General features: G+C 41.2%; 1 protein-coding gene across 1 annotated transcript; it reads right to left on the reverse strand.

Moving 5' to 3' along the window:
- Window positions 1–357: 357 nt before the first annotated feature.
- LOC106091163 (intraflagellar transport protein 172 homolog) lies at window positions 358–50,078 on the reverse strand. Its single transcript, XM_013257601.2, has 11 exons — window positions 49,989–50,078; window positions 49,570–49,915; window positions 25,334–25,620; window positions 24,928–25,151; window positions 24,122–24,580; window positions 19,444–19,804; window positions 15,202–15,907; window positions 13,290–15,140; window positions 12,925–13,226; window positions 737–1,177; window positions 358–677 (listed from the first exon to the last, which is right to left on the reverse strand). Exons 1-11 carry the CDS (start codon window positions 50,025–50,027, stop codon window positions 429–431), a joined length of 5,265 nt encoding a protein of 1,754 aa, XP_013113055.2. The 5' UTR covers window positions 50,028–50,078; the 3' UTR covers window positions 358–428.
- Window positions 50,079–68,132: the final 18,054 nt, after the last annotated feature.

Below are 68,132 nucleotides of genomic sequence, written 5' to 3' on the forward strand. Positions count from 1 at the left end.
GGAACACCATGTGCAAATTTTCAGCCAAATCGGACAAAAAATGCGGCTTCCAGGGGATCAAGAAATCAAATCGGGAGATATATCTAAATCTGAACCGATATGGCCCATTTCCAATCCCCGACCTACATGAATACTAATTATCTGTGCAAAATTTCAAGGGGCTAGCTTTACGCGTTCGACCGCTATCGTGATTTCGACAGACGGACGGACGGACATGGCTAGATCGACTCGAAACGTCGAGACGATCGGTTATATATACTTTATGGGGTCTTAGACGAATATTTCTAGGTCTTACAAACGGAATGAGTAGATTAATATACCCCCATCCAATAAAAATTTTTGGAAAAACAAAATATGTGTGTCATGCAATCGACGATAAAACTTTTTATTCATAGAACTGCTACATAGTTAAAATCCATCTCCAATATTTAATGCATTACAAAATTGGCCAAACCATTCCACTTTTCGGTGAACGCAATTATATCGCCAACTTCACTTGTGGGCGATAATTTAATGGCAACCGAGAATTTACTCCAAACATCACGATTTGCTTGTCGTACTGAAGATTGAAATGTAACTGGTTGACGACCTCTGACTGGGTAACCACTCAGAACGCAGGCAATATCATTCATACCCAAACTGGATTCGTATAAACCACGATCATCGACGGGTAAAACCTGGAAATAAAGCCCAGACAATTAAAAATCTATCTATCTTGCCTCCAGATTAGCCTTACCTGATCTACTTGCTGATCCATGCTAACAGCCAATACCCATTCTCGCACCTCTTCATGAAGACTAGGATCATTTTTCAAATGTATTTCTTCGGGTATGGGAACTGAGCTGGGAAAATCTGTTGATGCCAAATCGGAGTGATCCACTAAATTGCCTGAACCATCTTCTATGGCCTCACACACATCCAAATAATGATTGAGCATAACAAAAGCTTCAGCCTCTCGACCGGCATTGCGTAGATCCATGCCAGCTTCATAGAAACCCTTGTCCACGGGTATAATATCGGTGTAACGCAATAGAGCTATGGATATACGTACAGCTATGGGATGTAAGGCTTGTACATGACGACAGGCACTACGGGCACTGTAATAGTGGGCTATTTGCATATATTGTTCCATGCTCTGGCAAATGGGTGCTTGGGAATAATCCGATGATCTTAAGGTCTGCAATGAAATGAAGAAATTTAAGAGGTTTTATTGTCAACAAAGATGAATCTCGCGTTGGGAGCTTATACGTCGCGTTTTGGGAGGGCTCTGACGACATTTGGGTAATATTAAAAGGGTGGTTTTGTAAGAGTTATAAGAAAGTTAAAAAACATATAAAATTCAAAAAATGCTCGAAATCTTGATTTTAATCGATAGTACGGTCCATAAAATTTAAGGTTTGAAGATTATTTCATGCAAATGTTGACGGTGACTGCGCCCCAAATGGTGCAACCGCTTAGTTCAATTTTGGCATACTCTTTCCAACACTTCGGTAGGTATCTCAGGAAGAAATGCTACAATGTTTTCTTCCAATGCGTTAATTGAAGTCTAAAGGCGTTTAATCGCACGATCTAGGCACCCGAACGTGAAATAAAATGTTCACCGAACTCGCTTCTCAATAAGCCCACTGTTACGCGTGCTGTGTGGCACCGTCATGTTGAAACCACATGTCATGCAAGTCTCACGATAGCGCTCACCATTCACAGTTACGTTACGATTAGCATAATCTTTGAAGAAGTACGCTCCAATGATGCCACCAGCCCATAAACCGCACCAAACTGTGACTTATTCTAAATGCATTGGTAGCTCTTGCAATGCTTCTGGCTGATTTTCACTTCAAAATCGACAATTCTGCTTACTTACGTTCGCATTGAGTCAAAAATGAGCTTCGTCGATGGAAAGGAAGAAGCGCGCGATGAACTTTCTTAAGAGAGCATGCATTTTGATAATAAAATTCAATAATTTGCAAGCGTTGTTCGTTTGTAAGACGATTCATGGTTAAATTATAAACCAAACTGAAGATATTTGAAAGTGAAACTAAACATTTCCAAAATTTCTTTCGAGTAATAATTTCGCTCTCCAGAAGTTTAGAAAGTAAAATTGAGAGATCGGTTTATTTGGCAGCTATATCAGGTTATGAACCGAGTTTTTTCCCATATTTGTCACAGTTCTTGTCATACCAAAATGACGTGTGCAAAATTTCAACTAAATTGGATAAGAATTGCGCCCTCTAGAGTCTCGTCTCAAGAAATCTAATCGGTTTATATGGCAGCTATATCAGCTTATGGACTGATTTTTAACATACTTAGCACAGTTGTTGAAATTCATACCAAAATGACATGAGCAAAATTTCAATCAAATTGGATAAAAATTGCACCCTCAAGAAGCCCAAGAAGTCTAATCGGGAGATCAGTTGATATGTCAGCTGATTTTGGTTACACCTAGCACAGTTGTTGGAACCCATACCAAAACACCAAATCCGATAAGAACTTTGGCCTCTACAAGCTCAAGAAGTCAAGACACAAGATCGGTTTAAATGGTACCTATATCAAAACATGGACCGATTTGGCCCATTTACAATCCCAACCAACCTACAACAACAAGAAGCATTTGTGCAAAATTTCAAGCGCCTAGCTTTACTCCTTCGAAAAATTGTGTGCTTTCGACAGACAGACGGACGGACCGTTGTATATTTTATGGGGTCTTAGACGAATATTTTGAGGCGTTACAAACGGAATGACGAAATTAGTATACCCCCCATCCAATGGTGGAGGGAATATCAATTAAAAGCGCGTTTAGTTCGGCCGGGCTGTATCTTGTACCCTTTACCATGGATCGCTTTTGACACGTTCTTTGCCCAGTATCTCCTTATAGGTAAACAAAGGATAATGAATAAAAATTGCCATGATATTGGAGCCATGTCAGATTATGAACCGACTCGGACCATACTTGTTTTGAATGTTGGAGACCATAGTAGAAATCTTAGTGCAAAATTTCAGCCAAATCGAATAAAGCAGTTCAAGAAGTAATATCGAGAGAACGATTTATATGGGAGCTTTATCAAATTATAGACTGATTCAGACCATATTCAACATGTCATAGGAAAAATCGTGCAAAACCTGTATAATGTTTTATGGTGCTGTGGTCGGGTGGACGGCGCTCCAAAAGTCCTCCTACTATTCAATACTCAGCCGGCATGCTTGTGCATAACAGCCGCACGGAGGAACAAACCATAAGATGCACTAATTTCAATGCTTCGCCTCTTATGATCCGTCTTTGGCGGTTGGTATTTCCTAATTTCTTGGAGGACAACTGGCAAACAAATTGTTGTGTACCACTCAGAACTGACTGTTCTTTGTTGTTCTAGTGGTACGATTGCGACATGTCCAGTTTTTTCGATAAAACATTCTATCATTTGCTTGGAAGTGTTTCGTGCGCTAGCAACTTTTATTGGATTTGGCTCATCTTAAAACACCCTTACAGTCGACTGCTCTTTACTTTCGGGTTCATACGCGTAAATCCACGATTCATCACTTGTCACGATGTCATAGGCGTGTTTCAAAGCACCGCGATCGTATTTTTGGAGCAGTTCTTTCGACCAATCGACACGAAACAAATTGTGTGGATTTCAACGCGAACCAATTTCTTGACGGTCAAATGTTCATGCAATATTGAATGTATGCTGCTCCCACGAATGCCTAAGGTTGTCTCAATCTCACGATAGGTCACATGACGATCTTGCAATATCAGTTGGCGCACAGCATCAGTGGTTTTTGGAACAACAACTGATTTTGGACGGATTCACCATACCATCGATTAACAAATTTTATAAAATTGAAAAAAATTTTACGTCAAATGCTTGCAAAATTTAAAGTTAAGATGGATTATACAAATTATTGAAATATTTATGAAATTGTTGATGTTTTTTTTTTAACTTTTTGACATTTGAAAACAGCAGAAAAGTTTTGCTGTTTGAGCAACAAAATTCAGCTGTCCCATTTCCAACAGACATTCTATTGTTACAGCAAATATACCAAACTTTTTTTCTGAGTGTAGATATTGTTTGCTTGTTAGGTCAAGCCCATGCAGCAGCCTTATTAGTATGCCTTTGTGAAATACTTTGAAATTCCAGAGATTGGATTGAAAATTCCCCCAGAAGAACTGCCTGTCGCTTTAACTTTGTGTCACTGAAAATGAGCGGTTTTCGTAAGTAAGAAAGTCAGTAAGCCTACGTTATGTTAGTGATCTTATGTGACGGTGTTCTGCCCGCCCCACAATCCTTAAATGTCCATTTAAGAGCTTAATTAGTTTATAACTCGTTGCTGGTGTTCGATAAGAAGTCATAAACGGACACTAAGCCATAGGCCTCATGGCGGCGCGCATGGGGCTACCGCACAATGAGTTCTGTAGGAGTTGCCTCGATGAGCATGAGGAGGAGACTATTGAGCACTTGCGGAGACGTAGGCTATCCTTTCTGGGGAGCCGTTTCTTCTGTGATCTGGATGAACTTGCGAACGTACCTCTGGTATCTCTCCTGAGGTTTGTTGAGGGAACAGGATGGTTCCGACGGGGGGTGAACTAGCTACAGCGTAGGTAGGTCCGTGCTTTGCGTAGGTGAGGAAGCTTCTTCACCTCCCGCTGCGGTTTCTCCACTCCTCCTGTCTTTTTCTTCGTGTATAATCTTTAGTACGAGGTCTCGCATTTTCGTTTTTCTTCCCTTTCTCTCTCTAGGGTACCACAATGAGCCAAACTGGCCTCCGAGTGAACTCACCTTTGGTGGGCGACCCATTTAACCTAACCTGACCCAACTTAACCTTTTTACTCGCAAATACTTTAAGAAGGAGGTACAAGCATTTTAAGTTTGGTATGAAGATTTTACAGCCAACGAAATTCGTTATTCAAAATTGCAAAGATGTTTGCTGAAACAACAGTGTTTGTCTGTCAAAAGCAGACATGACTGCTGTTTTAGCAAACAAAAGGCAACTGTTTAAGCAAACATTTCCGTCGGACATTTCAACAAGCAATATCTCTATCAATAACAATATCTGCTGTTTCAACTACAATATCTCCTGAAATATTGCACAAGTATTACTGAAGAAGGAAGATGCCTTCTAGTTCCTACCGTTGATCCATCCAGATCACTTTAAAAAGCCCAAACACTTGCGAATATTTACATCTGCTAAACCAGACAGATTCTCAAAGAAATGAGTACCTAAAGTGGAACTCCTTCTGACTGCCAGTGTGGGACACCCACACACAGAAGGTGTTCTATAGTCTCTTCTTCTTCGATGTCCTCACAGTTTGTGCAAAAGTCGTTACTGGCAACCATCAGTCTTTCAGCTTGTTTTCCGATTAGACAGTGACCTGTCATGACGGACACAATGACTCAGACATCTGTTCTAGCCAATGAAAGCAAAGCGGCAGAACTCTTCAAGTCTAGATAAGGCCACATAGTTTTGGAATACCCACAGCCTACTCTATCATTCGATGTCCTTCGGGCCTGGTCCTGAAAACTTAGCTTACATGTCGCTAGAGGCATACCCATTCCAGTTTCACTGTAATGTCTAAGGTAGTTCGTAGTCTCGCAAGCTCGTCCGCCTTACAATTCCCTGGGATATCTCTGTGGCTCGGCAACCAGAACAGGTGAATTTTGAACTGCTCAGCTTTCTTGTTGAGATTTCTGCGACAGTCGAGGGCAGATTTTGTGTTCAGAAATACGTTTTCCGGGTTTTTAATGGCTGCCTGGCTGTCTGAGAAGATTTTTATGCCAATCGTCGTAATGACATTATATCTTAGCCATTCCATCACTTCTTTAATTGCAAGGATCTTTGTTCGATACACACTGCAATGGTCGGGTAGCTTTTTCGATATGAACAGTTCAAGATCTTTAGAGTACACCCCAAATCATACCTTATCGTCTAGTTGGGAAGTCTATGTAACTTCTATTACCAGGGATATCGTAGTTCCAATCGGTTGTGGTACAGTGCTTTTTATCAAATACGGCTCAGTGAGGGTGCAATCCACACAGCCTGGAACATCGGACATTTTGTTAAGGCTAACACAATGTCCGTAGCCACCACATGATAAAAGAAAAAGCTCCCTTAGTCTCACGGCAGTGGTCGCTGCAATTTGTCTAGCCACAATGTCCAGAGGCATTAGATGAAGCATTAAATACAGTGCTTTAGATGGTTTCGTCCTCAGTGCAGCTATGATGCACAAACAAGCCATCCTTTGAATCCGGTTGAGTACTGAACAGTAGCTGTACTTTTGAATCGCCGTCCACTAGACAACATCACCATATAGCATTAAAGGTTAGATAACTGCAGTATATACCCAGGACTAAACCCCAACACGCGGTTGAGGGTCTAAACCCCTAACTTTTTGGGGGTCTAAACCCCCAACTTTTGCCAATGGCTCTCTTGCAAGTGTATAGGGCAAGAGTTGCCGTTCATGCCCCTACCAAAATGTTGAAATTTGAAGTTCAATTTCCTGTCCAGCAAAACACCCAGGCATTTTGCGCTTTCTTTAAATGGAACATTCTCTCCACCCACTGTAGGCAACTGGTATCTCCTGCTGAAAACAACTATTTCTGTCTTGCACGGATTTATACCTAGACAACTTTCGGTAGCCCACTTTGCTGTTGCACGTAGGGCTTTTTGAAGTATATCTCTTAGAGTGCTGGGAAATGTATTATTAATGGCTATATTCCAAAGTAGAGGAGACAGTACACCTCTGCTGACCCATCTTTTTAGATCCACAGATCCCAAGCCTGCCGTAATGCAAATTTTAGTAAGTAAGTTACTAATAAACTTTCTTACGGTAGAGTTGATGCCTAGAATCTCCAACTTCTTCATGATTGACGTCGGTTTTACATTGAAAGCACCTTCAATGTCAAAAATGCTATCATTGTTTATTCCCTTGTAATAGGAGCCCTCGTAATAGGAAGAAGATTTTTCTTACCAAAGGAAGTGGATTTGAAATATTTCTTTTAATATATCCTAACATTTTGCCACACCTTTTCATAATTTTTTACTTTTTTGTTTTTCAGCTGGCAAATGGAGAAGCTGTTGACGAGGGTAAGTTATTTGTAACCATATAAAAGTATTTTGAGGCATCATTCATGGTTTTATTCAAACGAAGACAATCAAATTGAATTATAAATATTTAAAGAACTTGACACAATCTCAATACCATATTCTAACGATTCAAATGTTAAGCTTGGCGATGCTTCGAACTGTGGTAACAAAAACATTCTTATAAACCGTGTTTTCCTTTCTGTCATGTATGAGGGCTAAGCGAGTGCCTAGGCAGCACTAATTGTTGCCAGTTGCAATCTGACACTTCCATTGAAAAGTTTGACATTTTCTAGCATAATCGTACTCAAAACGTTTTGGCGTACGACCATCATTTGTGTTGTTTACAGTGGCTTGAAAAAAATTAATTTGACAAAAATATGTAAGAAACTCTTGAACATTTTTTCTCTAGTTTTGATCGATCTGTGTAGCATGATCTTTCAGATGGCATTACCAGAGTTCTGTCAATCCAAGATTGTGCCTCTAGCAGCAGTGCCTTGCACTCGACCTCAAGTAAAGGGTGATTTTTTTGAGGTTAGGATTTTCATGCATTAGTATTTGACAGATCACGTGGGATTTCAGACATGGTGTCAAAGAGAAAGATGCTCAGTATGCTTTGACATTTCATCATGAATAGACTTACTAACGAGCAACGCTTGCAAATCATTGAATTTTATTACCAAAATCAGTGTTCGGTTCGAAATGTGTTCAAATTTTGACAAATTTTGTTCAGCGATGAGGCTCATTTCTGGTTGAATGGCTACGTAAATAAGCAAAATTGCCGCATTTGGAGTGAAGGGCAACCAGAAGCCGTTCAAGAACTGCCCATGCATCCCGAAAAATGCACTGTTTGGTGTGGTTTGTACGCTGGTGGAATCATTGGACCGTATTTTTTCAAAGATGCTGTTGGACGCAACGTTACGGTGAATGAACACATTTCGAACCGAACACTGATTTTGGTAATAAAATTCAATGATTTGCAAGCGTTGCTCGTTAGTAAGTCTATTCATGAGGAAATGTCAAAGCATACTGAGCATCTTTCTCTTTGACACCATGTCTGAAATCCCACGTGATCTGTCAAATACTAATGCATGAAAATCCTAACCTCAAAAAAATCACCCTTTATAAGACTCTCATTTCTCCGCAACCAAACCTTGGTTTTGCTTGTTTGAGACTTCCATCATGTGTTCCGTCGCAAATTACTGACCCCAACCTTGAAAAGAGCGGCGCCTTTGTAAGCTGGGGGATGTCCATCTTTCTCACCAGACCGAGTTTACGCCCCAGGAAATGCGGATATTTCCAACGAGCTTTTTGACGGCATCGATACATTCTGCTAAGGCAAAGCCCAGCATTAAGATGCCCTCTCTATACCCGCAGCTTTAAAAAAGAAAATTTAAAATCAGGAATTCTGTGCTACTAATAAAATCCCTAAATGTTTTCCATACCACATCCCTCAGTTGGTTCATGTCTGGTATTGTGTGCCCACCTAAGTGCCGGTGTCTATTAGCCCCGAAAGTCAGCAACGACATAAGAAATGCTGCAATGTCTCATCATCTCCCCGCAAGCCCTATACATGCTCTCACTTGCCGCACCTATTTTGCATAAGTAAGCTCATAGTCCTATGTGTCCCGTTAGGATACCGATAGCTATACTGACCTGCTGCTTACTTTCTTTCACAATCCGTCTTCGTCAATCCGAATCTCCCATAGGATTTTCGTCATCCTACCGATTGTTCCGCTGTTCCAACGTTGTTAAATGCGCGTTCTTAGCCCAAGCCCTTAACTTGGACTGCGTCGCCCCGAAATGCTTCGGGTCAACCAAGTTTATTGACGGCAGTCCTTTGGCCTTCACTGCCAAATCGTCTGCTCTTTCATACCCCTTACTCCGCTGTGGCCCGGCTACCAAACTATGCCATCTCCAGAGAAGGCGTTAATCTCCTTCTTAAACTCCAAGACTGTTCTTGAGCTTAGCGTCCCGGTTGTCATTGCCCTGATGGTCAGTTTACAGTCCGTAAAGATGTTCACTCTCATCTCTGTATATATTTCCTTGACACTCCGGCGTAAGGAGCCGCTCCTTGCCCTATTCAACGACCATCTTCCCTTTCCGTGATGGCTGTGGCCGCCTTTGGAAGTCACAGTCCTCCATGAAGACCTAGTGGCTGTGCGCAATTTTTTCGTTCCTGTACCGACTTTGTTTCCTGCGCAGGACACTGTCTGGAGTCTCCAATGCGGGAGAGCTGGCTTGGTCTTCCCTGAGTGGTTGAAAGTGGCGAGCTCTTTTTCAGTGTCATGCTCTTCGGGAGATCTGATTGGAATACCAGCTCTATCCCTTCTAACATCCTGCACTTCCGCCCGATTGCGCAGACTTCGTGGTGTTTAAAGCAGGCACCTGTCACGATGGCTTTATCCTGCAGGGCTTTTAACCCCGAGTGAAAACGAAGCGTCTACCAACGCCCCCATACAAAGCCAAAACTAACATGAATACCAATACGAGTTGACGTTTTCCGGACGTGTCCTCCCCATTGGTTAGGAGCAGAGCACTATTCCAACTCTTGCCAATCTATGGATCACAGCACCCGGTTGAGTACATGCAACTCCATACCGAGCATCGAAATGCCCTTCCTGCGATTTTAGGTGTTAAACCACAGCCACCACGTTGCTCCCAACAGGGGCCTCACCAGACTGGAACCGAAGTTCCAGGGGCTCCTGACTCTCGTGGTACAAGGTTAAGGACTCTGGTTCGACCACATATCGGAATGCCCTTTCTGTGATTTTGGAGCCACCACGTTGCTCCCAACTGGGGCCTCACCAATAGTCAGGCTGGCACCGAAGTTCCAGGGGCTCCTGACTCCCGTGGTACCAGATCAAGGACTCTGGTTCGACCACGTAGTCCAACTTTTTCCAGTTCAACTCCAAACAGTTCTGGACTGGTCGCCTAGTGGGATGATGTAAGCATCATCCCGTGGCAACACGTCATTCAGAAACAATTAGAAATTAGGTGACATAACCCAAAATGAGTCAGCACATGACTAAGCCAAAACAGGAGTGCCACTGAAAACATTCACACATACGGTATACATTCTGCTAGTCACAAAGGAATAACAGCGACACCGTGTAAAAACTTTCAAAACTTCAGAACTTCAACACCCACACCAACTCGACTAGCTCCAAGACTTCATGGTCCAGCCGCCTTCAGCTCACCGAACTTTTCGATGCAGCCTTCTTACCAGTCATCCATCCGTCGACCCACCGCTTCAACCGTTCATCGCCACCTGCACCTCCTTCCGACCAGTTCCGAAAGTGCTTCGACAATTGGTTTGATTATTTTAGTCTTGGGGTCATAGTAAGGTCTTGGGACATAATAACCGCGTTTATTGTCCAAAATATGTTAGGCCCCTCGACATCCCTGTTCAATATGGGTGTAGCCGCCATATTCACCGATCTCCCTTATTGAGGTTTTAAGCTCATAAAAGTTGAATTTGTTAACCGATTTCATTGAAATTCAGCACAGAGAGTTCGGGTTAGCCCCTCAACATTCGCACCGAGTATAGTCAAGGTCGGTGGAGACGGCCCCCACGAAGTGGTACAAGAAGTCGACACATCCCTCCGACAGAAGGAGCACACTATGGCGGCCTTCTTGGAAATTGAGGGGGCCTTCAATAACGTAGAGGAAGGATCGATAGTCGCCGCACAGAACCGCACGGATATTCACCCCACAATCTCCCAGTGGACTAACAATATGCTCCATGGCAGGATTATAAATGCGACCTAAGAGATAGTGTGGCCAGAAGACGGGTGACCAGAGGAACGCACCAGTGTTCTCGCCAATTCTATGGAACCTTATAATAAACGAAATCCTGTTAGATCTCGGTGGGGATAGCACGAAGATAATCGCTTATGCGAACGACGTTGTGTTGCTGGTCCGAGGCAGGTTTCTGTCGAGGATCAGCGAGATCACGTAAGGGTCACTGAGGGGATTGTTGCTATGGGCTACCACAAATGGGTTGAGGAACAATCCAAGGAAGACGGAGCTGGTGCTCTTCACGCGTAGATACAAGATACAAAAGTTTAGCCTCCCGTCCTTGGACGTGAACGCCCCGCAGCTGTTGAAGGAGGTGAAGTACCTTGGCATAATCCTCGATTCGAAGCTGTCCTGGAAGAGAAATACCGAGGAAAGGGGCCGTAAGATACTGTGCGCTTTTTGCTCATGCACGAGGATGTTCGATAGGAAGTGGGTGGTAACCCCCAAGATGATTTATTGAATGTATAGGGCCATTGTGAGACCAGTACTGACCTATGGAGCACTGGTATTTTGCTAAATTGCAGATTTTGGCCATGAACATCCCACTTAGGAACAGGGGCAAACTTCTCACCTATCAATGAGTGCAGTCCGATTCAAACTTAAGCTCAATGACAAGGGGCGTCCTTTTTATATCCGAGTCCGAACGGCGTGCCGCAGTACGACACCTCTTTGGAGTGAAGTTTTTCATTTCGAAGGGGAAAAACACGGCTGAAAATTTTTTCAGATGGTCCCGCCAGGATTCGAACTCAGGCGTTCAGCGGATATGCTAACTTCTGCGCTGCGGTGGCCTACTATGGTATGGTGGAGGGCCGTGGAAAGGAGAATTCGTACGAGGGAATTCGAAAAGGGCTAGAGACTGGCCTGTTTCGAGGTCACAGGGGCTCTGAGATCCACACCACAGGCAGGTCTGGAAGCGGATATGCTGGATATGCAGCCCATTGGGGCCTTTATTGGAACTGCGCCGCCAAGGTCGCGCTTAGGCTGAGGGAACTCGATATGCTGAAGGAGGACAGTCGGGGACAGTTCAATTCTGGATGTTATGGATGCGGTGGGTAGACTGAGAGAGATCGACGACTACCTGGTACCGGTATCGACTGGGATAAAGGCCTTCAAGATTCGTTTACCTGGGAGTGATGAATGGAGGGCGAATGCTGTGTTTGAAGAGGATGAGACCTCCATTTTCACTAAAGGTTTTAAGATGGAGTCAAGGACTGGAATGAGTGGTGGTGAAGTCACGGACTATATTGGGGATCTACTCCGAGGCACTCAATATCGGTATGTCTCTGAGACTGCCGGACAAGTGTACGGTCATTCAGGCAGAGCAGACCTCTGTCTGAAGGACCGCAAAAGAAATTCTGCTAAGAGATTTATCACCCTCTAAACTCAGGATTTGTGTGGACAGTATGGCTGCGCTTAAGGCCATGAGTTCGAGGACGGTGAAGTCGAGGTGCGTGCGTGGCAGATTGTTTGGAGTCCTTGCATAGTCTCTGGGTCATGAGGGACATGAGGGAATTTCAGCAAATGAGAGGACAGATGAATGCGGCAGGAGAGGTTCGTCTGCGCCTGGCAAACCAGTCACCGGTTTTGCCTACTTCCCATTTGTCGAGCTATTGAATATAGAAGAAGAGATGGCCAGAGCGCCGTCGGTGGCAAGATGGGACTAGGCGTATGGTTCTCTGTCCCATAAAAGATGAATTTTTTCTTCGACTTTGCTGAAATTTGGTACAATGAATTGTATTAGATCGTTACATATCCTTCCTGAATATGGTGGAGATCGGATATGTTTACACTTAGCTGCTAATAAGACCATTATTCTGTTTTACCATATTTAACTGTGAACTGTACTAGTGGGGGGATCCAAAGTTCGGCCCGCCCGAACTTAGCTCCTTTTTACTTTATGATGATAAAAATTTCCATTTTCATTATTAGGCCAGAAATTTATATAGCAGCCCTCGTATGACAACCATTGAACATAAACTCCCTCTTGACCTCTCGCTTCAAAACGATTCTGTTTTCTTGTCTTTGGCCACTTAAATTACAACCCTTAATTACCTGCAACAAACGATAGAGAAAATCTCTTAATTTTCTCCATAAACCATCCAGGCATTCCTCTTCACGCAATGCAAAACAATCCAAGGCAATTCTGGTGTAAATATTAAAATTTGCCTCCAAGGGGGGAGCTCCATAGTTCATATACAGACCCAAAGCAGAGACACTATCACCATCTCGTATAAGCTGGGCGGCATAGAGCGCAACATATTTGTGCAGAACTGGAGGGCTGATTTGTTTGGCCTTGTCCAAGCAACGTTGCCATTGGCCTTGTTCGGCTAACATGTCCAAAGCGCTGACAATATCTGTAAGCAAAATTATATCTTAGCATGCATTCAAAATCTAGGGGTAAATCACCTGCTACGTACCTATATCCGCCAATTGTTCCACATTACCCTCACTTTTGAGACGGGTTTTTTGTTGCACTTCCACATAGGCCATTAACTCGGGATCGAGTTCTTTGGCCAGCCTTCTGGCCTTGGACCACTGTTCGGCCTTAATGAAAACATCCACCGCCTCTTTGGGCATTTCAGCAGCCAAATAAAGCTGAGCGGCTGGGCCTATTTGTTTTATCTGCAATAGACGTGGCCCCAATTGATTGGCCACTTCAATGGCATCTCTTCCCTCCAAGAATTGATTGCAAATTTCAGCAGCTCTTAGTAGAGCTCTTTCAACTGTGGCTGCATCATCGGCATTTGTGTGATCGATTTGCATAAGGCATTCGGCAGCCTTGCGGAAATCCTCCTTCTTGGCAAATTCTGCAGCTCTTTGCAAATATGACCTCGAGTCATTGGCTTGACTTCCTGAGCCTCCAGCACCACCTCCGGCGGTGCCACTACGTCTTTGCTCTTGCAGCTGCAGGCGTCTCAAATCATTCAGAGCAGCAGGGAAGTGATCTTCAGCTATGCGTATGGCCTCATCGAACATGCCCTCGTTCTTGTAATACTCGGTGATGAGATCCGGACGATGAGCCCTCAGCATAAGGTCCTCGTAATCAGAGAAGTTCCTTGTTTCCAAGGCCGCATTGGCTTGGCTGATGAGAATCTCAGCCACTGCCTCGGGCAAATGTGTTTCGGCCACATTCAAGGCAGCAGTCCAGTCACCTGCATGCGTGTACATTAGAATGGCCTCCCTGGGCTTATTGGCCTTAATGAACTCAGCTTCGGCTTGTTCAAATTTGCCCTCATCTTCCAGGGCCATAGCTATTTTGAGATGGACTTCATCCGTGGATTTGCCAGCGAAACGACAAAGGTCCATGGCAAAATCAAATTGGCCTGAATCACAAGCGAAGCCGACAGCTGTGTCCAGCAGAGCCAATTTGTTGAGAAGCCTAACGGCACTCTCAACGGGCATGGATTTTGCCCACATATATGCCACCTGATTGCTAGCGCCGTCTGTGCCCTTCTGCTTGGCCACCCGGTAGCCATCCTCCCAACGACCAGCGGAACAATACATGTGAACCACCGATTTCCAATCGCCAGCTGCCAAGTAATGAACTTCGGCATTCTTAAATTTGCCTTTGGTTTCCAAAGTACGACCCAAATGTTGGTGGGTGCTTTCGAGCAAATCTTTGTGATACCGTTCCACCAAACGTATCATGGAATCGTACAGCTCACGGCGTTTATACATGGCTATGGCCAAATCTGGTTCGTTGACAGCCAGCAAAACCTTCTCAGCATCTCGATATTTGCCCTGCTCCTCCAGACCACCAGCCAGGTTGACAAATAGATCACGCATTTCTTCGGACTTGAGATATTTCTCGCCAATAGCATATGCCTTTTCCCATTTACCATGACGATTGAGTAGTTCTATGGCTTCTTTGAAAAGATTGGCTCGAACTAAAAGATCTTCGGCTCCATCTACATCGCCAGCAAATGCCAAATGCTTTGATAAATCCAAGGCATAGCGTTGTATCTCCTCGGGTTCGTCTAGAACTTTGGCGATTTGTACTGCCTTGCGCCATTGCTTAGCACCTACAGCGGACTCCAAAGCTTTTTGTGTAGCTCCAGCTTCAATATAATGATTAATGGAGGCATCTAGTTGCTTGCGCGACACCAACCAATCACCCCATTCTTCTTCAAGGGAAGTTACCTCATCGGGCGCCAGTTGGCGAGCCAGGTCCAAGGCTCTGGCAAAAGCCCCACCCTTGCGGTATAATGTAAGGGCAGCTTCAGGGCGTGACAAGCGATAGGCTATGTCCCCGGCCATTTCAAACAATTCTGTGAAAAGGCAAAACAATTTTCAAGAGATAATCAAATTGGTTCATAGACCCTAACTTACCCGTGTTGACCAAACCCTCAGTTACTTTCATCATCAGAGAATGATCATCCATTAGATGAGGGGTCTTCAAGGCCAATCTTGCTGCCCTGGCTGGCTTGTTGGCTTTCAAAAACAATGACATTGCTTTTTCGACTTCACCTTGTTCTTCCAGCACCTGGCCAGCTTTCTCCTCCTGCCCCGTGGTCAACAGAAAAGTCATTTGATCATCTTTCAACTGCATTAGGCCCAAATATCCCCTTATCTCCGCCAAACTGACCGCTTCATCCCACATTCTTAATTTTTTATACATATCCAATGCTGCTTCCAAATCTCCCTGCTCTAAGTAAATTCTTTCTGCCATTCTTAAGTCCGACGAAAGTAAAGCCAATTTGGCCCGTACTTCAGGACATTGTATACCCGGAGAACCTGTCGACTCTTCAAATTTATCCGCCTCCTCAACCATTTCGTTTATATAGAAAGCTTTTGAGACATTGCCTAGGGCAGCATAACAACGTTGTGCAACTCTCAAGTTGCCATCTTCCATGGAGATGATGGCCAAATTATGCCACATTGCCTTGGCGGCTGGTTTGTCACCCAGTGTTTCGAGAAAATGTATGGCTCTACCAAAATCACTGTCATTAACTGCTGTACCAAATTCCACTAGACCTTCATCGAGTTGATAGGTGTGTTCAGTGGGCCCCTCCTGTGAGCAGACCATAGTTCGACCCTGTGCGATACATAAAAACAGTAATTAAGAAGTGAGAATAAATGAGATAAGAAAATCCTACAAATAAAAGCCAAAGTATGTTTGTTTGGTCACAAAGACTAGAAATCACCTTAGCCGAATTTTTTGGCTGGTCTGAAAGATATAATATCTGAAGGGGAGCTTACCCTCCCCCTTACCCAAACTTTATAAGTGGTATATAACGGATATGAATGGCCCGTTTAAAGCGAAATTTTGTTTGTATCCCAATGTACACCAACACGGCATTCGTAAGTATAAATTTGAAGTCAAGCGACCTGGGGGGAAGGCCCTACCCTAAATCCCACAAACGGACATTTTGACCTACTGGGGCAATATGGATATCAAATGCCAGGTATTTGGGAGTAGAGAATCTGTGGCCGTCCAAATAAACATATGGACATGGACTCCCATATAGTCTCATAAATGGTTGATCTTTGGGGATAAGGTAGAAATCAGAAAACCAAATTTGTGCGGAAGAGCCTGTGGGCCACGGCAGCCTCAACAAAAGCCCTACTCGGACAATTAGGTCGGTCGGATCAAAACTCAAATAGAGTGACTGAGACTTCCATTTTGTCTCATAAATAAAAGGTCTTTATCAGTAACATAGAAATCAGAAACCCAAATTTTTGCGGAGGAGCCAGTGGGTCACGACAACCACAAAAAAGATCCTACTCGGACAATTAAAACGATCGGGACAGTACTAAAAGAAAAAGCCTTAGGGAATGGAGTACGAACACATCAAAGTCAAAAAATCCAACCTTAGGTACTAAGATCACAGATACTAAGACCTCAGAAACAACGACTTAAGAATCTATTGTCTCAGATTGTACAACACGATACAAAAATGTATCTTCTCAGTATTACGACTTTAGAATCTGGGTCCACAGAATCTATGACTTTAGCTTCAATAACCTAAGACGCTATGACGATGAAGAATCAGATAACTCTGAAGAATCGACCTTCCATTCCATAACGTTAAATGTATAATCTTCGCATCTACGACCTCATAGAGTATAACCCAAAAATCCACGACCTCCAAACCTTCAACTTCTGAAACTACGATATCAGAATCGATTACATCAAGATTTACAACATTAGAATGTATGACCTTCGAATCTGAGATTTGCAACTTTAATTCTATGACCTCAGCATCCAAAACCCCTTAAACTACGATGCGAAGAACAGAACAAACTTTGCAATCTCAGAATTTACGATTTGAGATCCTACGACGTCAGAATATACGATTTCAGAGCCTAGGATTTCAAGACCTATGATTTCATGACCTCAGAATCTACAACCCTTTAAACTACGATCTCAGAATTTACGGCCTCTTAAACTACGATATCACAGCTAAGATCTTAGAATCTACAATACGATATCATAATCTGCGACCTTTAAATCTACGATCTTAGAGTCTAAGATATTAGAACCTGTGAACCTTTAATCCTAGAATTTACGATTTTTGAATTTACGATCGTAGAACCTACGATCTTAAGACCTACGTTCTAAGAATCTACGATCTTAGAATCTACTATCTTTGAACCTATGATCTTAGAATCTACGATTTTAGAATATACAACCTTAGAACCTACGTTCTTAGAATTAACGACGTTAGAATCCACAATATTTAAGGCAATGACCCAAAAATCTACGACCTTAGAATTTCAGAGCCTACGATCTCAGAATGTACGACCCCTTAAACTACGATCTCAATACTATGATCATAGAATCCGCGACCTTAAAGTAAACAATATTACAATCCACGATCATAGAATTTATGATCTTAGAATCTACGATAGTAGAATCTACGATCTTAGAACCTACGATTCTACAACCTACGATCCACGAATCTACGACCTTAGAATCTACGATTTTTGAACCTACGACCTTAGAATCTACGATTTTTTAATCTACAACTTCAGAATCTACGTCCTTACAATTAACGACCTGAAAATCTACAACCTTTGAAGCTACGACCTAAAAATCTAAGATCTTATGATCTACAACCTAAGAATCTAAAATCTTAGGATCTACGACCTAAGAATCTAAGATCGAAGAGGATCTACGACCTTAGAATTTGCGACCTTAGCGTCTACGATCCTTGAATCTACGACTTAAGATGCTGCGACCTTAGAATCTGCGATCTTAGGATGTGCCACTTAAGAATCTGCGACCTTAGTATCGACGACCTTATAATTTAAGACCTTCGAACCTACGACCATCGAAATGACGACCTTAGAACCAACAACCTTAAAATCCAAGAATCTACGACCTTAGAATCTACAACTTAAGAGTCTACGAACTAAGAGTCTAGGACCTATGAGTCTGCGACCTATTAATCTACGACCTATGAGTCTACGAGCTATGAGTCGACGACCTATGAGTCTACCACCTAAGAATCTACGTGCGTAGAATCTACGACATTAGAATCTACGATCTACGATCTTAGAACCATCGATCTTAGAATTTATGGCCTTAGAATCTAAAATTTTTCAATCTACGACCTATCAGTCTACAACCTTAGAATCTACCACCTTAAAATCAACGACCTTAAAATATACTCCTTAGAATCTACGTCCGTAGAATCTACGACATTAGAATCAACTATCTACGAATTTAGAATCTACGATCTTAGAACCTACGATCTTAATTTCTACAATCTTAGAATCTACGACCTAAGAATCTACGATCTAAGAATCTACGACCTAAGAATCTACGATTTAAGAATCTAAGATCTTAGGATCTACGACCTAAGAATCTAAAATCTTAGGATCTACGACCTAAAAATCTAAGATCTTAGGATCTACGACCTAAGAATCTAAGATGTTAGGATCTACGGCCTAAGAATTTACGTCCTTAGAATCTACGATTTTAGAATCTACGATTTTAGAATCTACGATTTTAGAATCTACGATTTTAGAATCTACGATTTTAGAATCTACGACCTAAGAGACTACGACCTTAGAATCTAAGATCTTAGGATCTACGACTTAAGAATCTGCGACCTTAGCATCGACGACCTTAGAATCTACAACCTACGACCATCGAATTGGCGACCTTAAAAGAATCAACGATCTTAGCATCTATGACCTTAGATTCTACTACCTATGAGTCTACAACCTAAGAATCTATCACCTGCGTTCTTAGAAACTATTACCTTAGAATTTACGATTTTTTAATATACGACCTATCAGTCTATAACCTTAGAATCTACCACCTTTAAATCTACGCCTTAGAATCTACGTCCGTAGAATCTACGATCTATGAATTTAGAATCTACGATTATAAAACCCACGATCTTAAAACCTACGATCTAAGAGTCCCCGATCTTAGAATCTATGATTTTTTAATCTATTTACAACCTATGAATCTTCGTCCTTAGAATTAACGACCTTTGATGGTACGACCTAACAATATACGACCCATGAATTTAAGAATCTACGACATCTCTTAAATTCTTTATTTTGTCTTACACAAATCTCTTGGCTTCTGCTCTTAATAATACCTAAAGTACTTACCCCTTCCCGTATGACCTCCAAGACTTCACCTCGTATAGGCATCAGCGTTAAATGCTCAGGCAAATCGATGTTATACCAAATGGCCAAATTGTTATTGCTTTGTGCTACCACCACATCACTTTGTGGCACCCATTGCACAAATGAGATGTTATTGAGAAGCGTTTGTTTTTTGCCCGTATAAATATCAATTAGTATGAGACGCATTTTCTTGTCACGAAATAGCAATTTGTGGGCTGTTTCACTAAGCTCGATCCAATCGATTTTTGTCTCATGATTAACTTGACCAATGACCATTTGGCTAATTAGGTCCACCACACAAATTGTTTTGGCATCCAAGAGGAAGGCCAGCTTTTTGTTATCTCTAGAAGAAAACGATGGGATAGAACGAGGAAAACTAGGATTATAATCGATGAGTAGAAATATTATCACGTTTAGCACGGAATAGAATGACGGACAGAAAGACAGACGGATGGATAGACAGGCGGAAAGATGGACATGTGGAATGACGGACAGACGGAAGGATGTACAGTCGAAAGAAGACAGACAGGCAGACGGATGGACGGACAGACGGATATACAGATGGCCACATGGAAAGACAAGTGTACAAACGGAAGGACGTACAATCGAACCGATATACAAACGGACGGACGAGAGATAAACGGAAATACATACAGACGGGCAGAACCGCAAATGCATAGACAGACGAACAGACGGAGCGACAGACAGATAATCAGAGACACAGATAGGCAAATGGACGGACAGGCAGACGATAGAAGCGCAGACAGAAAGACACATGAATGGAAGGACGGACAGACTGGCGTACAGCGGGAAGGACGTAAAGACGAAAGGACGATCAGACAGATAGAAGGATGGACATCCAGACGACAGGACGGACAGACGAGAAGATAGAAGGACAGACAGACAAACCGGCAGAAAGGTAACATACAGACAGATGGACGGACAGACAGGCGGACAGTCAGGCAATACATGGACAGATGGAAGGATAGACAGATGGAAGGACGGACAGACAGAAGGATGGGCAAAAAGACAGACGGATGGGCAAAAAAAACAGACGAATGAATGGACCGATGGAGGACGCTCAGACAGAAGGACGGACAGACAGAAGGATGGACAAAAAGACAGGCGGATGGGCAAAAAAACTGACGAATCGATGGAGCGATGGAAGGACGGACAGACAAAAGGACGTACAGATGAAACGATGTACAGATAGAAGGACAGACGGGTCGACGGATGGACAGACAGACAAATGGATGGACGGATAGACAGATGGATGCATGGAAAGGCAGGCGTACAGACGGAAGGACGTACAAATGAAATGGCATACAAAAGGACGGACGAACATACGTAAGGACGGGGAGATCGACGGAAAGGCATACAGACGGGCAGAACCTCAAACCAACTGACAGTCGGAGAGACAGACAAATAGTCAGAGAGATGGACAGACGGATGGACAGATTGACGAGAGAAGCACAGGCAGTAAGACAGAAGGAAGGATGGACGGACGAATACGCTGGCTTACAGTGGGAAGGACGTACATGCGATAGGACGTACAGTAGAAACGACGTACAGACAGTCGGAGACAGTCGGAGAGACAGACAAATAGTCAGAGAGATGGACAGACGGATGGACAGATTGACGAGAGAAGCACAGGCAGTAAGACAGACGGAAGGATGGACGGACGAATACGCTGGCTTACAGCGGGAAGGACGTACAGGCGATAGGACGTACAGTAGAAACGACGTACAGACCAAAGGACGAACAGACAGATAAACAGATGGATAGGCAGGCTTACATACGGAAGGACGTGCAGACGAATTGACTTACAAACGGACGGAGAATCAGGCGAAAGGACGGAGAGATAGACGGAAAAACATACAGACTGCAGGATGGACAGAAAGGTAGATCGAAAGACATACAAATGGGCAAAAAAGGTAAACGGACAGACGAACAGACAGAGAGACAGACAGATAGTCAAACATACAGACAGGCAAATAGACGGGTAGACAGGTGTACAGCCAGACGATAGACGGACAGAAAGATAGATGGATGGATGAACAGCCGGTAGGACGGAAAGGTGGAAGAACGGGCAGACGGAAGGACGTACAGTCGAAAGGATGTAGAGATGGAAGGACATACAGGCCGACGGATGGACGAATAGACAAAAGGATGGAAGGACAGACGTACAGGCGGAAGGACGAATTGGGTTGCCCAAAAAGTAATTGCGGATTTTTTAAAAGAAGTAAATGCATTTTTAATAAAACTTAGAATGAACTTTAATCAAATATACTTTTTTTACACTTTTTTCTAAAGCAAGCTAAAAGTAACAGCTGATAACTGACAGAAGAAAGAATGCAATTACAGAGTCACAAGCTGTGAAAAAATTTGTCAACGCCGACTATATGAAAAATCCGCAATTACTTTTTGGGCAACTCAATACAATTAAAATGACATAAAAACGGACGGACGAACATACGGAAGGACGGAGAGATCAACAGAAAGATATACATACGGGCTGAACCGTAAACGCATAGGCAGACGAACAGATGGAGAGACAGACAGATATACAGATAGGCAAATGGACAGACAGACACAGACAGTAAAACAGACGGATGGATGGATGGACGGACAGACTGGCGTACAGCGGGAAAAACATACAGAAAGATAGACGTATGGATAGACAGGCTTACATAGGAAAGCACTTAGAGACAAATTGACCTACAACCGGACGGACAAACAGGCGAAAGGGCGTAGAGATAGACGGACGGACATACAGACGGCTGGACGGACAGACAGGAAGATAGAAAGACCCACAGACAAACCGGCAGGAAAGTAAATGGAGGACAGACTGAGTGACAGACAGATAGTCAGACATACAGAGAGGCTGTGGATGGACAGACAGGACGGACAGAAAGACGGACGGATGGATGGACTGGTGGAAAAATGGACAGATAGAGAGACGGACAGATGGAAGGACGGACAGACGAAAGGATGTACAGATGGATGGTCAGGCAGATGGATGGTCGGAACGACAAACAGATGAACGATCAGACGGATAGACGCATGAAAGGACAGGCGTACAGACGGAAGGACGTAAAAACGAAAAGATATATAGACGGAAGGACTCACATAAGGAAGGACAAAGAGAACGACGGAAAGACATACAGATGGGCAGAACAGCAAAAGGACAGACAGACAGACGATAGAGTACAAATAGTAAGACAGAGGGATAGATGGACGGACGGACAGACTGACGTACAGCGGACAGGAAGGACGTACAGACGAACAGACAGATAGAGGGATAGACAGGCGTACAGAGAAAAGGACATACAGACAAATTGATCTACAAACGGACGGACGAACAGGCAAAAAGACGGAAGGACATTCGGACGGCAGGACGGACAGACAGGTAGGTAGAAAGACAGACAGGTAAATAGAAAGCCAGACATACAGGCATACAGACGGAAGGACGTAAAAACGAAAAGACATATAGACGGAACGACTAACATAAGGAAGGACGGAGAGAACGGCGGAAAGACATACAGATGGGCAGAACAGCAAAAGGACAGACAGACAGACGATAGAAGCACAGACAGTAAGACATAGGGATGGATGGACAGACTGGCGTACAGCGGGATGGACGTACAAACGAAAGGACGAACAGACGTACGGACGGCAGGACGGACAGACAGGTAGATAGAAAGACAGACAGACAGACAGTTAAATAGAATGCCAGACAGACAAACGGGCAGAAAGGTAAACGAACAGGCAGAGGAACATGTAGATAGTCAGACATACAGACAGGCGGACAGTTAGACGACAGACGGACAGAAAAGCAGGCGGATGGATGAACAAGAGGAAGGGCGGAGAAAAAGACAGACGGATTGATGGAACGACGGACAGATGGAAGGACGTACAGTTGAAAAAACAGACAGGCTGACGGACAGACGAATAGATAGATGGACGCATGGAAAGACAGAAATACAAGCGGAAGGTCGTAAAAACGAAATGATGTACAAATGGACGAACGAACAAGCGGAAGGACGGAGAGATCGACGGTAGAGCATACAGACGAGTAAATCCGTGAACGGACAGACAGATAGTCAGAGATAAAGACAGACGATAGAAGCGCAGACAGACGGATGGATGAAAGGACGGAAGGACGTATAGTTGGATGAACAGATAGGCCGACGGATGGACGGACAGACAAATGGACAGACGGATAGACAGATGGGCGCATGGGAAGACAGAAGTACAAGCGGAAGGACGTAAAAACGAAATGACATACAAATGGACGGACTTACATACGAGAGGACAGAGCAGTCGACGGTAGGACACACAGACGGGCAGAACCACAAACGGACAGACAGACGAATAGACGGAGAGATAGACATATAGTCAGAGATACAGACAGACGATAGAAGCGCAGACAGTAAGACAGACGGAAGAAGTATAGCTGAAAGGACAGACAAGCAGAACGATGGACGGACAGACTGAAGGAATAACGATCAAAAATGTAAAGTTTATGCATGGGGTCTCAGGGCAATAATTTAAGCTATTAGAAACTATATGACAAATTTAGTATAACCCCCATGCTGCAGTGAAGGAGTGCGAGTTTTTATTTTGCCGGCTAATGACAACTTTCAGTTCTTATGCTTACCTTGTAGTTCCTCGCTCGTTCAGGCGCACCGATATCACATGGGGGTTAACAAATTCCGTTCTCACCGAACCCAAAATTTGTGGCTCCCCATATTCGACCAAACTCAATTCGCCCACGTTAAATATCAAACAGACAGTGGGATTTTCAAAATAGAAACGCTCATGCCGACCTGAAGCTGTCCATGGCACCTCACTGACCAGATTCCTTGTGAGATCACACAATATAAGAGATTCCTCTGTGCGAGCCACCAAATAATTGTCCTTGCCCATAATACGCACATCATCGATTTCTAAACCCAACTGGGATTCAATGGTCATTTGTTCGTTGGGTTCTTGTAGCGAACGTACCAGCAATTGACTGGGTGCAACAAAAATTAATTCAAATTTATCCTGCCATATGGTGCGTTTCAACACTGATTCAAATATGATAACAGCACCCGTCACACTTGACATGGCAAGTCTAAGGGTAGAACAAAGAGGAGAATTGTTATCATAGAATACAATTTCATTTTGGTAAAGAGTAAGGAAATGAAATCGTAAAGGCAGGGGATATTTTTTAAAGATTTAATCATGTTAAGTTAAATGCTGGCAAAATTTGCAAGAGCATATATATTTCCAAATTATTATCCACGAATGCCAATAAACATATATTTCCACTTTGTGCAAAGTTCAAAGTTCACCAAAATTTTGTATGAAACCCATTTTCATAAACAAAATGAAAATATTCAAATTGTCTCTTGCCTTAATCGATTTGCTTCCCCACACAATTTCCACTTGATATTAAATGTCATACTAATCTTCATTTACCTTGCACCATCCCGGCGCCAGAGCAAACAGGTGACTGTATAAAAGAAATTTATATCCTTGGTAGCACTCTCACTCCAAGCAGCCAGACGGGGACTCCAGGTAAATATGCGTATGCGGTCGTAGCTGCCAAAGGCCACGGCCTGTCCATTGGGGCTGCAGGCAGCCACGGTAAATTCACGTTCACCATCCGTACGTGAGTAATCAAATGTGCGAACTTGTCGTCCCTGAAGTGTTTGGAAACATATTTTTTCATTACTTAAATCGGTACAACCCACACCTACTACTACTACTGCTTAGAGCGACGATAAAGCCACGCGGCAATTTTATTACATGTTTATGGCCACGTTACAGTGTGTCCTTATTGTGATTTCACTCCATACCCCCCTCCTTCACATTTTTTACTTACCATACTGTCGTAGAAGACAATGCGTTGATCACATCCACCCACACAGAATCCGCCTTGTGGCCAGGCCAAGGCAAAGGGTGGCACTGGATGTTGTATTATACGACCCGATGGTTCATTACCCTCATCCACCAGAAAGAAACGTATAATGGTGCCATCATTGTGACCGGACAGAAAGGCGGTACCCCTGGTGTTGGGGGCCAATGAAACGCATATACTTTCGGCCCCATAAAGACTTTGAGATTTATTTGTTTTGCAGTGTAAAGCACGCACTTTTCCATCATCGAGACCTGTAATAAAGGACATGAGAAAATGTTCTCGTTGGTAATAAAAATTAGTTTGGAATAAAATGACAAATTCCATCACAACATACACTTGTCAACTGGGAAATAAAGTGAAAACAAAGTTGAAAGTGTGTTAAAGAATAATCCATTCAACCAATGGTTAACTTCCAATTTTTTAAGTCATTTCGGCCAATAATAATAGGAAACAATGAGCTAGCCTCTTTAATGGAGTGCCTGTGAGAAATACACCATAAAACGGGGATATGACAGCTATGGCATTCCGTTTGAAACGCATAGAAGTAGAGATCGTCTGTCTTTTAAAAACAAGCCAGCTATCAGTTGCACATCAGTGCAAAAGCAATATTATTAGTTCTAAAAGCTTCCCATACAGCTTAAAAAAAATTTTAAAAACCAACAACTTTTGTCGAAAAAGCGAGGACAAAATTTGTTAATTTTCCTGCAACAATTTATTTTGAATCTCAACGACCCAAAGTAAAAATTTGTAGTTGAAAGGCACTTTTTGCAAGCTTACATATAGGATGGGTTAGGTTAAGAAGAGTGTGCGTATATTAATTTGCCCCATGCTTCTATCGACATATACCTAAGCCAGAAAATTTAAGTCAGGAATTTCATAGTGCTTATAAAATCCCTAATTGTTTTCGATACCACGCCCCCTAGTAAGTTTATGTCTGGTATTGTATCCTAACCTAAGTGCCGGTGTCTGTTAGCCGCGAAAGCCGGGCAATGACATAGGAAATGCTCCAACGTTTCATCATCTTCTCCACAAGCCCTACACATGCTATCACCAGCCGCACCGATTTTACATAAGTGAGCTCGTAGTCCTATGTGTCCTGTTATGATACCAAGTGATTTACCGACCTCCTGCTTGCTTCTTTTCAGTAATATCCTCGTCTTCTCACGATCTGGATTCCCCCATAGGATTTTTGCCGTCCTACGGACCGTTTCACTGTTCCACAATGTTGCATGCGTCGGACTGCGTCGAACTGAAAGGCTTCGGGTTAATCAAGCTTATTGACGGCAGTCATCTGGCCTTCACTGCCAAATCGTGCGCTTTTTCATTCCCCTTTACTCCCCTATGGCCCGGCGCCCGAACGGTGCTGATCTGCTGTCATTCTCAGAGACATCGTAAATCTCCTTCTTACACTCCAAGACTGTTTGTGACTTTACCGTCCTGGTTGTTATTGTCCTTATAGCCAGTTTACTATCCGTAAAGATGTTAACACTCGATGCCCTCACGCATTCTGTGATCGCCCGGTTCTCCGCCTGCAGGACCGTGTTATGGTCGGGCAGTCTAAAACATAGCTCAGTTCCTGGGTTCTCAATGTAGACCCACAGGCCCATGGCTCTCTAGCTTTGATCCATCCATGTAACTTGATCTTCCAGATGGCAATACTAGGTTTCCGTCTATCCAAGACTGTGCCGCTGCACAGTGGGCCAAATGGCAAAAAAATTGGAAATAAGTCTACAACTTTTTATCTGTTGATTTTAGCCATACAAAATGTTCTAGACATTTGTAGAGGAGGACATAGGCTTTCAGAAAAGTGCTGTTGTTGGTCCATATCTTTAATACAGGGTGAGCTACAGGGTGTGAAAGTTGACCACTTTTGACTTCTCCAAGCTTCTGGGGGCCATAACTTTTGATCTACTCAACCGATTTACATGATTTAGGACTCTAGAGAAAGAGCTTGACAAGATCTAAAAAACTTATGCATAAAGTACCATGCCATCGTGTACTGTTAAGGAGTTATGAATTGTTTAATTTTAAAATATGAAAATTTGGCCTTGGTTTTTTTCAGTGTTTTTTAAATAACTCCGTCAATTTTAAAGCTATAAACTTCATACTTCACACAAATTATGCCAGCATATGTGTGCATAAAATACAAAAGGAATCACGTGAATATCTTTGGCGGTTTAAAAATGGCATCGTTTTCAATATGAAAAATATTTTTTTTGTCAAAAAATTGCAAAATTTTTCAAAAAAGATACTCCCATTTCCTTTAAGTTTTCGCAAACTTTGGCCATCAAAGCATTATCATTTCTTTCCATTTTCACAAAGTCGAGGTATTAAGAAAAGTTTTAAGTGCTAATTTGGCTAATTTCGATATCAAACAACACCGTTATCTTAAGACCAAAATGGCCAATTTTTTTACTAAACTTCAAAAGTTTCTCACTGGAAAAAAAGTTCCACGGGGATTTTTTCGCTTTTTTTGAACTTAAATGAAAGCTTAAAATGTTCCCAACATTTTAAGGTATGTCTCGCCATATCCTAGCCATAAATGAGATCGTAGCGATCAAAATACTGAAAAAAGTCAATTTTCAAGTAGTGCTATATTCATTGCTAAAAAACAAGTATTACGTCACATTTTATTGCAAAGATGTTAAATAAACTTTTATTTGGTAACACTTCTTCTACAAAACACAAAAAGAATCATGGAAATATCTCTATTCTATTCCATTTTATGGAACCGGCAATAAAAAAGTCAATTTTTCAAAAAAGTCGAATTTCCCAAATTTTGTTTTTGTTGTCCTAATTGCACATGACACACTATAGCCATATTTACGCAACATACCTTATCGTAAAGGAAATTTTCATACCTTTCCAACGATGTATAAAACATTTCTCAACTCGGATTCTATCTACTCTAAAATTCATTTACACTTCATTAAACTCTATATAAAAATGTCTATTTGTGAAATGGAACCTTATATGGGGCCTACACTAAAACATTGATAGATTTGCCCAGGGTTTACAATACAAATGTGTTAGAATAAAAAAAGGTCTCCTGCCAAAGTTTAAAAAAATTGGAATAAAAATATGTGTTTTAGAGCGAAAACACTTCGCATCGGCGTGCGTTTATATGTATATTAGCTACTCCCAAAATAAAAAAGCATTTTAGTTTTGTATTATTTGATTTTATTCTCTACCAAATAATCTAAGGTATCAAAATTTAAAAGCTCTTTAATTTGAATGGCATCGGGATCGTCCTTATCTATATCGTCACATATTTTTGGTAGCCATTTAGTTCTGATGCTGTATAGTACCGGATCAGACGATAACAATAAATATTGAAGTAAATCATAATTTTGGTTAAATTTGGTGCTCTTTCGGGTATTGAAAAGCCGGAACTGTTTAACATCTCTATTACGGGATTCCTGAGCTTCTTCTGTAAGTTCTCCTAACGGAAGTATGTTGTATTCCACAATTTCCTTGCCATGATGTAAGACTTTATGTACTGTCGGTGTTAAAGCTTTCCACGAATATAAATCAGATAAAATGTTTTTTGTGTCATTACTATAAGCTTCAAATTTGGTTGAATTTATCATCTTTTTGCTATTGATTACAGCCAAAATCACTTTGAATCGTCTTAGCAAGTGTTCATCAAGACCGGTTATTTTAGATGTCGATACGGGGTCCTCAAAAAACCGCCTTGCCGAGTTGCCATCATTTGTGCTTCCGTATCCGTAAAGAGGTTTATCTATTATAAGTCCCTTTTGTTTAAACTCCAACTGGATTCGATTCTTCTCTTCCTGCCTCATTTTGTGAAGATCTTGGTTGTTTCTAGCAGAGACATCGCGGTTTCCAGGGCTAGTCCGATATTTAAGGTCATACGATAAATGCAAACAATACTCCATGAATCGAATTCTACAGTGCAGTGGCGAAATACCGAAATTGAGCGCATTTTCGTTTACTAAATTTTCATCAGACTTGTCCTCGAATTGCCCATTCTTCTTGCCACAAATATTGCATCTCCAATTGGACATAACGCCAGTTAATGCGTTTGCCACCTTTCCATCGATCATAGTGAGTTGTAGTTGAAACGAAACTTTTATATTTCTTCCCAATTGGTTTATAACAATCATGGGTAATGCAGCAATTTCTTCCTTTATTTCGTTCACCAAAGATCGTGTTGTGTTCCGGTCTTCCTTTGTATACTCAAACCGAATTGGGCGACATAAATATTTTGACCCAGGTGTTCTATTTATCCATATATCTTGAAATGCATTTTCTTTCGATGATGAAGATTGGTCCTTGTACAATCTCATTCTCAATGGTACTAATGATGCCATGAAAATTGATGCGAAGTTGGTATCTATTTCTGTTTGTTGCTTATATTCGGAAAATCCAGATGATCCATCACAACCCCATTTGCTGATCAAAACCACTTCGGAATTATTACATGTGTTCAACTGTTCTTCAGTAAAATTAGAAATAATTCTAACAGCTGTATTTTCAACAAGATCAGCAAGTTTCACTCTTGCTTTTAATTCGTCCACGTATATATTTGATGGCACCATTTTCGTCCTGGTGTTGTACAATTTATGTTTTGAGGGTAAACAACCCCATCCTTTTTCACGAAGAGCCTTCCTCATTGTTGAGTATTTGTTTCTTGAGAGGCCTAGGTTCAAAATCAGGGCCAGTGCATCTTCCTCCGTGAATTCTGTAGTCGATTTTGGAGTTGGAATACTTTCTACCATTCTCTTTACCCTTTTCGGAGATGCTAATGGTAAAACATCGACAATTCGTCCAACATTTTTTGGTTGTGTTTTTAACAATGCTGTTTTGAACGTATCTTTTATTAAATTTGGCGGATGTGCCGCCAATAGTTCCTCTTGTTTTTTCTTTTTGGTTTTCTCCGTAACTTCGTCGTATGCTTTGCTAGGCCGGCCGGGAATCAGCGGTTTAATTTCAATAAGTAGATCCGATTTCAGCCACTTCTCATACATTTTGAAAAACTTGATTTTTGCGAATGAACATTCTGGCAACCTTCTCTCAAATGATTTGTAGAATTTTTCAAGTTTGTCTAAAGCGTCTTTATTTAGCCTTATTCCATATATGTGGTCCAAAGTGTAAACAAGTTCCTTAAATGACTCCGTGTATGATTTGGAATCATTTTTGATGTCCCATACAATTTTCGAAAGAGTGGAATACTTCAGTATGACTTCCATAACTTATAAATGTCCTTTACGCCTCTACAAAATATAATGAAGAAAATTTGGATTTTGTTCAAATATTTATGCAATATATTCACAATTAATGACCCATTTCAGGTATCAGACGCAATCGTAAAAAGGGGTCCAAAGTGCCTCTTTTTACTTACTCTTCTATAATTATTTACCTGGACTCGAATTTGGTTAAAAAAAATGACAATGAATTTTTTATGGGTAGGTTTTTTCACATTCATTGATACGGTGGATTTCCTGGGAATTCGACATAGCGAAACAGGTAACATTTGTCTGCATCAAATCTTAACACAAATATATATATATATGCAGGTATATTTCTAGGTTACACTTTTTATTCAAAAATCATCAGCTTACATTAAAAATAGATGTAGGTACTATACAAACGCACGCCGATGCGAAGTGTTTTCGCTCTAAAACACATATTTTTATTCCAATTTTTTAAACTTTGGCAGGAGACCTTTTTTTATTCTAACACATTTGTATTGTAAACCCTGGGCAAATCTATCAATGTTTTAGTGTAGGCCCCATATAAGGTTCCATTTCACAAATAGACATTTTTATATAGAGTTTAATGAAGTGTAAATGAATTTTAGAGTAGATAGAATCCGAGTTGAGAAATGTTTTATACATCGTTGGAAAGGTATGAAAATTTCCTTTACGATAAGGTATGTTGCGTAAATATGGCTATAGTGTGTCATGTGCAATTAGGACAACAAAAACAAAATTTGGGAAATTCGACTTTTTTGAAAAATTGACTTTTTTATTGCCGGTTCCATAAAATGGAATAGAATAGAGATATTTCCATGATTCTTTTTGTGTTTTGTAGAAGAAGTGTTACCAAATAAAAGTTTATTTAACATCTTTGCAATAAAATGTGACGTAATACTTGTTTTTTAGCAATGAATATAGCACTACTTGAAAATTGACTTTTTTCAGTATTTTGATCGCTACGATCTCATTTATGGCTAGGATATGGCGAGACATACCTTAAAATGTTGGGAACATTTTAAGCTTTCATTTAAGTTCAAAAAAAGCGAAAAAATCCCCGTGGAACTTTTTTTCCAGTGAGAAACTTTTGAAGTTTAGTAAAAAAATTGGCCATTTTGGTCTTAAGATAACGGTGTTGTTTGATATCGAAATTAGCCAAATTAGCACTTAAAACTTTTCTTAATACCTCGACTTTGTGAAAATGGAAAGAAATGATAATGCTTTGATGGCCAAAGTTTGCGAAAACTTAAAGGAAATGGGAGTATCTTTTTGAAAAATTTTGCAATTTTTTGACAAAAAAAATATTTTTCATATTGAAAACGATGCCATTTTTAAACCGCCAAAGATATTCACGTGATTCCTTTTGTATTTTATGCACACATATGCTGGCATAATTTGTGTGAAGTATGAAGTTTATAGCTTTAAAATTGACGGAGTTATTTAAAAAACACTGAAAAAAACCAAGGCCAAATTTTCATATTTTAAAATTAAACAATTCATAACTCCTTAACAGTACACGATGGCATGGTACTTTATGCATAAGTTTTTTAGATCTTGTCAAGCTCTTTCTCTAGAGTCCTAAATCATGTAAATCGGTTGAGTAGATCAAAAGTTATGGCCCCCAGAAGCTTGGAGAAGTCAAAAGTGGTCAACTTTCACACCCTGTAGCTCACCCTGTATTAAAGATATGGACCAACAACAGCACTTTTCTGAAAGCCTATGTCCTCCTCTACAAATGTCTAGAACATTTTGTATGGCTAAAATCAACAGATAAAAAGTTGTAGACTTATTTCCAATTTTTTTGCCATTTGGCCCACTGTGCGCTGGTAGAAGAGCTTCGCACTCGACCTCAAGTGTGGTCTAAGCTATCCGATCGGAAACCTCTTATACCGCGATGTTATGGCCTGCGTCTATCCCTCGCTTTAGCACCTCACGCATTCTGTGATCCCCCGAATCTTCGCCTACAGAACCGTTTTATGGTCAGGCAGTCTAAAACAGATCTCAGTTCCTGGGTTCTCAATGTTGAACCCCAGGCACACTCTGTCCTCTAGCTTTGATCCATCCGTGTAACATGATCATCCAGATGGCAATACTAGGGTACCGTCAATCCAAGACTGTGCCGCTGGCTGCAGAGCCTCGCACTCGACCTCAAAGTTCATCTAAGGAATCCGATTGGAAACCTCTTCCCTTCCTTCCAGGTTTCCTATCGTCGCCTCGATTATACTGCGATGGTATGAGCTGCTCTCGTCCTCAATCCATTCTCCTATTGGCTTAAGTCTCATAGCCGCAATGGCTGCCCCATACTTAATCTGTATGTCTATGGGTCGGATATCTAGAATAGTCTCCAGTGACCTAGTGGGTGTGGTTCTAATCGCTCCGCCAATGCCAAGACAACATGTTCTTAGAACCTGTTGTATTATCCTAACGTTGTACTTTTTCTCCATTTGGGTCCACCAAATATTGAGGTGTAACTATGTTTTGCTCTAATCTTCTAATCAATCGGACAACAATTGCGTCTTCCTCAAAAAGTCAAATCGGTAGATCGGTTTATATGGGAGCTATATCAGGTTATTGCCCGATTTCGATCGTACTTAGCAAAGTCTATGGAAATCATAACAGCACACCGCATACAAAATTTTAGTCAGATCGGACACAAATTGCGGCTTGTAAGGGCTCAAGAAGTCAAATCGGGAGATCGGTTTATATAGGAGCTATATCAGGTTATAGACTGATTCGCACCGTACTTGGCACAGTTGTTGGAATTCATAGCGGAACACCATTTGCAAAATTTCAGCCAAATTGGAAATTGCGGCTTACTGCGATAAGGGCTCCAGAAATCAATTAGGAAGATCGGTTCATATGTGAGCTATATATAAATCCGAACCGAAATGGCCCATTCGCAATCCCCAACGACCCACATCAATATTAATTATCTGTGCAAAATTTCAAGCGGCTAGCTCTACGCATTCGACCACTGTCGTGATTTCGACAGACGGACGGACATGGCTAAATCAAATCAGAATGTCGAGACGATCCAGAATATATAAAATTTACGGGTCCCAGATCAATTTTTCAAGGTGTTACAAACGGAAAGACTAGATTAGTAAACCCTAATCCTATGTTGGTGGGTATAAAAGGACATAAATTTCAGAAAAAGTCATTTGGCATACTCTTTCAAACATTTTGGCCGGTCTCTCACGAATAAATGCTTCAATATTGTCTACCAATGCGTCAATTGAAGCGGGCTTGTCTGCATAGACATGAGCTTTAACAAAGTCTAAATGCGTTGAAGCCCACTATCTAGGCGGTCAATTGACCGGTCCCTGAACATGAAATAAATTGTTCACCAAAGTCGCCTCTTAATGAGTCCATTGTTACGCGTGCTGTGTGGCATGTGGCACCGTCGTGCTGAAACCACATGTCATGCAAGTCAAGCTCCTGCATTTTGGGCAAAACAAGTTGGATTCCATCTCATGGTAGCGCTCACCATTCACAGTTACGTTACGATTCGCATCGTCTTTGAAGAAGTACGGTCCAATGATGCCACCAGCCTATAAACCACACCCAACTGTGACTTTTTCTGTACGCAATGCTTCTGGCTGATCTCCAAAATCACTAAACTCGACAATTCTGCTTATTTAGGTACCCATTGAGCCAAAATGAGCTTCGTCGCTGAAGAAGAAGTATGCGATGAACTTTCTTAACAGGTCACGCATAAAATTCAATAATTTGTAAGCGTTGTTCGTTTGTAAGACGATTCATGGTTAATTTATAGACCAAACTGAAGATGTGGAACAGTGAAACATAACACTAAACCAGTGTTGTTTAAACCAGTGTTGCCAGCCACCCTTTAGTTGTTAGAAAAACACTTAAAGGAGCTGATCTCCCTCTTGCCATACCTCATAGAGATAGATTGTTAATAAAATTTCATTACTGGGCAATAAACATTTTCATCGCCCATGTGTAACACCTTTCCACATAAATGCTCATTGCAAATGTCCACATGCCTAAACATTTACTAGGTAATATAAACTCTGTATGAGTATAGGAAGATGAGGTAAAAACTGTTGGCCTCCTGCAGGAATAACAAAGTGTGTCCTTTCTGCTAGACTGTGTAAATCATCATTCTCCCTCTCCATCTCTTAGTCTTAACTGTGTTCGTCCTCTCCTAGTGTGCGTCGCAGACATGCTGGTTAGTTAATTATTTAATTAAGGAAACGAATTCAATTACCACACCAAGCACGTGCTATAATTTCCACAAGCAAAATGTTTGCATCGCTTACTGTGACAGAGTAGGAGCTCGGTGGTCTCTGTGTATGCCACATGGAGAGTTGCTACAAATGTGCCCATGTCAATTATGTATTATGTTTCCTGGTAGAACATTATGTCAGTTAGTATCGGCTTCCTTTAATGTTTTGCTGAAATTATTTTACATGTCCTTGTCATTATCAAATGTTTGGGGACTTTTCTCGTTTGGGCACATGGGACAGTTAATTGAATTAAATACATTCGATGTGATGACATACTGTTTGACTTTGTACTGATGGACATCAAAGGCTTTATGTAGAACACATGCCCGGATGCTCCAGCAAGAATAAAAGTGATTTTATGGGTCAATATAACAAAATTTGAAGCTATGTTAATGGTCAGTTATCTTAGATTCCTAACTAAATATTTGCATGTATTTCACCATGCTGAGATGAGTAGTGCAAATGGTACAAAGTGACATTTCACTTATGCTAAAATAATTTTGTACAGAACACATACACAGACGTTGATCGAAGGTTTATAATAACGGAATTTATGGTGAAAGAATCCTTGAGGAGCTTCAAACCATTTAAGTCACCCGGACCTGATGGAATATTTCCGGCGTTACTACAGAAAGAGGCAGACTATGTGGCGCCTCGTCTGGCCAAAAATTTCACAGCGTGCCTAGGACTTGCAAGGTTGGTGTGTTTATACCCAAGGCAAGTTATGCGACACCAATGGCCTACAGACCCATAAGCCTTACATCCTTTCTACTCAAAACCATGGAAAGTATTGTGGACACCATGATAAAGAGTATTAGATCCAGCGAACTGCTCAAATACAAACAGCATACCTATGTCAAGGGAAGGTCAGTGGAGACTGCCTTGCACGAGGTTGTGCATAAAATAGAAGAATCCTTCGATGCCAAAACGTACATCCTGGCGGTATGCATTGTCATCGAGGAGGCTTTTAACAATGTGCGGAGCGACACACTGATCCCATCCTTAGACCAGTAACGGGTGGACCCGGTCCTTAGAGACTGGATAGACCATATGCTAAGGAACAGGTGGATAAATTGTGTGTCCCATGGCATAAATATAAGGGAGAAAGTGGCACAGGGCACGCCAGAAGGGGGCATTTTATCGCCACTCCTATGGGTGACCATGCTGATGCTGACTGAGGAGGGATTTGAACCCGTCTGTCTGTCCATGTATTCTTGTGATCAAGTTACAGATGGCATTTAATGTCCGATTGTCATGAAATTTTGCACAAGTCTCTTTTTTTGTCCAAGGACCAACGCTATTGATTTTGAACGAAATCGGTTCAGATTTAGATATAGCTCCCATATATATCTTTCATCCGATTTGGCCTTTTAAGGCTGTAGAAGCCACAATTTTTGTTCGATCTTTACAAAATTTGGCATTAGGTGCTTCATTTGACGTCTTTATATGTGTGCAAAATTTCATAAAAATCGGTTCATATTTAGATATAGCTCCCATATATATCTTTCATCCGATATGGCCTTTTAAGGCTGCAGAAGCCAAAATTTTGGCCCGATCTTTACAAAATTTGACATGGTGTGTTTTACTCAACGTCCTCAAATGGGTGCAAAATTTCATTAAAATCGGTTCAGATTTAGATATAGCTTTCATATATATATTTCATCCGATATGGCCTTCTAAAGCTGTAGAAGCCACAATTTTGGGGTGTATTTTTTACAGAATTTGACACGAAGTGTTTTCTTTAAAATTTTATACGACTGCAAAATTTCACAAAAATCGGTTCAAATTTGGATGTAGTACCCACATATATATCTTTTATCCGATATGGAGGTTAAAGATTGTAGCAGCCACAATTTTGGTCCGATCTTTACCAAATTTGGTACGGGGTGCTTTATTTGACGTCTTCATATGTATGCATATATATCCCATATATATCTTTCATCCGATTTGGCCTTTCAAGGCTGTAGAAGCCACAATTTTTGTCTGACGTCTTCATATGTGTGTAAAATTTCATAAAATTCGGTTTAGATTTAGATATAGCTCTCCGATATATCTTTCATCCGAAATAGACTTTAGCCTGTAGAACCACAATTTTCGTCCGATTTTGCATGAGACGTTTTGTTTGACGTTCCAATGCGTGCCCAAAATTTCATTAAAATCGGTCCTGCTTTAGATATGGCGCCAGTGTATTTATTTTATCCGATATGGACAGTGAAAGCAACAATTTTGGTCACATCTCTACAATAAAGGGCGTGAGATGTTTTATTTGACGTGCCAGTATGTGTCATCAAAATTGGCACAGTGTTTGATATAACTCCCATATAATCTTTTATCCAATCATCAAAATTGGCACAGTGTTCGATGTAACTCCCATATAATCTTTCATCCGATATGGCCATTTAGGGATGTGGCAATCCAAATTTGTTGTCCTATCGTAGGAAAATCTTATAAGGTTCTATTTGATATTTCAATAGGTATACAAATTAAAGTCTGCCTAGATTTCCTTTTCAAGAATCCAGTTGAGTATTTTAGGTCCTAGCATGAATTTGGTAAACTAAGTACACATTAATGGGTTTGATTAGGATGATGCCAAGACCTTATCGTCTAGACATCCACGTTGGCCAGATTAAGGCCCATTATGATTCCCATATAAACCGATCCCCCGATATGACTTCTTGAGCCCTTACAAGCCGCGATTTTTATCCGATTTGCCGCGGGTAATCTTGCGCAAATACTTCTTATAGGTGTAGGTCGGTTGGGATTGTAAATGGGCCATATCGGTTCATGTTTTGATAGCTGCCATATTAACCGATCTTGGATCTTGACTTCTTGAGCCATTACAGGGCGCAATTTTTATCCGATTTGGCTGAAATTGTGCATGAGGTGTTTCATTATGACTTCCAACAACTGTGCTGAATATGGTTGAAATCTGTCCATAATCTGATATAGCTGTCACATATAGACCTATCTGGAGTCTTGATTTTTGAGCCTCTAGATGGCGCAATTCCTTTCCGATTGGGCTGAAATTTTGCATGATGTATTTTGTTATGATTTACAACAACTGTGCTCAGTATGGTTGAAATCTGTTCATAACTTGATATAGCTGCCATATATACTGATCTTTTATCTTGACTTCTTGAGCCAATAGAGGCTGCAATTCTCATCCGATTTTGCTGAAATTTTGTATGAAGTTGTCTATTAAGATTTCCAACAAATGTGCTGAATATGGTTGAAATCGGTCCATAACCGGATATAGTTATCATATAAACCTATCTGGGGTCTTGACTGTTTGAGCGCAATTCTTATCCGATTTGGCTCAAATTTTGCACGAAGTGTTTTGGTATGACTTCCAACAACTGTGTTAAGTATGTTCTAAATCGGTCCATAGCCTTATATAGCTGCCATATAAACAGATCTTGAATGTTGACTTCATGAGCCACTAGAAGGCGCAATTCTCATCCGATTTGGCTGAAATTTTCCATGAAGTTGTTTGTTTGGACTTCCAATAACTTTGCCAAGTATGGTTTAAATCGGTCTATAAACTGATATAGCATCCATATAAACCAATCTTGGGTCTTGACATCTTGAACCACTGGAGGGCGCAGTTCTTATCCGATATGGCTGCAATTTAACATGAAGTTGTTTATTATGACTTTCAACAACTGTGCCAGATATGGATCAAATCTGTCTATAACCTGATATAGCTGCCATATAAACCGATCTGGGATTTTGACTTCTAAATCCTCTAGAGGTCGCAATTCTTATCCGATTTGGCTGAAATTTTTTACAACGGCCTTCAACATACGTGTCCAATATGGTCCTAATCGATCCATACACTGATACAGTCCCCATATAAACCGATTTCCCAAATATGCTTTTTGAGCCCCTACAAGGTGCAACCCATCTTCAGCTTTAGGGTCTAAAGACGATAAGAGCTGCATTTTTGTCCGATTTCGCTAAAATTTTAAACAGAACTGAGTTGATTACAGCCTAATATCCGTCTATATTCAGATATAGCTGCCAATTAAGGATCTTGAGCCCATAAAAGTTGCATTTATAACCCGATTTCGGTGAAATTTGAAGCAGTGAGTTGTTTTCAGCATCTCGATCAATGTGGTCTAGATGGGGACAATGTTTAGATATAGCTGCCATATAGACCGATACGCCGATTGAGGGTCTGAAAGACATTAAAGCTGCATTTATTACCCGATTTCGCTGAAATTTGAATATAGCTCACTGATATTAAGACACCCGATATCCCACTCATATATGATTCAGATCGGTCTTTATTCAGATATATTTGCCCATTAGAGCGACCTGCCGATATAGGGTCTTGAGCCCATAAAAGCTGCATTTATAACCTGATTTTGATGAATCTTTAAAAAGCGAGTTGTTTTAAACCTTCCATCATCACATCTAAATTTGGTCCAGATTGGACAATATTTAGATACAGCTAGCTGCCTTATAGACCGATCTATCGATTAAGGGTCTTAAGCTCATATGATCTGCATTTATTACCCAATTTTGTTGCAATTTGACGCAGTCCGCCTTCCGAAGAGCATATGATCCAGATCAGACTATATTTAGATATATTAGCCATATAGATCGATCTTCCAATTTGGGGTCTAAATCCCATAAAAACCGGATTTGTTGCCCGATATGATCCCGACCAGGTCCCATTTGCATATTACTATGGATATGGTAGTGGATTTGTTATAATAGAGGATGGATGGGTATCCAAAGTCCGGCACGGCCGAACTTAACATGTTTTTACTCGTTTATTTACTCGTTTTTTATTGGTTGCCCAAAAAGTAATTGCGGATTTTTTAAAAGAAAGTAAATGCATTTATAATAAAACTTAGAATGAACTTTAATCCAATATGCTTTTTTTACACTTTTTTTCTAAAGCAAGCTAAAAGTAACAGCTGATAACTGACAGAAGAAAGAATGCAATTATAGAGTCACAAGCTGTGAAAAAATTTGTCAACGCCGACTATATAAAAAATCCGCAATTACTTTTTGGGCAACCAATATTTGTCTGTCGAAGTCACGACAGGGGTCAAACACATAAGGCTAGCCGCTTGAAAAATTGCACAGAAATCGGAGAAGGGTGCACCGATTTAAGCGAAATATTGTATGCCACCTTATCGTACCCCAAAAACACGAAATTGGTGTAAAATTTAGGGTCAAATAACCTGGGAGGACGCCCCATCCCAAAACCCACCCGAACGGACATGTTTACCGATTGAGACAATATGGGTATCAAATGAAAGGTATTTAAGAGTAAAGTACGAACATGGAATTAAAATTCATGGTGGGGGGGGGGGGGTCCCCCACCATCCAACGGGACACTTTTATCGCTTTGGGCAATATGGGTATGAAATGAATGGTATTTAAAAGTAGAGTACCAACATGACATAAAAATTTAGTCCTTCGTGTCTGGGAAGCCTCCACCACCCCAGAACCCCCCCCCCCCCCCCCCCCCCCCCTCAGAAGGACATATTTACCGGTGAAAGGTATTTGGGAGTTAAATGCAAATATGGTATTGAAAGTTGGGTCCAAGTACATAGAGGTAGCGCGCTGTCCCAAAATCACCGAAAGTAGCGTCCAAAATCAAAAGTGGACCGATCGGAAAAACATGGGACTCAAATGAAAGGTATTTGGCTGTAGAATATCAATATGATATCTATAATTGGGTTCAAGTACCTAGTGAGCCGTTCCAAGCCCAAAATTACCACAAAAGTACCGCCAAAAATCAAAGTGGGTCTATGGGACTCAAATGAAAGACTTTCGGAAGTAGAATACGAATAAGGTGTCAAAAGTTGCATCCAAATACCAAATAAAAAGTGGACCGATTGGGACAATATAGGACCCCAAAGAAAGTTATTCGAAAGTCGAGTATGCAATTGATACTAAAAATTTTATACAAGTATTTAAAGAACCGTCCCAAGCCTAAAACCTCCCAAAATCAAAGTGGACCGTTTGGAACAATGTGGGACTCAAATGACAGGCTTTCGGGAGTAGAATACGAAGATGGTGTAAAGAATACCTAGGACGTCCCCCAAGAGTACCGCCCAAAATCAAAAGTGAACCGATCGGGACCATATAGGACCCCAATGTAAGGTGTTCGAGAGTAGAGTATGAAAATGAAAGTAAAACTTGGATGCAAATATCTAGGGAGCAGTCCCGAGCTCAAAACCTTCCAAAATCAAAAGTGGACCGGTCGGGACCATATGGCACTCCAATGAAAGGTATGCGCGAGTATAGGACGAGTATGATTACCGAATATTAAAAATTGGGTGTAATTACCAAGGGGCCGCCCCAAAACCGTCCCGTCATGAAAGGTCTATGTCAGTAGAGTCATCCTGTCGTCTTGCCTTTCAACCGGACATGCATATCCCGACAATAAAGTACTCAAATAGATTGTCTTTTGGGTCTAAGCGTCAGTGGGTCCGACCCTTTCCTCCCACACCAAACTGTCATGAAGGATAAGAAATAACGTATTGAACTCAAATGAAAGGATGTGTCAGAGGGCAATCCGCCCTTGATATTGATAGCCACCTTCAATATGCTTGAAATTATGGGGCTCAAACAAAATCGTGTTCTAGCACGATGCTGATAATATATCAGGGTCCGCCCACTAAACTTTCAAGTGTTTGGGGATCGTCTCACCCCATAAACCCCCCCCCCCCTAAACCAATGGAAATTGGGGCTAAATTGGAGTACAGTATGATGCTGATATTCTTTCAGGGCTAAGTGCGTGGGGGGCCGCCCAACCCTAAGAACTCCTTAAAAATTGACTTTTTTGTGGATTATGGCAAAAACATACTGAAATCTGATATCTGATATATGTTTTATGGTCAAGTGTTTCAGGGACGCCTCACCTCATAAACTCCCCCTAAACCACACATACACAAATGAATGAATGTGGTTTTTGGGAGTAAAGCATGACTCCGATATCCACTTTCGGGCAAAGCGTTTGCCTACTCCAATACACCACTAAAACCAAGACAATGAAGTAGATCTTACATCCAAACTTTATTGGGCGGACTCCCATTATCCTATTTTCAAAAACGCCCGATCTCGGAGATGGATGGGGCGATTTAAGCGAAATTTAGTTTGGTATCAAGCTGGGATATCCAAGGGGACCGCTACACCTCCAAAACCCACCAAATGGAAACATAAACGAATAATGACAGTATGGTGTTCAAATGAAAGCTGTTTGAGTCTAGAGCACGAGTCCGATATAAAAGGGGTCCACCTCACCCCCCAAATCTATCACCATACCGGACATATTTACCGACCTTAGCAATATAAGGCTCAAATGAAAGGTATTTGGCAGTAGATCACAAATACGACATCCATATTGGGCGCAGATAAAATAAGAGAGTGAAAGAAGTCGCAGCGGAGCGGGCCCTGTCCAGCTAGTATATATATATATACTTCATGGGGTCGCAGATCAATATTTCCAGGGGTGTTACCAACGGAATGATTAGATTAGCATACCCCCATCATTTGGTGGTGAGTATGAGAAGTCCAAAAAAGGATGGATACATTTTTATTCAATTTGGGACTCTTTTTTTATAAGTATAGTCCAAATAATGCACAAATGATTGAATTTGGGTTGCCCAAAAAGTAATTGCGGATTTTTCATATAGTCGGCGTTGACAAATTTTTTCACAGCTTGTGACTCTGTAATTGCATTCTTTCTTCTGTCAGTTATCAGCTGTTACTTTTAGCTTGCTTTAGAAAAAAAGTGTAAAAAAAGTATATTTGATTAAAGTTCATTGTAAGTTTTATTAAAAAAGCATTTACTTTCTTTTAAAAAATCCGCAATTACTTTTTGGGCAACCCAATATATATACTAGCAATACAATATTTGGCTTAAAGTGGGGGTTGTTATAAGTGTCCTTTTTATATCAGTATTTTAATGGTCATATTTGACCTCACCATAAACTGTCATTTTTCATACATTATGACTGAAATCTCAATTGGTAGTTTGCCTTCAACGATTCAAATCGATACTTATTTCCAATTATGCACCAATGTTTCTTTTTTCAATTAATCTCAACCTAAAATAAAGGGCAAACGTGCGTGTCCCTCTTTTATGGGGATTTAAAGCCATGAATTTTCACTCCATTGCTTTGCCAGTGTTCAACCAATTATTCTTAAACCAAACAATCCAAAAACTTGAATAGGTCTGGCAAGAGGCTGTAGGACACAGGGAAAGAATGAAACCTCCCTTCGTTTACATCTTTTGTAATTTATTTGATTCATGATAACAATATCCAAATTCATCTTTTCTTTATTTGCTCTCCCATTTGTTTTAATATCTCACTGACCTTCTGTGCTTTTTGTCTTAGCAGTGAAATACAATGGGGAAACCATTTGAAACGTATTATTCCAGGGTTATGAATGGTTTTTGTGCCATTATCTTTTGCCTGTAATTTACCAAAAGTTCTACGGCATCGATTATGTTTCTTAAATGAGGTGGAAAGTGTCATAAAGCCTTTGGTAAACAGCAGAGGATGGATGAATGAAGGATGGGTTATGTCTTGCTAGAGAGACTCATAAAATATGCAAAGCATCATTACAGGGAATACAATTCACGTGTAAGTGATTTTTTCTTTACCTAAGGGGATAGTTGCAAGAAATCGGATTTTTTGAGTAGAATTGGGATGTCCTTGAAAAATAAAGTGGATTATGAACCATCTCTATTTATTTATCATTCCTATCATCTATAGAGGGCACTTACGTTTACCTTTATTGGTAAAAATGTCTTATTCCTCATGTGAGTGAGGGAAAACCATGTCCTCCATGTTTGTCTTCAATATGAAGCAAGCGCTTGTCTTTGGTCCACTGAAAGGGTACTGTTATTAATGAAAATGAAATAAGAAACAAGTAAAAGCGTGCTGAGTTCGGTCGGGCCGAATCTTATGTACCCTCCACCGTGGATCCCATTTGTCAAGTTCTTTGCGCAGTATCTCTTTTTAGGCAAACGAAGGATAATGGATAATAATTGCTATGCTATTTCTGCTATATCCAGTTATGAACCGATTGTGGCCACATTTGGTTTGGCCAAAGTGAAATTCATTGTTCACAATTTTAGCCAAATCGGAAAAGAATTGTGCCCTATAGTGGCTCAAGAAATAAAATTGGGAGATCTGTTTATATGGCAGCTACATCAGGTTATGAACCGAACGTTGATCATACCAGGCACAGTTGTCAAACCAAAACACTTCATGCCTAATTTCATTCAAATCGGATGAGTATTGCGCCCTTTATCGGCTCACGAAGTCAAGATCCGATATCAGTTTATATGTGAGCTATATCAGGTTGTGAACCGTATTTGAACCATATTTGGCACAGTTGTTGATGGTCAAACCAAAACACTTCATATTTAATTTCAGTCAAATCGGATAAGAATTGCGCCCTCTATCGGCTCAAGAAGTCAAAATCCGATATATGTTTATATGTGAGCTATATTAGGTTTTGAACCGATTTGTACCATACTTGGTATAGTTGTTGGATGTTAAAACAAAACACTTCGTGCAAAATTTCAGCCAAATCGGATAAGAATTGCGCCATCTAGTGGCTAAAGAAGTCAAGACCCAAGATCAGCTTATATGGCAGCTATAACAAAACATGGACCGATATGGCCCATTTAAAATCGCAACCGACCTACACTAATAAGAAGTAATTGTGCAAAATTTCAAGCGGCTAACTTTACTCATTCGAAAGTTAGCGTGCTTTCGACAGACAGCCAGACGGACGGACAGACAGACAGCCAGACGGACGGACACGGCTAAATCGACTTAAAATATCATGACGATCAAGAACATATATAGGTTAGGTTAGGTTGAAAAGAGGGTTTCAGATATTAATCCGCCCCATGCCACTATGGACATACACCCAAGCCAGTAATCGGCTTGTTGTGCGCTCCAAAAACTATAAAGTAATCTATAAAAAAGAAAATTTTAAGTTAGGAATTCCGTGCTACATACAAAATCCGTAACTGTTTTCATTACCACTCTCCTAAGTTGGTTCATGTCTGGTATTGTGTCTCCACCTAAGTACCGGTATCTGTTAGACGGGAAATCCGGCCAATGACAAAGGAAATGCTCCAACGTCTCATCATTTTTCCCGCATGCCCTACACATGCTATCACTTGCCGCACCGATTTTACATAAGTGAGCTCGTAGTCCTATGTGTCCCGTTATGATACCAATAGCTATACTGACTTCCTTCTTACTTCCTTTCAGTAATAACCTCGTCGTCTTACGATCTGGATCCCCCATAGGATTTTCGCCGTCCCACCGACCGTTTCGCTGTTCCACAATGCTGCATGCGCATTCGTCGCCCACTCTCTAAACTCGGACTGCTTCGACCCGAAAGGCTTGGAGTTAACCAAGTTTATTGGCGGCAGTCCTCTGGTCTTCACCGCCCTTACATTTTCATTTCCCTTACCGGCACCCAAACGATGCGGATTTTGCCATCCTCAGAGAAGGCGTTAGTCTCCTTACAATGCAAGACTGTTTGTGGTCTTATCGTCCTGGTTGTTATTGCCCTTATGGCAATTTTAGTGTCGGTAAAGATGTTCACATTTAATGTCCTCGCGTTAACACCACACCACTTCACGCATTCCGTGATCGCTCGGATCTCCGCCTGCAGAACCGTATTATGGACAGGCAGTCTAAAACAGATCTCAGTCCCTGGAATCTCAATGTAGACCACCAGGCCCTCTCTGTCCTCTAGCGTTGATCCAACCGTGTAACATGATCTTCTAGATGTCAATCCTAGGGTTCCGTCAATCCAAGACTGGTGCCGATGGCAGCAGTGCCTCGCACTCGACTCATCTCAAGTTCATCTCAGGTATCCGATCGGAAACCTCTTCCCTTCCTTCCAGGTTTCCTATCGTCGCCTCGATTGTGCAGTATGAGCTGCTCCCTTCCTCAATTCATTCTCCCGCCGCCTTAAGTCACAAAGCCGCAGTGGCTGCCTCACACTTAATCTGATTGTCAATGGGTCGGATATCTAGAATAGTCTCCAGTGCCCTAGTGGGCGTGGGCGCTCCGCCTATGCCAAGACAACATGTTCTCTGAACCTGTTGTATGGTCCTTATGTTGCAACTTTTTTCCAATAGCAGTCCACCAAAATACTGAGGCGTAAGTAAATATTGGTATAATCACGCTCCTGTAGAGCCAGTGGACTATTTTCGGATTCAGGCGCCATTTCGAGCCTATAGCCCGTCTACATAGTGCCCATCATCTGTGAGTCTTCTCAGTACGCTCCTGAATGTGACACTTCCAATTCAGTTTTCTGTCCAAGATCACAGCTAAGTATTTGACCAGATATCGAAATAGTTTCGTTGAGGAAACGTGGTGCGTCAAATTGGCCCACCTTCGTCTTCCTCGTGAATATATATATTTGATTGAGTCGTAGATGCATATATCGAGGTGTTACAAACGGAATGACGAAATAAGTATACCCCCATCCTACCGGTGAAGGGTATAAAAAACACATAAAATTACGTGCTTGGATTACCAGTGCAGGGGGCTTGGGTTCGATTCCCGCCAGAAGTCTTGTTCTGTCGCTACTGGGGTATCAGAATGGGCTTGAAATTGTCTAAGTGGGTCTGTAAAGGACTGCCACTCTTACCTAACCTTGGGATCGGTCAATTGACCGTCTAGATCGTGTGATTTAACGCCTTTAGACTATGAATTGTGGGGCCACAATTCTTGGTCGATTTGGCCGTTATGACTTCCAACAACTGTGCATAGTATGGCCCGAATTGGTCTATAATCCGATATAGCTTCCATATAAACCGATCTCCCGATTTGATTTCTTGAGCCCCTGGAAGCCTCACTTATGGTCCGACTTGGCGAAAATTCTGCATGCGGTGTTCTGTTCTGACTTCCAACCACTGTGCCAAGTACGGTCCGCATCGGTATTTAACCTGATATAGCTCCCATATAAACCCGATATGACTTCTTGAGCCCTTACAAGCCCCAATTATAGTCCGATTTGTCTGAAATTGTGCATGTAGTGTTTGGTTATGACTTCTTATAACTGTGCCAAGTGCGGTTCAAAACGGTCTATAACCTGATATAGCTTCCATATATACCAATCTGCCGATTTGATTTCTTCAGCCCATACAAGCCGAAATTTGCGTCCAATTTGACTGAAATTTCGCATGAAGTGTTCTGTTATGACTACCAACAATTGTCCCAAGTACGGTCTGAATCGGTCTATAACCTGATATAGCTCTCATATAAACCGAACTCCCGATTTGACTTCTCGAGCTCTTAGAAGCCGACATTTTTGTCCGATTTGGCTGAAATTTTGTATGCGGTGTTCTGTTATGACTTCTAAGAACTATGCCAAGTACGATCTGAATCGGTCTATAACCTGATATAGCTTTCATATAAACCGATCACCCGATTTGGCTTCTTGAGGCCTTGCAAGCCGCAAATTTTGTCCGATTTGGCTTAAATTTTGCGTAGAGTGTTCTGTTAAGACCTCCAACAACCGTACCAAGTACGGTCAAATCGGTCCATGACCTTATAAAGCTCCCATATTAACCGGTATCCCGATTTGACTTCTTGAGACCTTGGAAGCCGCAATTTTTGTTCGATTTAGCTGAAACTCCGCATGTAATCCGAATCGGTCTATAACCTGATATAGCTCCCATATAAACCGATCTCCCGATTTGACTTCTTGAGCCCTTACTACATAGTTTTTTGTCCGATTTGGCTCAAATTTTGCAGGAGGTGTTCCGTTATGATTTCCAACAACTGTTCCGAGTACGGTCTGAATCGGTCTATAACCTGATAAAGCTCCCATATAAACCGATATCCCGATTTGACTTCTTGAACCCTTACAAGCCGCAATTTGTGTTCGATTTGGCTGAAATTTTGTATACGGTGTTCTATTACGACTTTCAACGGTCCAAATCAGTCAATAGTCTGATATAGCTCCCATGTAAACCGGTCTCTCGATGATCCTTGTTCGGTTCCTAGAAGATTTCATATTTTGACAGAAGTTTGGTGTGTAAAAAAAATTGTGTGCGGCACGGCCGAACTTAGCCCACTTTCACTTGTTATACCCACCACCGAAGGATGGGGGTATATTCATTTTGTCATTCCGTTTGCAACACATCGAAATATCCATTTCCGACCCTATAAATTATATATATTCTTGATCAGCTTAAAAATCTAAGACGATCTAGACATGTCCGTCCGTTTGTCTGTTGAAATCACGCTACAGTCTTTAAAAATAGAGATATTAAGCTGAAACTTTGGACAGATTCTTTTTTTGTCCATAAGCTGGTTAAGTTCGCAAATTGACTATATCGGACTATATCTTGATATAGCCCCCATATAGACCGATAGTCCGATTTAGGGTCTTAGGCCCATAAAAGCTACATTTATTATCCGATTTTGCTGAAATTTAGGACAGTGAGTTGTGTTAGGCCCTTCGACATCCTTCATCAATTTGGCTCAGATCGGTCCAGAGTTGGATATAGCTGCCATATAGACCGATCCTCCGATTTTGGGTCTTAGGCATATAAAAGCCACATTTCTTATCCGATTTTGCTGAAATTTGGGACAGTGAGTTGTGTTAGGCCCTTCGACATTCTTCATCAATTTGGCTCAGATCGATCCAGATTGGGATATAGCTGCCTTATAGACCGAACCTCCGATTTTGGGTCTTAGGCCCATAAAAGCCACATTTATTATCAGATTTTGCTGAAATTTCGGACAGTGAGTTGTGTTACGCCCTTTGACATCCTTCATCAATTTGGCTCAGATCGGTCCAGATTTGGATATAGCTGCCATATAGACCGATCCTCAGATTTTGGGTCTTAGGCCCATAAAAGCCACATTTATTATCAGATTTTGCTGAAATTTCGGACAGTGAGTTGTGTTACGCCCTTCGATATCCTTCATTAATTTGGCCCAGATCGATTCAGATTTGGATATAGCTGCCATATAGACCAATCCTCCGATTTAGGGTCTTAGGACCATAAAAGCCACATTTCTTAACCGATTTTGCCGAAATGTGGAACAGTGAGTTGCGTTAGGCCCTTCGACATCCTTCGTCAATTTGGCCCAGATCGGTGCAGATTTGAATATAGCTGCCATATAGACCGATCTCTCGGTTTTAGGTTTTGGGACCATAAAAGGCTCATTTATTGTCCGATTTTGCCGAAATTTGAGACAGGGAGTTACGTTAGGCTCTTCGACGTCCTTCTTCAATTTGTCCCAGATCGGTGCAGATTTGAATATAGCTGCGATATAGACCGATTTCTCGATTTAAGGTTTTGGACCCATAAAATGCGCATATATTGTCCGCTTTCGCCGAGATTTGGGACAGTGCATTGTGTTAGGCTTTTCGACATCCGTGTTGTATATGGTTCAGAGCGGTTTATTTTTAGTTATAGCTTCTAAAAAGATCAATATTTTGTTATACACAATTGAACAATGACTTGTACCGATTAGTATTTGGTCCAAATCGGAACATATTTCGATATAAGTGCTAGGGGACATAAGGTATGCAATTTACACTGGATTTTGATGAAAGGTGGCTTATATATATACCCGAAGTGGTGGGTATCCAAAGTTCGGCCCGGCCGAACTTAACGCCTATTTACTTGTTTTAAATTCATTCATTTTTTGTCTGCTTCGCATTTGGAAAATTTCAAGTTACATTTCTCTTTTCTTTGACATACCTGCAATGATGGCTCCCGATGATAACCATATCAGCGCCGTCACAGCTGCTGTCTGGGGAAATTTGTTGCATATGACCTTTTTGTCATTCCAAGATTCACCCAATTTGTAGACATAGACAATGCTATCACTCTGGCCCACCGCCAATTTCGTGGAATCGGGGCTAAAGGCAAGACCTCGTATGACATAGGATTGCTTACCATTGGCCGGATTAGATGGTTTGGTGGAGAATTTGTCACGCCGTTCACCCACATCGTCATAGAGTAAAATGTGACGGTCTGCAGTGGCCACAGCCAATTTCTTGTGATTTGGAGACCAAGCCAGGCCCGCAATGCGATTGATGTGCTCCTAATCAGATTGTTTCAAACGAATGCATGCTTGGTGATTTGCAGGAGATTATTGATATGCACTCATCACTCACCTGACCTTCCAGCAGGGTTTTCAGATATTTTAATTGCATTTCCGTCGTTTTTTTTTAATTTTTTTTCTGGCTCCCCAAAGAGGAGTAACTTTTTATTTTTTTGTCCTTTCGCAATTACTGTCAGCTGCTGTTTGACTTGGGTTTTTCTGTTTTGGCTATACCAATCGATTGTAAAATGCGGTTGCCCGGGCAACCTTAACTACCCTAACCAACTACTAACCCCCCCCCCCCCCCCAAAAGTTAGTTAGTGAGCAACTAAGGGTTATTATTTTTGTGGTTGTTGTATGTTTTTATTGTGTGTGATTTGGAGACCAAGCCAGGCCCGCAATGCGATTGATGTGCTCCTAATTAGATTGTTTCAGACGAATGTATGCTTGGTGATTTGCAGGAGATTATTGATATGCACTCATCACTCACCTGACCTTCCAGCAGGGTTTTCAGATATTTTAATTGCATTTCCGTTTTTTTTTTAATTTTTTTTTTGGCTCCCCAAAGAGGAGTAACTTTTTATTTTTTTGTCCTTTCGCAATTGCTGTCAGCTGCTGTTTGACTTGGGTTTTTCTGTTTTGGCTATACCAATCGATTGTAAAATGCGGTGCCCGGGCAACCTTAACTACCCTAACCAACTACTAACCCCCCCCAAAAGTTAGTTAGTGAGCATCTAAGGGTTATTGTTTTTGTGGTTGTTGTATGTTTTTATTGTGTGTGCCCATGGAAGGATGATAACCTGTTGGTTGTCACTTCTTGCTGCATGAAGTGTTATTTTTCTTTTTTTTCACTTCGTTTACATTTCTGTGAAATACAAACTCTTGAGAACTGAAACTTTTTTTTTGGCTCAAAAGCCATCGAGCAACTCAAACAAGTGGGAAAAAAAATGTTGTCAAACACTTGAATATTCATTAAATGCTTGAGATATTTGTGAATATAAGAGGAGACATTTTGCAAGATGGGGGATCTTTTTGTTTTGAAGCTGTTTCTTGAATTTAAAGCTATTTAAATTTTTCTATTGGACTTAAATTTGTTGATGCAGGTATCTTAGAATCAAATTCAGAACATAATGTTCTCTGTCTAAATGAAAGAAAACATTGATTGATGGCGCCATAAACCACCATTCTCATCCCATTTAGTTCTAAGCGATCTTTACGGCCAGGCTGTCAGTCAGTCTGACGGTTGTAATCACATTACAGTTACATTTAGACATAAAGTTTGGTAAGGCCTACTCGTAGAGTCCTAACGTCTTTCTTTATAACCATTTCGACCACACATGACATTGATGTTGCAGGAAAATGTAATGCACTGACAAAATTTCATCAAATTTGGATAAGCATTTGGCTCTGTAGGAGTTCTTGAAGGTGGTTCGGTTTATTTGGAGCTGTACCAAATTAGGTTTGGTTGAAAAGAGAGGTTGGAACTTTGAGCTCCGACTTGCGTGGTGTCCATCGTTACCACGGGAAGCTAAGCTGAAGGCTACCGGGCCCGTCCACAGGTTGCGGATGGTGGAAAGGTCTGTTTTTGTGCTAATTAACTGCAAATGCGGCCGCGGGCTGTCTGGCAAAATTGCAAATTGCAAATTTTGCCCATGAACATTCCACTAAGGAACAGGGCCAAACTTCTCACATATCAATGAGTGCAGTCCGATTCAAGTTTAAGCTCAATAATAAGGGGCCTCCTGTTTATAGCCGAGTTCGAACGGCGTGCCGCAGTGCGACAACTCTTTGGAGAGAAGTTTGACATGGCATAGTACCTCACAAATGTTGCCAGCATTAGGTGGGGAAAACCACCGCTGAAAACTTTTTCTGATGGTCTCGACAAGGCCTGCCATCTCAATATACGTGTTCGTCCTTTTTTGTCATGGGAGAGGCACACCCAGGAGTGCCTTCTCTGTATGCTTCTTGTTCGTGCCGGGATTGAAAAGAATCCCAAACCCTAGTTGTGTTCGATTTGACCGCATAGGGTCAATGCGGTGCGTGCAACCAGCTGCTTTGGGATTGTTGGTCAGATAATGGCCAAGTTTACCAGCCCGACATAAGTGGGCTACTGTCTGGCCATAATCGCCTGGTTCTAGGAGACTTTAATGCAAATTCCGTTTCATGGCATTTTCCTTTAGGTAACGACCAACGGGACATAGCTTTGGCGGAGCAGATTGAAGGCTCCACGTTTTGCACGGTGAATGAGGATACCCCCACTAGGATCACTGAGAGATACTGCAGCTGCCGACTATCATCGAAATCCGAAGAAAATTGCTCCTTTTTTAGGATGAATACACTTTATTGGGAGATCAGTCTATATGACAGCTATATCCAAATATGGATCTTTTATGGCCTTAATACCCTACATCAGGAGATGGACGGTCGGTCTATAGGGCAGCTATATTCAAATATGGTCCGATCTGTGCGCCCAACACATAGTGTGACATTTTTATGCCAAGTTCATACTCTACTCTTTAATACCTTTCATTTGATACCCATATTGTCCCAATCGGTAAACATGTCCGTTCCGGTGAGTTTTTGGATGGGGCGTCCCCCCAGATTATTTGACCCCAAAATTGTTGACCAATTTCGTGTTTTTGGGGTATCATAAGGTGGCATATACAATTTCGCTTAAATCGGTGCACACATCTCCGAGATCTGACGTTTTTGAAAATGTGGGTAAGGGGGAGGGTCCGCCCCCTTTTCGGATATCAAAAAATTTAGTACCCTATTTTCAAACTCTACCATCAGTGAAAATTTCATGAAAATCAGTTCAGCCGTTTTTGAGTCTAAACGGAACAGAAAAACAATCAGACAAATAAAGCCCAACAATTCCATTTTAATATAAAAGACTAGCTGAACCTGGCCCGCTGCGCTGCGCCTTCTTTAACTGCGCCTTTAATATCGTTTTAGTGTGGGGACTCTTCGCATTGAATGTGTATATCGAATTCGTGCCACTGTAGCCTATGAAGCTGAACACCTGCGTTCGAATCCTGGCGAGAACATCGGACAAAAGTTAAAGCGGTAGTTATCCGCTCTTGATGCTGGCGACATTTGTGAGGTACAGTGCCATGCATGGTCATGTAAAAAATTCTCCCCAAAGGAGTATCACACTGCCGTACGCCGTTCGGACTCGGCTTTAACAACAGGTCCCTTATCATTGAGTTTAAACTTGAATCGGAAAGCACTCATTGATGTGTGAGAAGTTTGGCCTGGGCAAATTTTAACTCTACTCCCAATTGCCTTTCTTTTGAGTCCTATATAACCGCATTGAGTCCAATATTATCATATTCCGGTTTAGGAGGTATTTCGGGGGTGGTCGAGGGTAGTCATTAAAGTAAATATAAGATTCGTACTCTACTTTCAAAAACATTTCATATGAGTCCCACAATGGCATGATCGGTAAATAAGTTGTGTTTGAGGGTGAGGTGGGCCCCACGGTCTTTGTACCGAACATGAATATCAATTTCCTGAAAATCACTCAATTTCCACCCCAAATAGCTCTAATAGGACAGGGAGTTATGTTGGGTGAGGCAGCTCCCCAAAACACATGGCTCTATATTGTCGTGATTGGTCTATTTGGAGGCCACCGTAGCGCAGAGGATAGCATGTCCGCCTATGGCTCTGAACGCCTGGGTTTGAATCATGGCGAGACCATCAGAAAAAATTTTCACCGGTGGTTTTTTTGGTTTTTCCCTGCCGGCACACAACCCCAACAACGAAACCATGATTTGTTTTTGGTGACTGTGAGAGTGCATTAAAAATTTCGAACGAATCACATTACCAATCTTCGAGATCTGGTATTTTTGAACATTAGGCCAAATGAGAAGTGATTTTTAGGGAAGATATTTCGATTCAAATATGGATATCAAATTCGTGCTCCACTCCCAAATCCCTTTAATTTGAGCCCCATATTGCCATTGTCGGTAAGTATAAACCGTTTGGAGCGTATATTGGAGCTGGGGCGTCCACCGGCACTTTGCCCTGAAAATAGATTTGTGCTGAGCATATTGCTATAGTCGAAAATGAAGTTCAGTTTAGGGGGAGATTTAGGGCGCACCCCCAAACACTTGGCTCCAAAATTCGATACCAAATTCGTTCTCTACTCTCAAATACCTTTCATTTGAGTCCCATATTGTCATAATGGCTCAATTAATCTATTCGACGTATTTTTAGGAGGGGGTTCCCCCTACTTTTAAATCTGATTTTGTATGCCAGATTCATAATCTTCTCCCAAATACCTTTTATTTGATCCCCATAAGGATGGGGACGTTCAATTTGTCTGGTTTCAGACGTTTTTGGGTTAGGGTGACTTCCTGGGTACTTGGACCCAATTTTTATACCCAGCACCATAGGATAGGTGCTGAGTACCTTTCCTATGGTGCTGGGTCGTCGTAAAATTCTAAGACGATTTAACGATGTCCGTGTGTCTGTCCGGTCGTCCGTCTATCCATCCGTCTGTCTGTCCTTTCGCCTGTCCGTCTGTCTGTTGTAATCACTCTACAGCCTTCAAAAATTGAGATATTGAGCAGAAACTTGGCACAGATGCATCGTTTTGATGCACGCTGGTAAAGTTCTTGAACGGACCATATTTGGAATGGCCGTTATATAGACCTATCTGTCGATAGAAGGTCGAATGCCCATAAATGCCTTATTTTTTATACGATTTCGCTGAAATTTGAAACAGCGAGTAATTTTAGGCCTGCCGACAAATTTGGTTCAGATCGGACCATATTTAGATATAGCTGCAATATAGACCGATCTGCCGATAAAGGGTCTGAAGCCCATAAAATCTATATTTATTAGCCGATATCGTTGAAATTTGAAACAGTGAGTTATTTGAAGCCTCCCGACATCTGACCTAAGTATGGTTTAGATCGGACTATATTCGGATATAGCTGCCATAAAGACCGATCTCCCGATTAAAGGTCTGAAGCCCATAAAAACTGCATTTATTACCCGATTTCGCAAAAATTTGAAACAGTGGGTTATTTTAAGTCTCCCCACATCTGACCTAAATATGGATTAGAACGAACTTCATTCAGATATAGCTGCCATATAGACCAATCTCCCAAAAAAGGGTCTGAAGCCCATAAAAGCTTTATTTTTTAACCGATTTTGCTGAAATTTGAAACAATGATTTGTTTTAGGCCTCCCAACATTGGACCCAAATATGGTTCTCATCGGACTATATTGAGATATAGCTGCCATATAGACCGATCTCCCCAAAAAAGGGTCTGAAGCCCATAAAAGCTTAATTTTTTAACCGATTTTGCTGAAATTTGAAACAGTGATTTGTTTTAGGCCTCCCAACATTGGACCCCAATATGGGAGGCCTAAAATATATTTAGGTTTAGCTGTCATATAGACCGATCTGCCGATAAGGCGTCTGAAGCCCATAAAAGCTTTATTTATTACCCGATTTCGCTGTAATTTGAAACAGTGAATAGCTTTGGGTCTCCCAACACTCGACCTAAATGTGGTACAAATCGGACTATATTTAGATACAGCTGCCATATAGACCGATCAGCTGATAAGGCGTCTGAAGACCATAAAAGCTTTATTTATTACCCGATTTTGCTGAAATTTGGAACAGTGAGTTGTTTTGAGCCTCCTAATATCCGACCTTAATATGGTTCAGATCGGACTATATTTAGATATAGCTGCCATATAGACCGATCTCCCGATTAAGGGTCTAAAGCCCATAAAAGCTTTATTTTTTAACCGATATCGCTGAAATTTGAAACAGTGAATAGCTTTGGGTCTCCCAACACTCGACCTAAATGTGGTACAAATCGGACTATATTTAGATACAGCTGCCATATAGACCGATCAGCCGATAAGGCGTCTTTATTTATTACCCGATTTTGCTGAAATTTGGAACAGTGAGTTGCCCCTATTAAGATATAACTACGGATATAGTAATGGAGTTATAATAAAATAATGAATATTATATCCTGGTTTAATTTGGTCCATATCGGTCCAGATTTGAATACAGGTGCCATATGGAACGATCTCTCGAATTAAAGTCTTGGCCGTATTAAAAGCGCATTCATTTTTCGATTTCGTTAAAATTTGACGCAGTGACCTATGTTAGGCTTTTCGACCATCAGTATCCTATATGGTTCAGATAGGTTTATATTTGGATATAGCTGCCAAAAAGACCAATATTGTGTTCTTTAAAATTGTATAGTGACTTTTATTTATTAAACCACTCAATGCCCGTGCCGAATTTGGGTGCATAAGTTATCCAACTTTCATCGGACTGTGATGAAAGGGGTTTTACATATATAATCAAGGTGGTGGATATCCAAAGTTCGGCCCGGCCGAACTTAATGCCTTTTTACTTGGTAATACCATTTTCTTATTATATTCTTCAATACCTTTCATTTGATATCCATATTGCCCTAATCGGTCCACTTTTGATTTTGGGGTAACGGAGGAGGGTCCGCCCCCCCTTCCGAAATCAACAAATTATAAAGCCTATGTTTCCTTCCAGACCAACCTACACAATCTGTGAAAATTTCAAGATAATTGGTTCAGCCGTTTTTGAGTCTATCCGGAACAATAAAACCATAGAATGGGGATATACTAATCTAGTCATTTCGTTTGTAACACCTCGAAATATTGATCTAGGACTCCATACGGTGCATATGTTCTTGATCGTCTCGAAATCCTTTTTCGAACTAGCCATGTCCGTCCGTCCGTCTGTCGAAATCACGATAGCGGTCGAACGCGTAAAGCTAGCCGCTTGAAATTTTGCACAGATCCTTAATATTGATGTAGGTCGTTGGGGATTGCAAATGGACCATATCGGTTAATATTTGGATATAGCTCCCATATAAACCGATTACCCGATTTGACTTCTTGCGCCCCTGGAAGCCTTAATTTCAATCCGATTTGGTTGAAATTTTGCACACAGTGTTCTGTTATGACTCCTAACAACGGAACCAAGTACGGTTCAAAACGGTCAAGAACCTGATCTAGCTCCCATATAAACCGATATCCCGATTTGACTTCTTGAGGCCCTGAAAACCTCAATTTTCATCCGATTTGGCTGAAAATTTGCACCTAGTATTCTGTTATGACTCCTAACAACGGAGCCAAGTACGGCTCCAATCGGTCAAGAACCTGATATAGCTCCCATATAAACCGATATCCCGATTTGACTTCTTGAGGCCCTGGAAACCTCAATTTTCATCCGATTTGTCTGAAATTTTGTACATAGTGTTCTGTTGTCACTCTCGAAAACGGAGCCAAGTAGGGTCCAAATTGGTCTACAAACCGATATAGCCCCCATATAAACCGATCAAGCGATTTGACTTCATGAGACCCTGGAAGCCTCAATTTTCATCCGATTTGGCTGAACCTCAGTTTTCATCCGATTTGGCACATTGTGTTCTATTTTGACTTCCAGCAACTGCGCCACATACGGTTTAATTCTGTGTATAACCTGATATAGATTCCATATAAACCGATCTCCCGATCAGACTTCTTGAGCCCCTGGAATACGTAATTTTCATCCGATTTGTCTGAAATTTTGTACATAATGTTCTGTTATGACTTCCAACAACCGTACGGTTCAAATCAGTCAAGAACACGATATAGCTCCTATACAAACCGATCTCCCGATTTGACTTCTTGAGCCCTTACAAGCTGCGACTTTTATCTGATTTGGTTGAAATTTTGCATATAGTGTTCTATTATACCAAGTACGGTCCAATTCGGTCTATAACTCCCATATTTTAGTAGAATCTATGGTGGTGGGTTCCCAAGATTCGGCCCGGCCGAACATAGCACACGTTTACTTGTTATAAATAAGAAGATATGGGAGTTATATCTATATCTGAACCGGTTTCCTTGAAATTCAACAGTAAGGTCGAACGTCATAAGAGAAAAGCTTATGCAAAATCGTGACAATCGACTACCAAATGACAACGTTATTGCAATATTAGTCCAATGGGAGCTATGTCCAATTCTGAACTGATTTCCTCCAGTTTCAATAGGCTTCATCCCTAGGCCAAAAAAGATACCTGCTCGAAATTTGTAAAAGATCGATTGAAAATTACGACAAAATTAACACGTACAGACAGACAGATTGACATAGCTTAATCGAATCAGAAATTGATTCTGAATCGATCCGTATACTTGCCTGTGGGTCTATTTAACTTTCTTCTGGGTATTACATACAAATTCACCTTGTTTAGTGGTGTAGGGTATCATAAGGCTTCTTATTTGATGATTGTTGCCAAAACAAATGTTTGATTGATTATTTGAATGCCTCATTCTTGTTTTGAATCCCTGCAAACTTGGAACCACAGTATATTGCTGAAGTTCCTTGTAATCTATATTTGCACAAATGTATTTCGTCGATAAATTCTCCCTAATGAGTTTAAAGAGCTAAACGGTGGCTTTATGCCCACAGAAATTTTAAAATCATCAGGTATTTCCATTTCCCATGGTAGTGGTGTGCTCACGATAGCCAGCTCCCACTAACAGCTCTTACTTGTCTGGGATGCAACAACAATCATCTTTGCCTAAGTATGTACACACGCGTACACCACTCAGTGTCAGTACACGTTAGAGTAAATAAATACAATGAGTGTAATCGGCATTAACCCAGTAACATTTTCCTTCTTTCATATAACCCACATCTATGTCAGTAACTATCATTGGCAACAGCATAAGGCGCCAATTTCCATTTCATTGTCTTTCTTGTGAGATTTTGTGGTTGTATATGAAGGGGAGAGATACAAAGAAGACGATACATTTACACATCAAAGCAGACAAGGAATCGACCCATGACACGGACATACCATAATAGTGAAACATTTCACTATACCCGTGCTACTTTCTTAATCAACTAAACCCACTAAACCATCCACCCACAACACGACTGTTATACATATCCGAACTCTCAATGTTGGATTTTTATGTATAATTCGATTTTGTTTTTGTTTGGTTCCCTGAAAAGATATGTGCGATTATTTGTACTGCTGTGTATGTGTGTGTGTGTGTGTAAATGCCGCCATGCTGGTATATGTTTGCAGAACCTTTCAAAATTATGCTACCTTGTGAGTGTGTATGCCAGTTTGTAGCACTATGTTTTTTTTTTAGTGCTTGGCTCCTCTTTGTTGTTGTTGTTGTTGCCTTGTCGTAGTCCCTTATTCTACCTTACTAGCGCTGTGTGTGAGTGTTTGTATTGTTATTGTTTCCCTCTTTGTTGGCAGTTTGAGAGCAGCAATAGAGCATCGCCACGAAACTAACCAAGATGAGGCATATTTATGTTGCTTCGCCTGCGATTGCCGGGAGTAAATGTTAAAATAACAAACAGGACTTTTTACCTCCTCTGCAATGTGTTTTTGCTTCAATGCTCACTGGCATTATGACAGTTACCTTTTTCTCTCTCCCGAGAGAGAGACATAGAGAGAGAGACAATACTACTTGATGTTAAGCTCTTTGTACTCGGTTAGCATATACCGGCAAACGGTTAACAGTGCTGTTGTTAACACTGGAAATGGTTGTTGTCTGTCATATAAAGGAAATGAAACATTAAAATTGGCTTTAAGTCAGACAACTTTTTAAGGCTATACCATAGACAAAGGAAATCTATAGACTTTGAAACTCAAAATTTTAATCAAATAACTCAAAAGTTCTCCGTCCTATGTCGCCCGAGTTCCTTGCGCCCTCACATATAAGCGACTGAGAATTTGACATTTCTCCCATCTGTTAGAGCTTTTTTGAACATACAGTTGAACCTCGATTATGCGGCTCGCTCGGGACCGAGCTTAGCACGGAAAATCGAAAAACACGGTTAATAGAGGTTTTTTTTCAATGTCATTAATAATGTACAGTCGAACGTCTCTATAACGAAGTTCCCTATAACGACTAAGAATTGAAAACGCAACTTTTTCAGCCATTTTCACCTAATTTAACCTCTCTATAACCAAGTTCTCTTTAATGAATACTTCTCGGTAACAAATTGTTTTAAAAGCGCAGGTTGAAGTTCTCACACAAACTAAAAACGAATTCTGCAGCTCCGTGGAAGATACATCTGAGGCCTCTGGGCTAAGAAAGATTATGTCCTCGCGCCTATGACTTACTTACTTTAATTGGCCAGAGCACGTCGTAAAAAATCGGAAGTTTATTGGGATGTGTATTACGTACGGCTCAAGGAATATAATAAGATTACCAGAGCGGCAAAACGTGCCTCCTGGAAGCTTTTCTGCGATCAGGTCGATAGCGTTAATGACGCCGCCAAGATAAAAAGTTTCTCTCAAAAACCCATGTCCAAACTGAAACTTTAGTAGACGATATGGGAGTGAGAGCAGAGACAACGGAGGATATGTTGAGGCTTTTGATGAAAATCCATTTTTCACAGGATACGACGGGACTCACGGAGACACCAGAATCTTGGAATAATAACGTTGATCGAAGGTTTATAATAACAGAATTTATGGTGAAGGAATCCTTGAAGAGCTTTAAACCATTTAAGTCACCCGGAGCTGATGGAATATTTCCGGCGTTACTACAGAAAGAGGCTATCTGGCGCCTCGTCTTGCCAAAATTTTCACAGCGTGCCTAGGACTTTCATATATTCCGAAAGCCTGGAAGGAGGCAAGGGAGGCAAGGCAAGTTACGCGACACCAAAGGCCTACAGACCCATAAGCCTTACGTCCTTTCTACTCAAAACCATGGAACGTATTGTGGACACCATGATAAAGAGTATGACATCCAGCGAACTGCTTAAATACAAACAGCATGCCTATGTCAAGGGAAGGTCGGTGGAGACTGCCCTGCACGTGGTTGTGCATAAATTAGAAGAATCCTTCGATTCCAAAACCTACACACTGACGGTATGCATTGATATCGAGGGGGCTTTTAACAATGTGCGGAGCGACACACTGATCCCATCCTTAGACCAGTAACGGGTGGACCCGGTCCTTAGAGACTGGATAGACCATATGCTAAGGAACAGGTGGATAAATTGTGTGTCCCATGGCATAAATATAAGGGAGAAAGTGGCACAGGGCACGCCAGAGGGGGGCATTTAATCGCCACCCTTGTGGGTGACCACCATAAATGACCTATTGCGGATGCTGACTGAGGAGGGATTTGAACCCAGATGTTATAATACTTCTAAGGGGTAAGGATCTGAACGAGCTATGCAGAAGGGCCGAAAGGGTCTTGCATATGGCATATGACTGGGCTAGACCCAGAGGTCTCAATGTTAACCCAGAGAAGACTGAAATATGCCTGTTCACGAGGAAGACGAAGGTGGGCGAATTTAACGCACCACGTATCCTCAATAAGATGATTTTGATATCTGATAAGGTCAAATACTTAGGTGTGATCTTGGACAGGAAACTGAATTGGAAGTTTCACATTCAGGAGCGTACTGAGAAGGCTCACCGATATTGGGCACTATGTAGACGGGCCATAGGCTCGAAATGGGACTTGAATCCTAGGAGAGTCCACTGGCTCTACAGGAGCGTGATTAGACCAATACTTACATACGCCTCAGTAGTTTGGTGGACTGCTATGGAGAAAAAGTGTTACATAAGGACCATACAACAAGTTCGGAGAACATGTTGTCTTGGCCACTCCTACCAGGGCAATGGAAACCATTCTAGATACCTGACCCAAAGACATATAGATTAAGTGAGACTTCAGGCGATGGGAGAATGGATTGAGGATACGAGCAGGTCATATCATCGCGGTATAATCGAGGTGACGATAGGAAACCTGGAAGGAATTGAAGAGGTTTCCGATCGGATACCTGAGACTACACTTGACGACGAGTGGGAGCCACTGCTGCCAGCAGCACAGTCTTGGACTGACGGAACCCTAGTATTGCCGTCTGGAAGATCATGTTACACGGATGGATCAAAGCTAGGGGACAGAGTGGTCCTGGTGGTCTACATTGAGAAACCAGGGATTTAGAACTGTTTTAGACTGCCTGATTGATAATACGGTCCTGCAGGCGGAGATTCGGGCGACCACGGAATGCATGAGGTGGTGTGGTACTAACGCTAGGACGTCGAGGGTGAACATCTTTACGGACACTAAAATTGCCGTAAGGGCAATAACAATCAGGACGGTAAGGTCACAAACAGTCTTGCAGTGTAAGAATGCAAGACTGCAGAATGGCACGATCCTATTATTTCGATGCAAGGCCATAGCCGAGTAAGTAGGATTGAAAAACTTGGTTAACCCGAAGGCTTTTGGGTCGACGCAGTCCGAGATAAAGGCGTGGACGACGAACGCGCATGTAACACTATGAAACAACGAAACAGTCGGCAGGACGACGCAAATCCTATGGGAGATATGTCTTTGGGTCGGATATCTAGAATGGTTTCCTTTGCCCTGGTATAAGTGGTACTGTTCGTCCGAATCTCCGGATTGTGAGAGGACGAGGTATAAGAGGTTCTTTTCGTCCGAATCTCCCAAAGGGAGAGGAAGCGAGCAGCAGGTCAGTAAAGCTTTCGGTATCATGAAGAAGCTCCAACAAAGAAGTCTTTTGAAGGCAAACACGGTGGTAGACGCAAACCGGGAAGATGAAAGGCCCGATGAAAAGATCAAGTGGTGGGAGTCACCTCGAAACTTGGTGTCAGAGATTTTAGAATGAGCGAGGCGCTTGGAACGCTATTCTACGTTCGGCTAGTGGAACAAATGTTCTGTCATAGCCAATTAAATTATGAAAGTAATCATAACAGCATAGGACTATGAGCGCACTTATGCAAAGTCGGTGCGGTAAGTGATAGCATGTTTAGGGCATGCGGTGAAGATGGTGATACTTTGGAGCATCTCCTATGTCATTGCCTGTCTGACATAAACCAACTAAGAGGCATGGTATGGAAAATAATTAGGGATTTTGTAAGCAATACGGAATTCCTGACTTAAATTTTCTTTTTTGAGGTTACTTCGTAATATTTAGAGCGCAAGTTAATGGTACACACCGCACAGGCACCCAATTGCAGCGTTGCTCCCAATCTATATTTGATCTGCAAATGTTCTGCGATTCAAAGTGTGCGAGCAACTAAGGTGCGTGGTATGGAAAACAATTAGGGGTTTTGTTAGTAGCACAGAATTCCTAACCTAAAATTTTCGTTTTAGAGGTTACTTTATAGTTTTTAGAGCGTACAACAAGTCTATAACATGGGGTGGCATGGGGCGGATTAATATCCATACCCTCTTTTCAATCTACCCTAACCTAGTTCTGATTTTCTTGTGAGTCGTGATTTTATCGTGATGTGTGATTTTCTTGTGAGTCGTGATTTTCTTGTGCGTATTGAGTGTTTCGTGATTTTCTCGTTAGTCGTGTTTAGTGGCGTGAGCATGAGTTCACTCACTCACGCATGATCACGCGATTGGATTTCGATCTCATTCACGAAACACGTGACTCATTTACACTCACATCTTTAATTACTATAATGATTCATGGTGCGATACACAAACATTTTGTTCACTTTGTGGTGTTTGAGTTCGGCAACAATAGCCGGTTGCTATATTCCAGCCAAATACAATGCGATCACACTATTTAGCTTGAACTCTATCACAAAATAACTTTATTTTTAAATGAATTCAGAAGCAAAGTCTTTTGGTGGCTTGTAGGCAATATTATGAGCTATCAATACAACAAAAATCATGTAGCTGCCATTTCTAATTTGGCAGATACATACCCGTGTGAACTTGATAGCACTTCTTGTCGGCTACTCTATATATTGTATTCATATAAATAACGGGGCTGGTTTTGTAGTAGCCCATTTCGATTTCAGCACATTATCGATTGTTTGGTCCTACAAGGCTAAAATGGCGACTTAAATTTTGGTTTAAAGTTATTCAAAGACTCTTTGTGGTTGGACTATCCTAAATATAGTCCAACAGAGCCAAATAGTTCAAAAGGCGAACGCAAGTTGGTCCACCTTTTTTTTGCTTTCTTTAAAACAACATCCTTTATCATAGTTGGAGTCTACAGAGGATAAGCGCTGTTCGTAAATAAATAACATTACTCCCTTAATACCTAAAAAGTGGTTTATGTCTACAATAAATTATAACTGTTAATACAAAAAACTGTACTTGTGTATAACAGTTGATAAAAGAAGACAGTCAGTGAATGCATGACATCTGTTGGCCTTTTCAACGAAATATAATTTTTGACATTGTTTTTAGGTTCTAATGGATTTTCTCTATTGCTTGTGATGATATAAATATCCATTGGGGTATGCCTTTTCTCAATAAAAATGCCCGCAATGGTCGCCAGTGTAAACATTTTACAAAACGAGACATATGTGGCCAACAGTATTTCTCTGTGAGTATAACAGATTCAGTGTATTACACTTCACTTATCCGTAAGAGTATAATAAAATAACTTGTCAGACCAACATTTTGCCTATTTTTTGTTTATCCAGTTTGCTCCAGTTTTTTCAACAGAACGGATAAAGGATAACTCACGTCTGTAAACAAAACAAAATTTGTACTGTATGGCGACAAAAGTAGCAAAACATTTCTTATGCGTTTAGTTCTATGCATTTTCCCACTAGCAAACGGCTTATAGGCATATTAAACAGCAATGAAAAAAAAATTCCCTGCATTCCATTTTAACAATTAGCCAAATTAGGTTATAGACTGACTTGGACCGTAATTGACACAGTTGTTGCACCTTGTAAGGACTCAAGAAGTCAAATCGAGAGATCAGTTTATATGGTAGCTATATCCGGTTATAGACCGATTTGGGCCGTACTTGGTACAATTCTTGGAAGTCGCAACAGAATACCGCATGGAAAATTTAAGCCAAATCGAACAAAAATTGCGGCTTCCAGGGGCTCAAAAAGTCAAATCGGGAGATCGGTTTATGTGGGAGCTAGATCAGGTTATAGACCGATTTGAACCGTACCAGGCACAGTTGTTGAAAGTCATTACAGAACACCATGTGCAAAATTTCAGCTTAATCGGGCAAAAAGCGCGGCTTCTAGTGGCTCAAAGAGTCAATGCGGGAGATCGGTTTCTATGGGAGCTATATCAGGTTATATACCGATTTGAACCATACATGGCACAATTTGTGAAAGTCATAATAGAACACTATGTGCAAAATTTCAGCCAAATTGGACAAAAAGTGCGGCTTCCAGGGGCTTAAGAAGTCAAATATGAAGATCGGTTTATATTGGAGCTATATCTAAATCTGAACCGATATGGCCCATTTGCAACGCCCAATGACCTTCAGCTGATGCTCTTCACACATTGATACAAGATATCGGAGTTCAGACTCACGTTCTTGGATGTGATCACCCTGTAGTTATTGGAGGAGGCAAAGTACCTTGCCATAGTCCTCAATTCGAAGCTGTACTAGAAGAGGAATACCGAGAAAAGAGTCCGTAAAGCACTGTTCGCTTTTTACTCCTGCACGAGGATGTTCGGTAGGGAGTTGGGGTAACTCCCATGATGATTCCTTGCGTTTATACGGCCATTCTGGGTGTTGTGAATGCGGAGGGTAGGCTGAGGAGGATCTTCGACCAACTGGCACCATTACCAACCGGGATAAGGTCATTGACGATTCTTTTTACTGGGAGGAATGAATGGAGGACAAGTACTGTGTTTGAGGAGGATGAGACCTCGATCTTCACTGTTGGCTTTAACATGAGTCAGGAATTGGATTGGGAGTTTACTCCGACGCACTCAATATTGGTATGTCTCTGAGACTGCCGGATGAATGTACAGTTTTTGAGGCAAAGGTCTGTGCCATTACAGTAGCCACAAAAGAAATAGTGTCATGGGATTTTTCGGCCTCAAAACTCAGAATTGGTGTTGACAGTATGGCGCCTCTCAATGCCTTGGGTTCGAGGACGGTGAGGTCTATGTGCGTGGCGGATTGTTTGGAGTCCCTGGATAGGCTCCGAATCCACAATGTGACGTAGACATTGGTTCCCGGACATTAGGGAATTTCATCAAATGAGAAGGCGGACAAATTGCGCCAGGAGGGGTTCGCCTTCCCCGGGAAAACCAGTCACCAGTCATGTCTACGTGTCATTTGTCGAGCAACTGAACAAAGTAGAAGAGATGTCCCGAGCGGACATTTTGGGTGGTTTCAAAATCGAAAGGTGGTTTCAAAATCGAAATTTTCTTTTAAATTTGCTGTGGAGGCTGCAGATACTGTCAGGTGGTAAAAATTTGTTGCACTGTTTTAGGCGACATGTGGAGTGTTTCCAATTTATTAATAAAACAGCAATTTTGAAGTACATATAACACACGTTTAAGTTGACAAATAGAATTCAAATTACACCTAAAACCCACCTACAATAAGTCCTCATGCCAAAAAAAATTTTTTTTTTTTCGATACCGACTAATGAATGAAAATTCAACACTTTTTTCACATTTTTATACCCTCTACCATAGGATGGGGGGTATACTAATTTCGTCACTAGGTTTGTAACACCTCGAAATATTCGTCTGAGACCCCATAAAGTATATATATTATTGACTCTCATCTAGTCGATCTATTGGGTTGCCCAAAAAGTAATTGCGGATTTTTTAAAATAAAGTAAATGCATTTTTAATAAAACTTAGAATGAACTTTAATCAAATATACTTTTTTTACACTTTTTTTCCAAAGCAAGCTAAAAGTAACAGCTGATAACTGACAGAAGAAAGAATGCAATTACAGAGTCACAAGGTGTGAAAAAATTTGTCAACGCCGACTATATGAAAAATTCGCAATTACTTTTTGGGCAACCCAATAGCCATGTCCGTTCGTCCGTCCGTCTGTCTGTCGAAAGCACGATAACTTTCGAAGGAGTAAAGCTAGGTGCTTGAAATTATGCACAAATACTTCTTATCAGTATAGGTCGGTTGGGATTGTAATGAGCCAACTCGGTCCGTGTTTTGATATAGCTGCCATATAAACCGACCTTGGGTCATGACTTCTTGGTCGTCTAGAGAGTGCAATTCTATATCTGATTTGGCTAAAATTTTGCACGTAGTATTTTGTTATGACTTCCAATTACTGTGCCAAGTATGGTCTAAATCGGTTGATAACCTGATATAGCTGCCATATAAACTTGTGTCTTGACTTCTAGAGCTTATAGAGGGCGCAATTCTTATCCGATTTGGCTGAAATTTTGCATGAAGTATTTTGTTATCACTTCCAATTACTGCGCTTATGTAAGGCGCAAATCGGTACATAACCTGATACAGCTGTCATATAAACCAATCTGGGATCTTGACTTCTTGAGCCTCAAGAGGGCACAATTCTCATCAGATTTAGCAGAATTTTTGTACAACGACTTCTCCCATTACCTTCAACATACGTGTCCAGTATGGTCTGAATTGATCTATAGCTTGATACAGCTCTCATATAAACCGATCTCCCGATTTTGCTTCTTGAGCCCCTACGAGGCGCAATTCTTATTCAAATGGACTGAAATATTGTATTACGCAATAATTTCTACAATGTTCAGCATTCATTTCATTTATGGTTCGAATCGGACTATAACTTGATATAGCTCCAATACCATAACAGTTCTTATTCATTATTCTTTGTTTGCCTAAAAAGAGATACCGCGCAAAGAACTCAACAAATGCTATCCATGGTGAAGGGTATATAAGATTCGACCCGGCCCAACTTAGCACGCTTCTATTTGTTTTATTTTATTTATTTTTACTTTATTTTTTTTATTGATTTTTTTTTTTAATTTTTAATATCATTTTCTTTAAAAGTTTAATTTTTTTTTCGGCTGGAGTGGTAGTTTTTATACCGCCCAATTAAATCTAACCTTTACTTTAATTGTCTATGACAGAATATTTGTTCCACTAGCCGATCGTAGAAAAGCGTTCCAAGCGCCTTGATCTTCTGCGCTCATTCTAAAATCTCTAACACCAAGTTTCGAGGTGTCTCCCTCCACTTGACTTTTCCATCGGGCTTCTTTGCTGGAGCTTCTTCATCCATTCTGACAACATGACCTAGCCAACGCAGCCGTTCTATTCTGATACGTGTAACTATGCTATCATCGTCATACAGCTCGTAGTAAATACGTCGCCTATATTCTCCATTAACGCAAACTGGTCCATATATTTTACGAAGAATCTTTCTCTCAAACACTCCAAGTACTGCCTCGTCTGCTTTCATATGTACCCATTCCTCAGAACCATATAACTGCACGGGTAGTATCAGTGTCTTGTA

Source organism: Stomoxys calcitrans, chromosome 1 (assembly GCF_963082655.1).
Source record: "Stomoxys calcitrans chromosome 1, idStoCalc2.1, whole genome shotgun sequence".
Lineage (NCBI taxonomy): Eukaryota > Metazoa > Arthropoda > Insecta > Diptera > Muscidae > Stomoxys > Stomoxys calcitrans.

Coding starts and splice junctions, on each gene's coding strand:
- LOC106091163 (XM_013257601.2), bottom strand. CDS start 50,027: ATGCAATTAAAATATCTGAAAACCCTGCTGGAAGGTCAG. Junction 1,178..12,924: donor TTCTCTATCGTTTGTTGCAG/GTAATTAAGGGT, acceptor ATTTCATTGCAG/ACCTTAAGATCATCGGATTA. Junction 678..736: donor TGGATCAGCAAGTAGATCAG/GTAAGGCTAATC, acceptor CTTTATTTCCAG/GTTTTACCCGTCGATGATCG.